Source organism: Cervus canadensis, chromosome 13 (assembly GCF_019320065.1).
Source record: "Cervus canadensis isolate Bull #8, Minnesota chromosome 13, ASM1932006v1, whole genome shotgun sequence".
NCBI lineage: Eukaryota > Metazoa > Chordata > Mammalia > Artiodactyla > Cervidae > Cervus > Cervus canadensis.
Window position 1 is genome coordinate 44,804,249 of NC_057398.1, and position 72,089 is coordinate 44,876,337.

A 72,089-nucleotide genomic window follows, 5' to 3' on the forward strand; every position below is an offset into this window, starting at 1 on the left:
CTGTATATCCCTGGAGATGTACTCTGAGAATTTAGTTACTATGCATTCAAGTAATGGACAGCTAGGCAGTAAAAGCAAATCCCAAGCCATGAACAACATCATCTAGTGAATAAGACATCATCTAGACATGAACAAGCTTTGGTAAGTTGTGTTCACTTTGATATGTTGCGTAGGTGTTTTATTCACATGTACTTAAGAGTTCTTAGCTATAATGGAATAGTAAAGGTATTTCACTTTCAGGCTTTCTAGGAGTTTAGATTAAGAAGAATTAGAAATTAAATATTAAAGCAAAATTCAAATGCCTTGATTGTTCTCTTCCCATATTCTGAAGTTAGCTCCTGAGCTGAGAGAGTTGCTCTGAAGTGACAGTTTTCAAATTAGAGGTCACTTGAATGAGGCTCAAGGTTGGAAGTTAAAAGAAGGGAGAGTGAAGAGGTCTGAATGGGCAAGGCTTTGGGGCTCCAACCTGTGCTTTAAGCAAGTAAAGCTATTCATTTCTTCCTTTTTTTTCCCTTCCCTTTTTCCTTCCTACCCTCCTTCTCTCCCTCTCTCCTTCCCCCTTTCCCTTCCTTCTTAACTGTTTTCCAAAGTGGCTGACTGTATCTTCTTATGATTTTAATTTTCATTTCCATGTTCCATAAGCATCTCTTCATGTGTCTATTTGCTTTTAGGAAGTGTCTACTAATATATTTTGTACCAGCTGAGCTACCAGGGAAGCCTCATATTTAGGTGATCACATATTTTTTCTTTTATTCTTTTAACATAGTTTATTGCAGTAATTTTTTGTGTATGTATATTAAACCAACCTCGTATTCCTGGAACTACTTCCTTTGATCACTATGGCTATATATATGTGATATATTTATAATTTTAGTATATATATTTTAATTTTTGCAAATATTTTCATGAGGGGTATTGATCTTTGCTTTCATCTGTTTGTAATATTGTTTTCTGGGTTTTAATATTAGGGTAACACTGGACCAATAGAATGCACTGGGAGTTTTTCTCCTCTTCTGTTTTCTGGAAGAATTTTTATTATATTTGGCATTATATTTACCTTAAATGTGTCAGATAATTCACTATTTGAAGACTCCCAGGTCCTAGGTCTGAAGTTTTCTATGGGGAAGTGTTTTCATTAAAAATTCAATCTCTTGAAAAATATAGAGCTATTAGGAAATTGTATATGTGCCATCATCATCTTATTTTCCCATACAATACTTATAGCATAAACTCTGTCTCTTCTTGAATGAGCTTTGGTAGTTTATATCTTTCAAGAAATGTGTCTTTTTCATGTAAGTTGTCAAAGTAATTATAATATAATTATTTATAATATTTCCTGTGGAAGAAGCTGAACACTAGTGGAGCCATGTGCAGTGTGACGGTTGGTGGCAAGGAGGGTATGCTTCATCCAAATTGCTCATATCAGTGAAAGGTTCCAGGTGGCCAATGATATTACATCTGAGTGGACATCAGTTTTATGAATTAGATGGTCCACCTTTTCAGCAGAGGTTTTTAGACGGAGATTGACAGGTGGAAGGGTAAGACAAACTCCAGGCAAGTTGTCAGGATCCTAGTCAAGTGGTTTTGGATGAGAGAAGAAAACTGGATCCAGCATAAAACTGCTTAGTGGTTAGTAATACCCCAGGACTCATACATACTAGGTTCCTAGGCTCACTTCATGTCAGAGTCCCCTTAATTATTCAATATCTCTCGTCAGTCTCCTTCAGTGGCAGAAATAGAATTAAGTATAAATCCAAGTGATCCTCTATTCTGCAGAAACCTTATCAAAGGCAAGAGACTGCCCTAGCTCACATCAGTCTCTCCTACTTTCCAGCGTGTCTGGATTTTTGTTTAAGCCCTTTGTCTAGGACTTCATGTTTACTGTTCTCCATTTTGTTAGCTCTGTCTCTTTGGAGGGATTGTGAACTTGGTTTGTGTTGTATAACCATAGAATGTCCAGTTTTGGAGCTATTTTAATAGCCAGATAGTCCCTGAATTATTCATCATTATGGATTTTTTTTTCACCCTTTGTTTTCCTACCTTTCCAGTCAGGCAGAAGAGGACATATAACCTTGAGTAGAATCATCATTGTTAAAGCTGAAATACAAAAGTAAATTCAAAGTTATTGTTCTGTCTTTCTGACCTCCAGAACTGATTCTTAAAACTCAAAATGGGAGGTTCTGAAAGGATCATGAAACAGAGTTTATGCAGTAAATATCATAAGGGAAAATGATCTGGAGATGGCATATATTCTTGAGGGGGTTGGAGGGGGCAAAGATAAGAGAATCAGATCTGGGGGGACCCCACAGAGAGAAATGAAGACAGTATTGAGTGTCAGCTGAGCACCATGAGAGACAGACTCTGGTTATATTGAGTTAAATCGATAATTCTGGTTAAACCGAGTTAATACTTGAAGTCTGCTCATTGCCATTGGATGAAGTGCCCTTACACACCACTTATGATAAGGAGCTACTTTTTGGTCCCTACAAGGTAAGAATCTCCCACTGACAGATGTGTGTGCATGGCTAGAAGATGCTCCACACCATTGTCCAAATATGTTACTAAGAATAATCTAAACCATCCTATTGTTACTTCCCTCTCAGCGGCCCAGGATACCAATAATTTACTCCTCAGGAAAATGTGGCATCTAAAAAAGGTGATTTGTGTTACCAAACCAAACTTGGGTCCACTTGCCTGGACACAGTAAAGTCAATCTACTGACAGTGGGTTGTGGTGAAGGAAAATGCAGTGTTTATTGCAGGGTGCCAAAGTAAGGGACTCAGGGCAGCTAGTGCTCAAAACACCTAAACTCCTTGATGAGTTTTAAGAAATAATTTTTAAATGCAAAGTGAGGGAGGGAAGTCTCAGGGTATAAGACCAGCTCCTGCACAATTCTCTGACTGATTGATAGTGAAGTAACAGGGCAGGGTCACATCATCAACCTTCAGGCTCCAGTGGGTCTAGGGGCTATGTACGTGTGGTGATTAGATAGTTAATTCCTTCCATTTAATGGGAGTTTTAGCATCTGCAAACCAACTCAAGAAATGTACATCTGATACTGTTATCTAAGTTGTTGTTGTTTAGTTGCTAAGTTGTGTCCAGCTGTTTTGCAACCCCATGAACTGTAGTCCACCAGGCTCCTCTGTTCATGGGATTTCCCAAGCAAGGATACTGGAGTGGGTAGACATTTCCTTCTCCAAGGGATCTTCTTGACCCAGGGACTGAACCCACATGTCCCGAGTTGACGGTGGATTCTTTACCACTGAGCCACCAGGGAAGCCCAGGTATTTCAGAGAGGAGTTAAAGCAGAGGGTATGGGGGAGTGGGGTCTGTCTGAGGTAGGCTCCATAGGACTCTGCTTGGTTACAATTAGATGGGAAAATCTCTATTCATTTTCCTTCTCCTGATTAAACTGCTCCACTTCCTTCAGTGATGCTTATGGGGGTGGGGGTGGGGGAAATGAGCATTTGTTGAACACTATATAATAGGCACAAAGTGTTTTAAGTGAACCTTCTAATTTAATCCCAAGAACAATTCCATAATATAATAAATTTTAAAAAACTAATATGTATATATGCATACATACATATACAGATATCCATTCTAGTTAATTACCTATAAATATATTCCTCTGGGTATATTCTTTTTTTTTTTTTGGGTATATTCTTTTTAAAGTGGGATACTAATACTTTTATTATTATTTAACAGCCCAAGTGACTATCAGTGTCCTAAGTGTCATAATACTCAAATGCATTGTTGTTATTGTTGTTGATGATGATAATGATGATGAAGACATTAACAAATCTACAGTAGAACCATCAAGATTCTTATGGCATGTACACCCCAGTTTTATCACTTAATGTTGTGTCTCTAATGAACACTGATCACAGTCAACTCTGAAATTATGTTATAACTCTTTAGAATAATCTTAAATAGCATCAAGAGCTACCATAGTCTTCTGATCATCTATATAAAAGGCAGAAGGCTGGTTTCCACTTGATCCTTCCCAATGCTGTCTACCCAGGGTATCTACTGTTTTTTGCAAAGGGTACATGAAAAATTTGCTTTGAGGAACATGTCTTAACTTAAGTTGATGGCTAAATTATGCCTTTGTTTGGTGGCTGTTGCCAACTGAAAAAAAAAGTGTATAACCTAAAAGCTAAGAACGTTTCATATGGTGGACAAAACTGAGGACTTAAGCCTGAGATACGGTCTTTCAGGTAGCTCTGAGAGACTGCTCCAAAGAGATATAAGGGAGGAGCCAGGATACACAGGAGTTTTTGCAACAAAGACCAGGTAAGTCAGAACTTCAAAAGATTGCTGCTGTGGTACATATACACCATGGAATATTACCCAGCTGTTAAAAAGAATTCATTTGAATCAGTTCTAATGAGATGGATGAAACTGGAGCCCATTATACAGAGTGAAGTAAGCCAGAAAGATAAAGAACATTACAGCATACTAACACATATATATGGAATTTAGAAAGATGGTAACGATAACCCTATATGCAAAACAGAAAAAGAGACACAGAAGTACAGAACAGACTTTTGAACTCTGTGGGAGAAGGTGAGGGTGGGATGTTTCAAAAGAACAGCATGTATATTATCTATAGTGAAACAGATCACCAGCCCAGGTTGGATGCATGAGACAAGTGCTCGGGCCTGGTGCACTGGGAAGACCCAGAGGAATCGGGTGGAGAGGGAGGTGGGAGGGGGGATCGGGATGGGGAATACATGTAACTCTATGGCTGATTCACGTCAATGTATGACAAAACCCACTGAAATGTTGTGAAGTAATTAGCCTCCAACTAATAAAAAAAAAAAAAAGAAAGAAAATCAGATATCTCAAGTTAAGGAATTAAGTGCTTTTCTATATATGGGAAGATGCAGGCGTCTGGGCTCACTGAAATAATTCCTTTGATATGCACCTCAGCTCTCTGGGGCCAGTATCCTACTTTTGTCCATCCTGAGTCTCCTCAGGGTGTTCTGTTGGAGGTGTGGTCAAGGGCTTTGCAGCTAGCAGCTAGCTTATCTCCATCCTGAGTTCCCTCAGGGCTCACCACCAGGAGTGACTATAGTGGCTTGAGGTCTGTAACATCCTTTATTTACTGATGTGACAGGCAACATTTTTTCTTTGAAACCAAATCTGTCCAAACAAGGGAAGCTATTGCTTTAGTCCAACTAACTCCAATGTAAATAAGACTATCCACTGCAGATGGCATTAAATATTAATACGTGATTTGAGTGAGTTTCATTTCATGTTGTTGTGTTTGTTTTCCGAGGTATATGCCAGCAGTTCTAACAGTCGCCCTATCTAATGAACAGAAAGAGGCTATAGTTTTAAAGTCAGTATTGCACTTAGCAAGATCCACATGGCAACCCACTCCAGTATTCTTGCCTGGAGAATCCCATGGATAGAGGAGCCTGGCGGACCACAATTCATAGGGTTGCACAGAATCAAACATGACTGAAGTGACTTAGCACGCACATTGCACTTAGCTCTCCTTATTCCAGTTCTTATTTTCTGATGTTTGTTTTTAAGCAGTGTAGTGGGGCAGCTGCTGTTGCTTTCACGTAGGACTAACTCTGGGCAAAATTGTAAAGCAGGCTAAATGTGAAATTCCTTCAGAGGCCCCAAGCTTCCCTTCAAAGCTCTGAATCCTCTGTTATTTTAATACCAAGTCTTCTGTTATTTTACAACCACAAGCCCTTAGCATAGAGCTCTATTGGGCTTTACTTACTTAAAATTATGCCAGGCTCAAGAGAGAATGTTGACATTCTTTCCCCCTACCCCATCAAAATCTTCTCCTTCTGACTCACTGCATTGCAGCCTAATCAATTTGAGAGAGTAAATAAAAGTATTAATGGCTGGAGATGACCTAAATTAACCTTCTCAGGTAATTTTATGCAATTTAAAAGGAGGCTTATTGCTTTTATCAGTGAGAAAAGTGTGCTACGGAAATGTGCTTCTATATGGAGACTGAATGTTCCTTAGGGAGACCGTCTAACACTCATACTGAGCAGGTATCCTCATGCCAGTCAGGAGAAAGGTATCTTGGAGTAGGTCAGTACCTCAACTTTGCTATGAGGTCACAGACCACAGTTTTCCATTAAGCTAGCTTTTTGACCAATGAGACACCAATCCATTATCACTAAGGAAAATGGAAAACTGAAGCACAAACTCTGCTGTAAACAAGTTCCTGGCATGATCTTCAGATGTCAACGTGTCTCTTCAGTTAATATTTGCAAGAAATAGGAGGAAAACAATAAATGTGCCAAACTTTAGTTCTGGGAAACATGTCAAAATAAGCCACATTGAAAAGTATCACTGTGCTTGCATTGCTGGGCAGCTATTTCTAAAAAACAAAATTTGCACAGGTAAAGTTTTATAGTGTCATATACACATTCTGGCTCCCAGGCCTTTTTTTAAGGTTTTGGGAAAAGAATTTAAGAGCTCTGTTGGGAAGAAAAAGAACTTTATTGTCAAGAAAATGAAAAAGAGGCACAGAGTTAAGATTCAAAAGAGGAGAATTAAGGAATAACATTCCTTCCTCAAATTTAGTTCAAGCTGCTTACCCAAAATACCACTGGGAGTTTCAAAATATTTGTGCTTTTTATTTCCTTTTACTACCTAGAAAGAAAAATCATATAACTTTCAGATGTTTTGCCTCACTTGTTCATCAACAATTACCCTAACTTGACAGAGAAAGTAGATCCCTGCGTTGATATTCTTAGCTTAGAGATTAGGATAAAGGAATATTAATCCAGGAATCACCCATTTGATGCCTACTATGTAGAGGGTGGTTGGCTGTGTCAGGGGGTTGACTAGAAATATGAAGAAGACAATTCTCACTTTTGAAGCTAGTGAGAATAGAGGGACAGACAAAAACAAAGAGTTCTAGCACCATGAGGTGAATGTCATGATAAAGACAGGTAGAATATGAATGACAATGCAGGGGGGGAACAGGGAATCTCTAGAAAATGACTGGAGTGCTTCAGTGACCAATCAGGATTGATGCACAAGCTCTAGCGAGGCATTATGCACCAGTTTGACTGCATTTTGTTCCACTTAAATTTCATTTAGAGCTTTAAGAAGGAAGCTGATGCAAATTGGCAAGACCTAACCAGCACATGCTTGGCAGTATGTTAACCAGGAAAAGGGTTTTTGTGTTTAGTCACTAAGTCATGTCTGGCTGTTTTGCAACCCTGTGGACTGTAACCCACCAAGCTCCTCTGTCCTTGAGATTTCCCAGGCAAGAATACTGGAGTGGGTTGCCATTTTCTTGTCCAGGGGATCTTCCTGATTCAAGGACCAAACCCATATCTCCTACACTGGCAGGCAGGTTCTTTACCACTGAACCACCAGGGACATCCAGGGAAAGAATTAAGTAATCTAATTTATTTTTATTATACCAGCTATATTTATTGTAATAGGTTAGAAAAGGATAAAACAAATTTTCTTACTTGTATGCATTTTCTTTGAATTAAGAGTAATTTCTCTGTCTCCCTTTTCAGGATTAGTATATTCAAATGATGGAAGGTGCACTTCCAGGGCCATCTGTGAGAGGGAAAAAAGGATGTAATCCAAGAAAGAGGGAAAAGCAAATGCAAGGTTTTGCCTACTCTACTGGCCACATCTTCAGAGGAAACACAGATGCTTGACATAAACACCTTGCTTCATTCTGATGCAGAGTAAGAAGAAGAGACAGGCTTCTTCCCATGTCCTAGATTTTACTGATCGAAGTTTGTCCCATAGAATGTTGATCCTCCTGCATATCTAGGTTGCATTGCCTGGCCCTTCATATTAGTTGCTAGAAAAACTACTGTGGTTCTTTCTCTGTATCTAGAAGTGTTAGTGGAGCCATAGTCTGTCTGGCTGGGTGAGGTCAGGTGAGATGGAAACTTTGCCTTTCCTGGCCCTCATCTCCAAGAGAAGCTGAAAAAGCCTGAAGTGTTAGGAGACTAGGCTAGGTAGCCGCAATCAGAGCTCTCCATTGAGCAAATGGTCAACCAATGGAGCTGAGCAAACCTGAGGAGGCACATAACCTGGATTGTTGTGACTCAATACCTGTTTCCAATGCAGACTCTCTCCTGAGTTTGATCTTCTTTCTCTGCGTTAAAACTTAGGCACAGTGTTGTAGAGATGGGAGCAGAAATGAGAAAAACAGCATGAATTAATCAAACACAAAGAAAGAAATACTGAATAGAAAGATTTTTATAAAACAGAAACAAAAAAAATTTTTAAACAAACAAAAAAGCCAGTTTTGGAAGTGTAGTTTTATCCGAACCATTTCTCTTCGTTCTTCCCTATCCTCCTGTGAATGTCACAATTGCACAGGAAATGCATTTTTATGTACCAGGATGCCTGTGACCTTTAGCTCCTGGTGCTGGAGTGCAGCACCTCCAGGCTTCCACCAGGATCACAGCATGGGTCCCCATGCCGGGAGGGCTGGGACTCCGAGGGCTTCTTCAGGGATCGTTTAGGCTGCTGTTGCAGAGCTGTGGGTGGGCAAGAAAGTTTGCTAACTGGATAACATCTTACTTTTTTACAGTTTAAAAAAACTTCTGAGCCTCTTGTGCCTCCCAATTCAGAGATGTTTCTGCTTTCTGACAGTTGCACAACTCTCTTCCACAGCCCAAACAGAAAATTGGCTAGAAGTGAGGAGTAAAAATAACTCCATTTAGTACGGAGAAAGAAATGACAGAGTAAATCCCTGCATTGCAAGCTTCTGGACTCTTCAGTCTTAGTTCTCATTCACCCCTCAACTCAACATCACTTAGCTCTGTCCTTATCACAGATGGAAATAGTTCTGACAGAATCATATAGAGCCTCCAGGTTACCAACTCAGTTGGCTTCTTCTTAGTACTCATCTCCTCCAACTCTCCACGGTCCTTAATATCTCTATGTTTTTCAGAAATGTATCTTCTCTTGTTTGGACATTATCTCTTTTTCCAGATTCTCCTCTCTCCCCTTGGAGTCTTTCGTTATCTCTTCAGCTGGTTTCTCTTCTCCCAATAGCTTCTCAAGTGTTAGTTCTCAGGAATGGTCCATGGCTCACTTTTCTTTAACTGTGGTTATAGCTTCAATGACTAAATGAATGTCAGTGGTTCCCACATCTGCTTTCCTATCTCAGCCTTTTCTCTTGAGCTCTGGAGTCTTGTTCCTCACTATCAACTGGACATTATCTCCTGGAAGCCCCATTAGATACCTCAAATTTAAGGTGCATCAAGGTCAACTCTGTCTGCATCATGCCTCCCAGATGTGTTTCCTCTCTTTCACTGTTTGGGGAAGTAAATGATATCAATATCCACTTAATTGCTCTCTAAAACTGAGAGTCATCCTAGACTTTTCTTCCTGAGCCAAAAGATAATGGAGTCACTTCCCCTTTTCAGTCCCTATGCTGTTGATGCTCTGATGCTGGCCCTCATAATTGCCCAGCTGAAACTTGAACATTTCCCTCTGCTAGAATTTGTCCAACTTCCACATGCCTGAGATCTCCTTCTAAAACACAGATCTGATCACCTCATTCCCTGGTGTGTTTAGTCAGGTTCTCTAGAAGTGGAGCTTGAAACACGAGGTAAGGTGCCTGTGGTTTACTAAAGGGTCCTCTCAGGAAAAACCTGTAAGGGAAGGAGTGAAGAAGGTAGGGAAGAGAGACGGGTGTGTTGTCACATGAAGTCTAGCCTTGGTCCCATCCACAGGGAAGGGCTCATAAGCATAAACCACAGCACAGAGTTGTTCCTTCTTAGGGTAAAGAGGCTAGCCTCTTGAATCCTCCATTAACTCCATCTTTGGCTGTGGATTGCCTGAGATGTTGGTAGGGAAAGAGGAGTGATTTCCAAGCCAAAGCGACTTGTCGCCTGAGGATAATTATCCAAAGAAGAGAGGCAGTTGAAAGCATTCAGCAGTGAACATGTACATCAGCTGGGGGCAGTGAGTGCTGGTTCAGTAAAGCAAACCCAAAGCAGCTACTCTACAGTGGTTGAGGAACTATTTTAGCCCTCTGTTCAATAGAAGAAAATATAAAACCCACTCAGCATGACCCGTCTCTGCTTACCCTTGCCAGTCTTATATCTTACCATTATTCCTTCTCTGCAATTCTCATTTGAATTTTCCCTGTAGGCTGAATCTATTAATACTATTTTGTACTCATACTCTTCTTCTTTTGCCCCTGCTGTTTCCTCTATATGGAATTCCCTTCTTAATTTTCTGAAAAACTGCAGCTCAAATATCACACTTGTGAAGCCATCTCTGAAATTCCTAGACAGAATTGATCACTCCTATGTCTGGTTGTGGTTGCATTTTATATACAACTTTGTTATAATAGCTTTCAATTGCATATATTTGTCAGAGTGCTTGTTTCTTCACTAGACTTTTGGAAGACAAGGATCATATGTCTTTGAACCCCTAGCTGAATATCTAGCACCTTTGAACCAGCCAAAGATATACTTTTCTGTAAAGACTCTGTAAATGTTGGCTGAACTGGATCACATATTTGTACATATTATATAAGCAATTGGTACATCTTTGAGGCATATAATACCTCAAAGGTCTACAACTATGACATAGTTGCTAATTTGATTGCAATTTTGCTTATTGCTATGAACTCCTTTGATTTTGTAATGTTTACTGTGGGTCTTCACACTCTTTTATTTCCACCTTTATTTTGTTATTTTTACTTCACAAATATTAAATAGACAAAGTTCAGATTCCATGAATTAAGCTTGAGTGCTCCAAAGAGTATGGGCTACATAAATTCAAAAGAAAAATCAATAATGACTGATTAAATCAAAGAAGTACCTTTCCTGAATGTCATATCAGGTGATATTAATACTGAAGGAAAAAGTTGATGAAACTCTTGATTCTGATTTTGGCATAGTCAAGGCCTCCAACAACAGCTTTTTTCTTTATAGTAATTTTCATCTATTCTCTTTTCCCCAGCTTATTCAGGCACAACTTATATACAATAAAATTCATTCTTTTAAAGTGTACAGTTTGTCCACAGTCATGTAACCACCATCCCCTTTTACAACCACTCTCCCTAAGCACCCACTAACCTAGTATCTCATATAAAAACAACCATACAATGTCCTTTTGGTGTTTTACTTCTTTCACTCAGCACAAAGTTTTTTTTAAGTTAGTTCATGTTGTTGTGTGTTTAACATCTTATTCCTTTGCTGTGTAAGTACTCCACAATTTGTTTATCCATCTGACAGTTGATAAACATTTAGGTTATTTTCATTTTCTGTCTATGATGAATAATGATACTATGAACGCTTGTGTACAAGTCTTTTTTGAGAACATATATGTTCATTTTTCTTGGATAAATACTCAAGAGCGAGTGAAATGGCTGTATGATTAGTATATGCTTAACTTTGTAAAATATTGCCAACTTGTTTTCCAAAGTGTTGTATCGTATCATTTTACATTCTCAGCAGCAGTGTTAAGAGTTCAAGTTGCTCCACATCCATGTCAACACTTGGTGTGCTCAGAATTTTTGACTTAGGTTATTCTAGTAAGGCTGCTGCTGCTGCTAAGTCGCTTCAGTCGTGTCTGACTCTTAGCGACCCCATGGACTGCAGCCTACCAGGCTCCTCTGTCCATGGGATTTTCCAGGCAAGAGTACTAGAGTGGGTTGCCATTGCCTTCTCCGCTAGTAAGGCTATCAGAGTTTTAATTTGCATTTCCCTGATGACTAATGATGTTTATGTACTTCACACATGTATCTTCTTGTGTGAAATGTCTGTTCAAATATTTTATCCATTTCTTGGTAAGGTAGAGAGGTTGTTTATCTCTCTGTAATTGAGTGGCTTTTAAAATATATTTTGGATAAAAGCCCTTTGTCAGATATCTGTTTTGCAGAAGTTCTCAATTTCAATGAAGTTCTTCTTGTTGTTTGGTTTGATTTATGCTTTCTGTGTCTTGCTCAAGAAACCTTTGCCTAAGCTATATTACAAATATTTTTCCTGAAATATTCTACAAATATTCCTACAAATATTTCTTCCAAAAATATTATGAAAAATTTTAGTCAAACAATAAAAGTTTTAGTCAAACAATAGTCTTTTTAATAGTACTTTCATTTATCTATCTTCAGTTTTTAAGTATGGTGTCTTTCAGAAGTGCCCATTTTAAATGATCAAAAACCATATGATATAGACATACAGGGAAAGAATTTGTCATTTGTTTTATAATTGTCAAGATTATAAAATAATATATGTGTTAAGGTAGGATTGAATAAACAATCCAGAAAAATGTACATCAAAATGGAAGTGTTCATCTCTGAGTGGTAGAATTATCAGTGATATTTATTTTTTCAATTTTGCCTTTCTATATTTTTCATTCTTTTCACAAAAGTATATGTATAAGTTGTATGTTTTAAAATACCATCAGTATGCACAAATAATAACAAATAATGAAAAAGAGAGGGCAAGTTTACAAAGTTAAGATCATTTCTTGTTGCATCTTATTTGTCTGGCAAATTAGAGAAAAACAAAAAATTGTGTATGGAGCTGCAGATTTCTTAGACAAAGCCTAAATGATCTCAGTCTTCTTCTATTGCATACATTTCTTCCAAACTCCCAACAAACCTTCTTCCAATGTCCATCTGGTTAGAACACAGCTCTAATGATTATTTTCTTCATTTACATGTGCCCTTTCTCCTTATAATACTGGCATCCTTAAGCCTGGTAACCAGCCATGATGACTTCACAGTTTTCCCTCAAAAGGGATGCACAGAGCTCTTCCCTGAGGTCAGTGACTGGGGAGTGGTTATCTCCATCCCCAGGAGGCTCAGTGCCTCTCTGATACTGATGATACTACCTCTGAAAACAGAAAGAGTGATGGATGGGGGCTTCCACCGTCCCATTATTCATCTTTTCATTCAATGGCAATGAATATCACTTACAGTGAAGGCAATATTTAGTTAACCAAAATGCACATTAAAGTTTACAGCAAGAGTGCATCAAGTCAAATAAATTACTCTTTCTTCCTGCTCTGCTCTACTTCCTTAAGCATTTGTAAGCAGGGCTCATGAAAACTCTTTGAAGTAGTGTATTGTCTTTCTCTTCAGTTTGGAATGTATGTTTTAGTTCTATATATTTGAGCTACATATTTGAAATGTATACAAGCCTTCCTTGAGGAAATCCAACTACCCAGGTTAACTTGGTCTTTCCAGACAGAGGCTGCAGTCGGGTATGGCCACCCTGACCACTGAATTAAACACTGCAACACCCCATACCATCCCATTCCTTGCATTCCTGATCTCCTTCACTGACTCTCCTTTTATTTTTTCTAGAGAATTTATGCCCTTTAAAACGGTATATAATTTAACCACTTATTATGTCTACTGCCATTGTATCCCCAAAAAGGTAACCTTTAGAAAGGCGTGAATCTTTGTCTTGGTTGTTAACATAGCCTGGGTGCCTAGAGCAGCACTGGTATGTAGCAAGCCCTCAGTAAATATCTGTGGAATGAACAAACTCAAAATACTGGTGGAATGAACAAATTCAAAGACCCTCAGAAAGCCTCCTTTGCCCTCTAGAGTTATCTCTGCCTCTCAGGTTGCACAGTGTCTGAATTTCCACCATTAGAGATGTCTGCTTTGGGGTTTCTTTGTGACCTTTAGATTATGAAGCATGCACATACCCCTATGAGAAAAAACATCCATCTATCCATTCAAAGACTATCTGTTGATTATACACTGTGCATAAAACATTGTGTTAGATGTTTGGGGGCACAGAACTGGGTCACAAGCCTTCCACCCTACAGACTGGCTTACCTTTGCTATCGATGTGACGTGATCCCACTCAGGAAAAAGGCACAGAGCACTTCTCTGAGGTCAACAACCATATATGGTGACAGTGGTTCCGCCAACACCAGGAGGCTCAGTGCCTCTGACCCTGATGAAAGGGTCACTGTACACACCCTGGGCTGTGCCTTACAATCACAAGGGAGATATAAGAGCACTGTTCCCCAGGAACCACCCCAAAGTGTTGGAATTACTATCCACGAAAAACAACCTCTCCTACATCCTCATCTTCCTTGTGGTATTCTTTTTTCACCCCTGGGGCTCAAAATAAACTCCCCCCACCCCAAGCACTTACTATTCTCTCTCTCAAGAGGCTGCTGATTATTCTCCCAAGTCCCAAATAAGTTCTTTTTTAACTGAAGTAAAGTTGATGTATAAGTTAGGAGTGTACAATATAGTGATTCACAGTTTTTAAAGGTTTTACTCCATTTATAGTTTTTATAAAATATTGTCTACATTCCCCATGTTTTCAACATTTCCTTGTAGATTATTTTATATATAATAGCTTGTACCTCCTAATTCCCTATCCTTATCCTTCCCCCTTCCCCTTCCCTTTTCCCACTGGTAACCACTAGTTTGTTCTCTGAATCTGTGAGTCTGCTTCTTTTTTGTTATATTCATGAGTATGTTGTATTTTTTAGATTCTACATATAAGCAATATCATACATAGCATCTCTTATTTCACTTATCATAATACCTTCCATGTTGTCACAAATGGCAACATTTCATTCTTTTTTATGGCTGAGTAGTAGTCCTTTGTATAGATATAGATAGCATATTAAAAAGCAGAGACACTGCTTTGTCAACAAAGGTGCATCTAGTCAAAGCTATGGTTTTTCCAGTAGTCATGTATGGATATGAGAGTTGGACTATAAAGAAAGCTGAGTGCCAAAGAATTGATGCTTTTGAACTGTGGTGTTGGAGAAGACTCTTGAGAGTCCCTTGGATTGCAAGGAGATCCAACCAGTCCATCCTAAAGGAGATCAGTCCTGAATATTCATTGGAAGGACTGATTCTGAAGCTGAAACTCCAGTACTTTGGCCACCTGATGCAAAGAGCTGACTCATTGGAAAAGACCCTGATGCTGGGAAAGATTGAGGGCAGGAGGAGAAGAGGACAGCAGAGAATGAGATGGCTGGATGGCATCACCAACTCGACAGACATGAGTTTGAGTAAGCTCCGGAAGTTGGTGATAGACAGGGAAGCCTGGCATGCTGCAGTCCATGGGGTCACAAAGAGTCGGACTTTACTGAGTGACTGAGCTGAACTGAACTGATAGATCTTTGACTTCCCAGGTGGTGCAGAGATAAAGAATCTGCCTGCCAATGCAGGAGACTCAAGAGACACAGGATCGATCCATGGGTCAGGAATATCCCCTGGAGTAGAAAATGGCAAGCCACTCAGAATTCCATGGACAGAGGATCTTGGCAGATTACAGTCTGTGGGTCACAAAGAATTGGATACGACTGAGCAACTGAGCACACACCCACACATGTGGATACCACATCTTCTTTATCCAATTCATCTGTGGATGGACACTTAGGTTGCTACCACATCTTGGCAATTGTAAAAAATGCTTCTGTGAACACTGGAGTGCATGCATCTTTTCAAATTAGTGGGTTTTTTTCAGGTATATATCCAGGATAGGAATTTCCAGGGCATATAGTAGTTCTATTTTTAGTTTTTTGAGAAACCTCCATACTGTTTTCCACATTGATTATACCATTTTACTTGATATAGCATTCTTTTTCATTGCTGACATCTTTCAACATCTTGGAACACCTCCAAAATTTATAGGCTTTGTCCTAAGTCTTCAAATTTTCATTTATTCAAATGATGTTGACTCATATAAATTAAGTGCCTATAATGTGCCTAGGACTCTTCTGGGTGCTTGGGATACACCAGTTGAAAAAACTGGCCACATTCCTATCCAAAGTAATCCTAGTGTAAGGAGGACAAAATGCAAAATAAATACATTATATAATAGGTAAGGGTGATCATAGTTTCGAGGAGAAAGTTAGAGTCAGGAGGACTGGGAGTGCGAGGGGAAGAAGCAGTTTGCATGGTAAATAGATGGTCAGCATAGGCCTCATCTAGAGAAGGATATATGAGAAAAGATGCTGTCCTTCTTATGTTCTTGTGGATGCTACCGCTAAATGAGTTGGCCTACTTCTAAACTGACCTCCTCAACCCATTCTCCACAATGAATTGTAAGTAGTGTTTCTAAGCCCCTGTCAGGTCAGGTCACACTGCTCCTCCGCTTAAACCCCTTCAGACTCCCCATTCACAACTCCTGGGCAGTCTAGCATGCAGCTGCTTTATCCATATTTTTAGCTCTACTGCTATTGTCTTTGCCACGTCTTCACTCAAAAAAACACAGACTACTGTTTCCGGGTTGTACATGAAACCGTGTCTGCCTAAAATGCGTGCCCCACAGCTTGTTCCTACTCCTCTTGCAGTACCCCACTCAGCGGTCATCTCCCCAGAGGAACGTCTCCCGGGTCCCTTCCGTCTGGCTCAGGAGCCTTTCCACATGCTCTCCTGACAGCTTGTGCCTCCCTCTGCCGTCGCCTGTGTTCAGTGTCCTGAATCATCAGCCTCATCGCAGGCTGCTCTCCTGGACGTCTATGAGCAGAGACTGTTTTCATTCACCTTTGTGCTCTCAGGACCTAGCACAGTGTCTGATCAATGAATTATTGGAGGAAATGTCCCTCACTGGGGACTAGACAGTGCAGGGAGACGCATCTGAAGGGGCAGTCTGTGAAAGAGAGACTTGACTGTGTGCACCTCCAGAGGGCAGGCACATACAAGTTGTTGCAAGTTACAAAGAGGTCTTGGCTTATCATCCTTGTTTTGGATAAAATGGTAATGGTAACTAACATTGATTTAGTTTAGCTCTCTGTCAGCGCTAAGTACTCAACAAATGTTATATTATTAATTTATTGTTAATTTTTACTGGTTAATAGTTGATTTGCAATGTTGTGTTACTTTTCGCTGGACAAAAAGTGAATCAATTATATATGTATATGCATATGTATATATATATATATAATCTCCACTCTTTTTTAAACTCTTTTCCTACATAGATTGTTATAGAGTATTGAGTAGAGTTCCCTGTGCTATACAGTAGATCCTTGTTAGTTATCAACCCTAATTTTCCAATTTGTCCCTCCCCTGCCCACTCCCCTCTCTGCTAACCATAAGATTGTTAGTGCTGAAATGAACATTAAGGAGCATGAATCTTTTAAAATTATGTTTTTCTCTGGGTATATGCCCAGGAGTGGGGTTGCAGGATCATATGGTAACTCTATTTTTAGTTTTTTAGGAACCTCCTTTTTGTTGTTCAGTTGCTAAGTCGTGCCTGACTCTTTGCCACCCCATGGACGGCAGCACACCAGTCTTTGCTGTCCTTCACTATCTCCTGGAGTTTTCTCAGATTCATGTCCATTGAAATCTTTCTGCCATATCATACTGTTCATGGGGTTCTTGAAGCAAGAATACTGGAGTGGTTTGCCATTCCCTCCTCCAGCTGACCATGTTTTGTGCGAATTCTCCACTATGACCTATCTGTCTTGGGTAGCCCTGCATGGCTTGGCTCATAGCTTCATAGTAGCTATACCAATTTACATTTCCACCAACAGTGTAGAACAGTTCCTTTTTCTCCATACCCTCTCCACCGTTCACTGTTGATAGACTCTTAGGTAATGGCCATTCTGGCGGTTGTGCAGCCCTGGTGCTGCCCCATAGGTAGGTAATGCTGGATTCTGGGCCTTAAGGTGGATGAAGCAGGGTCCCAGGGTACCTGGCTGCAGGGTCTTTGGGGACTTGGGACTAGTGCCATCTCTGTAGTGGGTGAGTCTAGAGCCCAGGTTATTTCAAGGCTAGTCCCTATCCACTGTTGGATGGAGCTGGGTCCCAGGTGCTCTGGCTACAAGGCCCAGGGTGTCCTGGGGCTAGTTCTGGTATACTGGTGGACAGGGCTGGGTGCTGGGCCTTCTAGTGGCAGCCAGCCTGCAGATGGGTAGGGCTATGTCCACAAGAACTAGCTGCTTGGCCTGGGGTATCCCAGTACTGGTGTCCACAGCCTGGTGGGAAGGGCCAGGTCTTATTGCTAATAAATGAGAAATCAGACTCCAAAATGGTGCTTGCTAACACCACTGTCCTCATGATAAAGGAGCTACCAGAAATGGTTGCTCCAGCCTCTATGTTCTCAGTGTGAGCTCTAGTTGCCTCCTCCTTCTCTGGAAGTTTATCTAAGATCAGCTAGTGGGTCTGGCTCAGGCTCCTTTCAAATGATTGTTTCTGCCCTGGGCCTGGAGGGTATGAAATTTTGTGTGCAACCTTAAGAGTGGAGTCTCTATTTCCTATAGCGCTTTAGTTTCTCCCCAAGGTAAGCCTTGCGGGCCTTCACAGTCCAAAGTTCTGGAGGCTCATCTTCCCCGTGCAGGACTCCTGGGCTGCAGAGTCCGATGTCAGGCTTGGTTCCCTTGCTTCTGGGGGAGAACCTTTGCAATTGTCATTATCCTCCCGTTAGTGGGTTGTCCACACTGGGTTATAGGTCTTGACGCTACTGTGTCCCTGCCTCTCCTCCTAGTCTTGTCGTTTCTTCTATATAAAGTTGTAGAAAATCTTTTCTGCCAGTCTTAGGTCTTTCTCATCAATACACTGTTCTGTAAATAGTTGTAATTTTGGTGTGTCTATAGGAGGAGGCGAGCTTATGGTCCTCTTTATCCACCCTTTCGGTGACTCCTCCCACCGTCATTTTAAAATAAAATCTATAAACATCTGGCAAGTATCATATAATCCATGGCATTAATTTTTTTGTTAAAATGCTTGTTTGGTAAATATTTATTTAAAATGCATTGCTATTTCATAACTCTATTCTACCTTTTCTTAACTTTCACTTTTTATTTGTTTTTTTTTTCCTGGGAGCCTCAAAAAAACAAAACTAGCCCAGGCCTCACCAATGTACAGAGGAGCTTCAGAGCTGGCCCCAGTTATGGGACGCACCGAACCCTCCTTGTGTCTCATCTGTCCCCATTCTGTGCTCTGTGGTCTGTTCCCCTCATGTCAAGTATCTGATTCACTCTTCCCATGGCCCAGACAACAGGTCAGGCTTTCTGCTCTGAGCTCTTGGTGTCCTAAGTCATAGATTGAACTTACCCTTAGATTTTTCTGTTTCTCTCATGCTCACAATCCATCCCCCAGAACCCTCTGCAGGTGTTTCCAGACTTTTCCTCTACCCATCTCAGATGGACACTCTTACTTCAAACCTGGCTACACATGCCCTTTGTTACAACAACGCAGATGCTGTAGTGGTTACGTAACAATCCCTTCATCTGGGAAACAGTGCTGAGGGGAGAAAATGCCAGTCCTCATGTGGAGAGGTCATTGCTGAGGCAGCGGGAGCTTCAGATCACGCTTGGTCTATGTCTGCCTGACACAATCCCCACGAACCCTTCGGGGACCTTTCTGCCTGTGCCCAAAGAAAATTCGAGAGAATCTAATACAACTTTCAGACTTTCTACAGTGGCTTTGAATCCACATGGAATATTAGACCCTGAAGTTTGATTGGGTACCTGGAAAAGGGTCATGTTTTACTTGGAATTCATTATCTACTGATGTTTGAAAATTACCTCAATGTTTAGAGGCTTAAAATGACAACAATGTTATCTTGTAGCTTCTGTGGTTCAGGAATTTAGGAGTGTCTCCTCTGGGTTGGTCTGGCTTAGGATTTACCAAAAAGCTGTGGTCAAGATATAACTGGGGCTGTATGCATCTGAAAATTGGACTGGAATTGGGTATCTGCTCTCAAGCTGGTTCCCATGCGTGGAGGGAAAGTTAATGCTGGCTGTTGGTTTTGTGTTGCGTGTGTGCCCAAAAGTGGCAGACTCTTGCAACTTTATGGACTGTAGCCTGCCAGGCTCCTCTGTCCTTGAAATTTTCCAGGCAAGAATTCTGGAGTAGGTTGCCATTTCCTCCTCCAAGGGATCTTCCTCACTCAGAGATCAAACTGGAATCTCCTGCGGCTCCTTGCGCTGGAAGGCAGGCTCTTTACCACTGATCCACCTGGAAAGTGCTGGCTCCCGGTGCACGTGTGCTCAGCTGTCCTCTTCGTGGCTCTTTGTGACCCCATGAACTGTAGCCCATCGGGCGCCTCTATCTGTGGGATTTTTCAGGCAAGAATACTAGAGTGGGATGCCGTTTCTTCCTCCAGATGATCTTCTCAACTCAGTGATTGAATCCTTGTCTCCTGCCTTGCAGGAGGATTCTTTACTGCTGAGCCACTGAGGAAGGCCTGGCTGTTGGTAGAAGGCCTCAAATATTTACCCTGTGGCCCTCCCCATGGAGTTGCTGGAGTATCGTCACAACACATTGGCTGGCTTTCTTAGGTGAATAATCCCAAAGACAGCATGGTGAAAGGTGCAGTGCCCCAGAGGTCACACTTCATCATTACGGCAGTATCTTTTGGTTACATAGCTCAACCCTATTTTTGTAGGAGGAACTTACACAGGGGAGTAAATATCAGAAGAGGAGCATCACTGGGGGTTCCCTGGTGGCTCAGAGGTTAAAGTGTCTGCCTGCAATGAAGGAGACTTGGGTTCGATCCCTGGGTCGGGAAGATACCCTGAAGAAGGAAATGGCAACCCATCTCCAGTATCCTGGAGAATCCCATGGATGGAGGAGACTGGTGGGCTACAGTCCACGTGGTCGCAAAGAATCTCACACGACTAAGCGACTTCACTTTCACTTTCACCTTCTACCACAAAAAGAGATGAGTGAGTGAATGAAAGTCACACAGTCGTGTCCAACTCTTTGCAACCCCATGGACTGTAACTGTCAGTCCTTTATCTGTAGACTTCTCCAGGCAAGAATACTGGAGTGGGTGGCCATTGCTTTCTCCAGGTGATCTTCCCAACCCAAGGATCTAATCCCTGTCTCCCGCAATGCAGGCAGATTCTTTACTATCTGAGCCACCAGGACAAAAAAAAAAAAAAACAGAGATACAAAGAGGGATTACAGCTCAGCAACTCATTTAATGGTTTTCTGGATGGAATACAGAATATGAATTTTTGGTAAGCTGTGATCACTCTCTGGCATAAAGCCCTGAACTCTCTCTCCACACTTAAAACCCCCAAGAATCCTCTATGCTGTGGCTTCCCAACTGTGCTGTGTACACAGGCAACCCCTGAATTAGTTCATTGTACTTTGAGTTACTGATCTCATCAGCCCATGAGGAAATTGAACAGGGCTTGAGGTAGATGAAAAAAGAGGAATCTGTTCTATTTTACTTGATGTATTTCTATTATATATTTTCAAAATATTGTTTTCTATTTGTTTTGTAACTATATGCAAATTATATATGCCTACTATATAAAAATATCTACTTTTGACTATTAGGAAAATCAAAATCATAGTGTCAAAAAAGAACATTAGTTTCTCACATTGTGCATGTTACAGTGTTTTTTACATGTGTATTAGACCAGTGTTTTAATGATGTTGTTCACATATTCTCTAAATTAGTAATATGTTTCCTATCTATGCTATAAAGCACTAGAAGCTGTGTACTTTAATCTACTACTGTGGTTGTAGATTTCTTTAATGCTTGCTTTTAGTTCTGCTTTGGTGTTTATGAATTTAAACCAATTATATCTTCATAGTAAAAGTTAACTTTGCCTTTTTGAAGTGAATCTCTTTATCAGTAGGAATGCTTTTTGACTTCAAGTTTAGTTTCACTAATTCTTCTTTAATGCAGTTTCTATGTTTTTACATTTAATCTTTCTGAATGTATCTGTTTTAGAATTCTTTTTTTAATAAATAGTTTCCTGTCAAATTTTATTATCTTGTGCTTTGTTTCAAAATACTGACAAAATTTAATTCAAAATTCTGTTTACATATAATTATTGACCTGTATATTTGAATTTATTTTGCTATTTTATTTCATAATTTCTATTTGTTCCATATGTTTGGTGTTTCCTTAACTATCCTTTCTTGCCATTTTTTTTTTTATTAACTAAGTAGGATTCATCTTATGATTTTTACTTCCATCAGCTTGGAAGTCTTATCCTGTCTCTATTTATTTTAGTAGTTACTCTAGGAATAGCAATATTCTTATTTATTTATCTCAATCTGAAAATAATTCAGATCTTTACTTTCCTTTGAGGTAATGCAAGTCCTTAGAATATCTTAATTTTTGGGTTCGATCCATGGGTTGGGAAGATCGCCTTTAGAAGGAAATGGCAACCCATTCCAGTTTTCTTGCCTGGAAAATTCCATGGACATAGGAGACTGGTAGGCTACAGTCTATGGTGTCACAAAGAGTCAGAGAAAACTTAGAGACTAAATAACTGCAACAACAAATCAGATATTATTGAAATAAAAGTGTGAGAAAAAAGAAATTAAAGAATATTTTAATTCTTTACCTTCCTCAATTTATTTATGGCTGATATTCATAATCTATCTTATTTTTATTGTTATCTTTTAATTATACATTACTATTACTGCTTTATACAACTCTGAGAGTACAGAGACCTGAAGACATGCGACTCAAAAATCATCTTTTTTCTTTTCCCTCATCTTCTACTTTGCTCAGCCCCGACATGGCCTTATCTGCTGTTCTTTGGGGCTTAGAGGTGATATATGTATGGTTTTCCCTTACTCTGAGGGCTTCTAGTCCCTTTTCCTTTGGTAATCTCTGGGCCTTGGCCTCTGCCCTTGCCTGCATACTCTAGGAACCAGATCCTATATTTGTTGCATCAGCAAATGAACTCAGGATATGTGCAGTTTTGGAGCTTCGATACCTGCTTGTTTCCCAGTTATAGGCTTTCAGTCAAAAATTAATTAGCCTGGGGATTCTCCTCTGTCTTTTAAACTCTCCAAAGCTCATAAGCACTTTAAGATGTTCATGACTGTTTGCTATAAGAAATTATACATAATTATTTTTAGAAGGATTAATTTAAATAATTCATTGTTATTGAGTTGAAACCTCAATAAGTACTATATTGGACTTCAAAATGCACATGGCAATGAGAACTTCCAAGATTTTTTCTAATAATATCACTAATAATTTAATATTACTAATATATTGAGTGTTTATACAAGCCAGTTAAGGGCCTAAGTGTTTTATATGTATTAATTTATCTAGTTCTCATAATTAAAGTACAATGTTTAGCATATATTTACATTCATAAGTATTAGTTAATATAGTAATTTTTAATACTCACTTTTTGTTGAGAAAGTTTTCACTTCCACCTTCCAGGGCCATAAAGCCACTGTCCAAGGTCCCAATCTCCCAGTTGCTAGAGTTCTTTACTATATTACTTAGATCAATAAAATATATTACATTGTTATACCATAGCTGCTAAGCACATTGCCTCCCAAGTAATTTTTCACGTTTAGGGAGGCTTTAACATCTTAAAGTCTAAAGTGTGACTTTGGGGTTTGTGTGCCCTCGGATTACACGATGTGCTCCTGGTTGACAAGAGAAGTCTCATCCTTTTTGATGCTTCCCCAAAAAGAAAGACTCCTTTCTGACTCTCTGTTTTCTCCTTTCTTTCTGTACAGATCCTATCAAATGTATCATTAGATTAGAAGTTGGAGTTTCTCATTTCCATTTCTACCATAGGTCTTAGTAAGCATTTTGAAATTTAATTATAGCAGGTACAACCAAGAGCATTAAGAAAAACATGCCCGTGACTTTGATTCTGTTTGTTTAAGCTAAATCTCAGTGTCATTGTAACAGACTTGGACTGTAAATAGTTTAAGTTCTGGTGCCAAGAGCCAATTATCTACAGCAAGCAAAAATCAAATGATTTTATACAGAATGAATCATTCAAGGAGCTTCCAAATTTTCAGCAGGCAAATTGGCTCAGATAAGAGGTAATATTGTTCCTTGATTAGAGATAAAGCAGCCAACTTAAGGTGAATGTTTTTAGGGGCTTAAGGGGATACAAATTAAATAACATTTATGTGGAATTCTCCGAGTTTCATCATGATTCAGGAATCCTGTGTACTTTTCTTATTTGGACCTGATTATTATTCTCAAATATACTTATTTTTACTTGCCACACATTTTTTCTCTCACAGTTTTTCTAATTAGTCATCACTGCTTATGGTGCAGTGTAGTAACAGCATTGTCTGTAACTAAAGAGTAAAAATTACATTCCCCCAGAAATAGTAGTTTTTTTTTCTCCTGAATTTATGACTCCATCTGTCTAGTAAGTTGGGAGCCTTCTCTGGTCCTTTGTTTTCATTGACTTTCTATATTTACAAACAAAAAAACCTGTATAATGTGGTTTTCAAACTTATTAGAATAATGAATTTTTTTGAAGCTGATAAAAGCCATGACACATCTTCTATTTTAGTTTTTTGTACTGTATCTATGCATTTTTTACTTTCCAGGTGAAACTTGGCTGACGAAACCAGACAACTTTGATGCGACACTTTAAGGGCATATTTACGTGGTATAACGTTAATAAATTTTGATGGAAAACATTGGTCTCAATGTATTACCTGAGTGTACAAGAATCTAATTCACAATTAATTAAGACAGCATCTTGCTTCACAGGTGGTGCTAGTGGTAAAGAACCTGCTTGCCAGTGTAGGAGACATAAGAAACACAAGTTCAGTCCCTGGGTCTGGAAGATCCCCTGGAGAAGGGCATGGCAATCCACTCCAGTATTCTCGCCTGGAGAAGCCCATGGACAGAGGAGCCTGGCGGGCTACAGTCCACAGGGTTGCAAAGAGTCAGATACGACTGAAGCGGCTTAACATGCATGCACAATGGCTGACAGAACTCAGGAAAACATTTGGGGCTTTCCTGGTGGCTCAGATAGTAAAGAATCTGCCTGCAGTCCAAGAGAGCTGGGTTCAATCCCTAGATCAGCAAGATCCCCTGGGGAAGGGAATGTCAACCCACTCCAGTATTCTTGCCTGGAGAATTCCATGGTAGAGAGGCCTGGCTGGCTACAGTCCATGGGATCTCAAAGAGTCAGATATGACTGAGCGACTAACACTTTCACTTTCAACATAGTAGATTTAGTTAATCAATACATATTATTAAAAGACATTTTATTTTGATCAACTTGTTAGCTCTATATTTGTTTGTCTCAGTTATTTCAGTCTTATCAATAAACATTATAAAGCACACATTTTCTATGAGGAGTATTTCTGATTTCTGAAATCTCTGTCATGACATTTAGGTTTTCCACTGAAAAAAGAACTTTAATATAGGAAATGCTAGTTTCTGCATCTTGGCCCTTTTGAATGTCTCTTAAACGTGACCACATTCAGCTTTTATGCAGAGCCCTTCTGCTCTGTTGCATTGTCTGTATTTGGTTGTGAACTTACCATAGGGTCATGAACGTTTTCTACTAAAGTTTTGCTAAGGAACAAAAGGTGGGCACTGGGGGTCTTCTTGTCCATGTAAATGCTCTGGCAGTGGGCCAGTCTACGGCTCCATGATAGGAGCCTGATGGGATTTGCTGGGTTTGATTTCAGATTATTTAACTGGACATAGACCTTATTCTAACAAACATTTACAATGAGAAAGAAAGCACCTTCCTTTTTCATTTCTTTTTAAGCTCACTTAATGGAAAATTGGACAATAACAAGTCATTGTTCTCACTTTAAAAAAAAAAAAAAACTACCACATTCTGTTACTCAAGGGACATTTGTTCATAAAAGTGAAATGCCCTCTCTCTCCATTCTTTAATATTTACAAAGTAGGTTGTGATCTGTGAGTCAGAGCAGTTGTGATTAGAAGAGGCTTCCCACCTGATAAACTGCACACCAATATTGCCTGAAGGAGGAAACCTCTAAACTCACAAATGAAAACCTGGAATCCTGGCAGACAACTAATCATCTTTAATTATCTGCAGCTCTTATTTGGCCCTAATGGAGCTAATCCTTTGCTTTTGTTATCAATATTTAATGATTTGAGATTTCCTTAAGGTGGTCCTAGCTTAAGAACCTAAACTAGTATTTAGTTAAGATTATATTAATTGATCATTGCTTTTTATGAAAGAGAAGTGCCTTACCAAGCATGTGCTTTGAAGTTGGATGGATTTGAGTTTAACTTCCATCCTCTGTTTATAAGCTTGACGTGGGGCAAATTACTTAACACCTAATCCTCACTTTTCTAAACTTTGAAAATCTACTTATAAGATTTTTGTGAGGGCTTCCATGGTGTCTTAGGCAGTAAAGAATCTGCCTGCCTAATGCAGAAGACACAGGAGACATGAGTTCAATCCCTGGGTCAGGAAGAGTCCCTGGAGGAGGAAAAGGCCACCTGCTCCAGTATTATTGCCTAAAAAATCCCAAGGAGAGAGGAGCCCAGTGTGCTATAGTCCCTGGGGTCACAAAGAGTTGGACACAATGGGTGACTGAGCATGCATGCACAAGGGCTTCCATGGCTCAGTGGTAAAGAATCTGCCTGCCAAAGCAGGAGACACAGGTTTGATCCCTGATTTGGGAAGATCCCGCATGCCACAGAGCATCTAAGCCTGTGTGCCACATCTATTGAGCCTGTGCTCTAGACCCTGGGAGCTACAGCTATCGAAGCCTTAGTGCCTAGAGCCTGTGCTCCCCAACAAGAGAAGCCACTGCAGTGAGAAACCTTCACACCACAACTAGAGAGTAGCTCCATTCTCCTAACTAGAGAAAGCCCACACACAGCAACGAAGACCCAGCATGGCCAAAAATAAATATGTAAATAAATAAAAATTTTTTTAAAGATTTATGTGAGGATAACATAAGATAATTTCTATATACTCCAGGCACAATGCCTAGCACATATTCAGTGACAGGCATCCCAACAGGAAGATTAGACTCTTTTGGCCAAGTTATAGATGAGATTGACAAAATCCTGAGAACTCAGAAATTCTGGGAGTTCTTCTGATGCTTGAGTACCTGTCATTTATATCCAAGAAACACTCAAACTTAGTGCAAGCTAATCCATTTTTACACCTGAGAAATAGACAATGGTAAACAGAACAATTCTTTACTATAGGGAATGAGATCTTTATTTCATCATTGATTTCAATTTGTGGTGCTTAAGATGGATCTCTCAGGGCTCCATCTCAGATGCTTGGTGATAAGGGAAGAAATAGAATCTCTTCCTCTTCAGTATCTTGGGGAAGGAGAGGGGTTAGTAGCAAGTAAATTGAACCCACAGGAATGATTAATCTCATAACCAATTAATATTTTCTGTGCACCCTGTAGTTTGATTACACATGAAAAGTGAACTGGAATCATCATTAAGATAATTCTAATCAAAGTCTTTTTTAGCGCAATTAAAATAGCATTTTTGTTCTGTGATTAATCTAATGTTAAAAGATAAAAAGAGAGTGATTTTCACATACCTCCTGTAATTTAATCTGTTTCTTTCCAACACTATTTTAGTTGCTTTGAACATCCTGGCTTTATCCTGGAAGAGCGTTAAAGATCCATTAATAAATGTTTACATAATTACACACACAGAGGCAGATGTTCATCAAGGCAAATTTTATTTTTAATAAGAATAAATGATCGGGACTTCCCTGGTGGTCTAGTGGTTAGGAATCTGCTTGCCAATGCAGGGGACGTGGGTTCGCTCCCTGGTCTGGAATGATCCCACATGCCTTGGGGCAACTGCTCTGCAACAAGAGAAACCACCGCAATGAGAAGCCCACCCACAGCAACTAGAGAGTAACCTTTGTTCACCACAACTAGAGAAAGCCCTCTATGAAGACCCATTGTAATAAAAATAAATAATTAAAATATTTTTTAAAATAAATGATTGTGTATTTAGACTTTTCCCAGTCTTATTTTATAGTAAAAATCCTACACTAAGTAACATTTAGAGATACTGACACTAGTAATTGAGGCAACAGATATGCTGACCTTCTAGGATAAAATACAGTCTAGATGGTAGAAATATTTTCATTTTGTAAGGATACACATACATTAAAACTAGGAGGCTTAATTCTCCCTGTTGAAAATAAGGAAAGGGATTCCCCCTCACCTTTTTCTTCAGAAATTTGTCATGGTATAAGTATTTTCTCCTCTCTTTGAAAGGTATATAAACCCTTTTGAAATATGCCCCAGTCTGTCAGTTTTATGACCCAGGAATGTCTTTCTCAAGGACCTAGGAGCCATTTCAGATCTTTGACTCTGGTTCCTGACACAGAGCAACTAAAACCCCTGGATTTGCCTAGGTGATGGAAGTGCCTTTTATCCTAATGAGGCAAACTTGAAAGGCTCCTGTATAGCTTCAGGATGAGGTTTGGTCACTGGAAAGATGAAGCCATGATTAGAAGCTTGGAACTTTTAGCTTCAACCCATTCCCCCATCCTCTAGGGAGAGGATAGAATTGAAGATTAATTGTCAATCATGCCAACATGATGAAGCCTCTAAAAAAGTCTATGGGGTTTGGAGAGCTTCTGGGTCGGTGAACATATCTACATGGCAGGAAGGCTGTGCACCCCATAATCCATGGGGACCATAGCTTCTGCTCCATGGACCCTTCTTCAACTATGATTCTATGTATTCATATTTGTGTTCCTTATAATATCTTTGTAGTAAGTTGGTAATTACAAGTAAAGTGCTTTCCTGAGTTCATAAGCCATTCTAACAATTTCTGAATCTAAGAGGAGTGTCATGGGAACCTCCAATTTATAACAAGTTGGTTGAACTATAGATGACAACTTGGAACTTGCGATCTGTGTCTGAAGTAAAGTGAGGGTACAGCCTGTGGGACTGAGCCCTTTAACCTGTGAGATCTGATTCTAACTCTAGGTAGATAGTGTCAGAACTGAATTTAATTGTAGGAAACCCAGCAGCTGTCAGAGAATTGGTTAGTGTGTGTGGGAAAATCCATACAATTGGTATCAGATGTATTCAGTATGTAGAGAAAAGAAATGATAGTTTTTCCTTTTAATATTTATTTTAGTAATCATCCTTAAAACAAAAAAGAAAGCCTTCATATAGTTGAAGAAAAACACTTATCACTAGCCATGAAAGCATAATGAATAAGTGAACTGCTATGGGCAAAAGGAGTATTTCTGCATCACAGACATAAATGCCACAGTCATTTGTGCTTCATGCCAGGTAAACTGGGGGTCCAGGGTATTTTAGAAGAATGCTTTGGGCTATTTGATATGTTCGGTTTGGGTTGCATTTCAGAGAAGAGTGTTTCAGGAGATGTCAGGAGATCAGAATTTAATTCTGGCTCTGAAAATGTTTGGCTTTCTGCTCTCAGAATACACGTGTGGATGTACTTCTCGGTCACCTTGGGGCTGGGTGGGTTCATGTGACTGATCTGGCAAATAAGCTATGGGTGGAAGTGATGACTGTTGCTTTTACACAAGAGCATTTAACCACCAGTGCAAAGTCCTCTGAAACTCTCTCCCTTTGTCATAGCAACAGTAATATTTGAGATGATGGCTGCTCTGAAAACATCAGGCCTGGATTAAGGAGACAAGGAGCAGAGCTCTCTGCAAATCTGCAGTGCACTTGAAACCTGAGAGAAAAATAATCCATCAAAGTTTGGAGGTTGTTTGTTACCACAGCACACAAGCTAGTATATCCTAACTGATAGAACAAGAATCCACCACTCTAGCATACAGTTATGGACCTGGAAGTGAAATTCTGGCTTGTGTACAAGCAGATAAACACAGGCTCTGTTCTGTCTGTATTATAAGAAAAGTTATGAATCAAAATAAATAAAAAATAAAACCCTTGTGTTTTATACCTTGAGGTTCCAAACTAGAACTTTGAGGTCACCTTCAAGGGTATCTCCTGAGTTTAATCTATCATTGGTTTTTTACAAAATAAAAAAAAACACTGGAGGTGATTTGGTGGGCTAATGAATTTTGGCAGGGTTTCTGTATAACTAGTATTATAACTAAGAAATATTTACTAACAGCAACTCTCCAAATTTTCAGAAGGAAACACTATCCTTTTTAATGCTTTCCAACTTACTTGTCTATTAAGTAAAGTAAGATTGTATTTATTGAATCTGGAATTCCAGTTATGGAAATTTCATTTCACTTTATAAGCTTGTGCTAACAAAGTCAGAATATAAAAAGCAATCTTATTTCCCCTTGCCTTTCACACATAAATCTTGAATAAAATGTACTTGTGTATTATAGTTGTGCTTTGTAAAGTCCGTATTCCATAAGCATGAAAATTTTAAGGAATATATTACTTGTGCATGCATGCTAAGTCGCTTCAGTCATGTCCAACTCTTTGCAACCCTATGGACTGTAGCCCACCAGGCTGCTCTGTCCATGGGATTCTCCAGGCGAGAATACTGGAGTGGATTGCCATGCCCTTCTCCAGAGGATCTTCTCAACTCAGGGATCAAACCTGCGTCTCTTAAGTCCCAACATGAGCAGGCAGGTTCTTTACCACTAGCGCCACCTGGGAAGCCCAATATATTACCCAGTTGCATTTAAATATCTTTTTTTCTATAAATTAAAACATTCATTTAAATAGTTAATAAAGGGACTTCCTTGGTGGCCCAGTGGTAAAGAGTCTGCCTGCTGGTGCAGAGGACATGGGTTCCATCCCTGATCTGGGAAGATAAGTATATTCCAAACATGGGGATCGAACCATTCCATAATTCTCTATCTTACAGGTGGAATCTTTGTTAAGCCTGTCCATAACTCATGTTTTTCTGCCTCAAAGCTGTTATGGGAAGTATCTTGTAGAAGAGGTAACTTCTAGAAGGTTGTCTTCTAGAAGAGGTTAACTACTGACTATGTCCTGATTCCAAGAAAGCATTGCCTTTAAAGCACTTTGAATCATTTCTTTCAATAGTCTATCTGACCACTGTACACATCCTGTTCCTCTAACAAGAGGGAGGACAGAAGAAACTACTTTTAGGGTTGTGCTCCTCATGTGCTCTGGATCTTTAGACAATTTGGAGCCTGCTGGCTGGAGTCATTGAGCCAGGCCTTGCTCCACAGATAGAGATGCAGAGGGTGTTATGGTTGAAACTGACAACGCTTTCAGTCTCAGCCTGATGTCTAACGGTGTTCCATATGCTACCTGGCAGAGGAGGGGCACAAGGTTTCCTTCTCAGCCATTGCTTTCCACACGGGGGCTCAGAAGACCCTCCTGGGTGTGATGGCCCAGATACTAAGTTTCAGCCTTCACATTCTAGCCTCTTGCTTAAGCCGTGTGAATAAAATTGACATTGGTTGTCAAAGAACAACCTTTTGTTGGACACAGAGGTGCAGATTAGAATAATGATATAGTGTGTGGGGTGGAGACAGGTAGGGGCTCTCTTAATGGAATGGCTGGAGGGTCATTGGATAGTCAATCTGCTGCAGAGCTTTCATGGTGTCCAATCTGCTTGGTCTGGGTGCATGGCCAAACTGATTAGGGCTGTTCTAGTAGGAACTTCACTAGCCAAAGGTCATCAGTAGAAGGCCTGCTTTAAATAGCTGAAACACAGAGATTTTATAACTTCCTGAATAGAAATGACTCTAAATGCCCAGAAGTTTGGAAGAGGCTGTGCTTGAGTGGCACAGGTGAATGGATTCACACACCTACTTGTCAATCCCTGAATATGCCTCCACAATTCCTCCATGTTTAGAATGTTTAGACATTTTCTGCAAAGAGGGTATGGGGAAATAAAGGGATGAGTTTGCTCATCAGAACAGTTCTGTTACTACATTTTCCAGTCAGTGATTTGCCTGAGAGTGTTTAAATTGCTTCAGGCAGGTTCTCATCTCCATTTATTTCTAGACCTTAGATGCTTACTGATTAAGTAGCATTTCCTATAATTTGTCATAAGCGTCCTAAAGCTAAAAGAAAAACAGACCCTGGGGCTTCTCAAACACTGATTTAATAACGTGGGACAAGTCATCAGCATACCCTAAGCATTAGGATGCTCACCGAAAATGAGAATAATGGGGTAATCAGGGCTGTTGGGCCAATGATACACAATTACTTTATATAAAATACCTTTAAACAGGATGTAATAATCCTTAGCAAGAATATAGAAAATTCTTTTTCTGCAGAACAATAAAAAGTAACTTTTAAAAAGGTATTATAGCATAATCAGTCAATTCTTCAGCCTTTCATAAATTGGCATTTGTCATTTATGTATTTATTAACAAATATTAAATGAGTGTCCACCATGTACCAGATCACGTGTTATATACTAAGAGAGACTGAAGGTATAGAAGACAAGAATTTTAGAATTCACAAAGCAAAATAAAGGGCACTGTGTGAGAATCTTTTCATTCAGAAAGTTGGAAAGAGAGAATACTGAATGGAAGAATACTAAGGAATCATTAACTTAGCCAAATATACACACTGACAATCAATTCTTATTAAACCGAAGCATAGGTGGGCAATATAATGGCCACAGCTGCAGTGCCTAATTGAGCTGCGTTTGTATTTCAAAACCAGCACCTGGGGCCACATTCAAATTATTCTGCCAGAGGTTACTCTAAGGAATATGAACTATAGTAGGCAATTTACTATTTTTTAACATTTACCCACAGGGAAGATTCAGCTTACAGCAAATTAAGTAATATTATTTAAAATTACATGTAAATGGGGTGTATAGTCATTCCAAATCTAAGCAGACTTTTGCTTCATGAGATATCCTAGGAATAAATTTGGAATATTTGGGGAAGGATCACAGAATATAAATATCCCATCAAACTTCAAATGAATGTTGTCTTAAAATTAATCTTCAATAAGGGATGTCAGTTCCAAAGAAATTCAGCTACATACACGAAGATGACAAGCGATCTGTGTAAGTGTAAGGACTGATTTAGGTCTAAGTTGTGTCCATGACATAACCATTAACTGGTAAGCAGCTTTGTACTAGGGACTTCTAAAATATCCAAAAAAGAAAACTTCAAGGAACATGTTCAAGAGGTATGTTAACTGCATCACGTGCAGCTCTATTCTAAGCACATTCTGTATATTAACTCAGCTCACAATGACTCCACGAGTGAGTACCATCATCAACCTCATTTCACAGACAGAAAAGTGAGTTTCAGAAAGGTTGAGCTGCATTAAGTCACCCAGCCACAAGGAGCAGGACGAGTCTGGCATCAGCCTTGCTTTTCAACCACCAAGCTGTAACGTGCTGAATTAGACTCGGTAACAAAGTCTGAGTCATCAGAAGAAGGATTTCCCAGGATGGAAAGAAACTCTGTAAAAGGCAATAATTTTATCTGTGGGGTCACATAAAGGATTAACATTTAGGATTAGATTGTCAATTCAGGCTCATGAGTCCCAAGAGCTTACCTAGTATCAAGAGTCGCAAATTATTTCAAAGATGGAGTCAGTCAAGGAGCACAGACAAAAGAAAGGAGATCAGGAACACTCCTGTGACTTCCCAGGTCCTTGTTTTACACATCAGACGTGTGCTTTCTGGCCCAGAATAAGACTCAGTCTCGACCTGGGGTTTTGCAGGTTCCTACAAACAGGGTATGAGCAGTCACTCAATCACGTCCAACTCTTTCTGAGTTTATCAACTGTAGCCCACCAGGCTCTTCGGTCCATGGGATTCTCCAGGCAAGAATACTGGAGTGGGTTGCCATTTCCTTCTCCAGGGGATCTTTCCAACCTAGGGATCAAATCCTTGTCTCCTGCATTGGCAGGCAGATTCTTTACCACTGAGCCAGCAGGGAAACCCACAAACAGTAGTCAGCATTTTTAAGTGATAACCCAGAGAGGTGTACAGCATTCTCTGGGACATTCTCTGTGGGACATTCTCTGGGGAGCCCTGTCTTGTATATTCTGGGTCTATATACTATTAGGTAAACCTTTAGCTGAGAATATCCTACTAAAGTCATCCAATAGTTAAGGGTCTTTTTTTCCTAGTAAATGTCATTTGTCTATTAATTCAGATGTTCAGTTGACAAAGTAATTAGAAGGAAAACCTGCCTTCTTTTTTCCACTGGGGATATTCCCATAGTAGAGAAAGTAGTGGATCCCAAACCAGATGTTATAACTTCCTCCCTGGCCATGGGTATAGCCCAGCTCCTAGGGCATTGCCTGGCATGTATCAGGCACTCAGCATAGATTTGTTGAATGAATTAACATGGCACAAGTCTGCCATTTAGATTTTCTGTACTATGATGCTCATCCTCACCTTGAGGACACCCTAAGGACAGTACAAAAGCTGTGGGTAAAAGTTAAAAAAACAGTTTTCCCTCAAGATTCACTTAAACCTTTGTAAGACCCTGGGGTGCAAGGTGGCACTGCTTTGGTATAATTCTGATATATTAGAAGAATAGGAGGAGAAAAGTCACTTCCACCAACTTCACCAAACACTCAGGTTTGGGAGCTCCTGGAGTTCACTATGTGAGGGACGGTACTGCCCCTGAAGGTGGCAGAGTTACTGGTGGACGTGTAGCAGTGGAGGCTATCTCATCCCGGCTACTTGGAGCATCAAGTAGAGAACTGATAATATAGTTGATCATTTCTGAGCATGAGGTATATGTCAGACACTGCAATAACTGCTTTTACATGCAATAACCCCTTTACTCTTCACATCAGTCAGTTCAGTTCAGTCATTCAGTCATGTATGACTCTTTGTGACCCCATGGACTGCAGCAGGCCAGGCTCCCTTGTCCATCACCAACTCCCGGAGCTTGCTCTAACTCATGTCCATTGAGTCAGTGATGTCATCCAACCATCTCATCCTCTGTCATCCCCTTCTCCTCTTGCCTTTAATCTTTCCCAGCATCAGGTTCTCTTCAAATGAGTCAGTTCTTCACATCAGGTGGCCAAAGTATTGGAGTTTCAGCTTCGGGATCAGTCCTTCCAATGAACACCCAGGACTGATCTCCTTTAGGATGGACTGGTTGAACCTCCTTGCAGTCCAAGGGCCTCTCAAGAGTCTTCTCCAACACCACAGGTCAAAAGCATCAATTCTTCTGCACTCAGCTTTCTTTATGGCCCAACTGTCACATCCATACATGACTACTGGAAAAACTATAGCTTTGACTAGATGGACATTTGTTGGCAAAGTAATGTCTCTGCTTTTTAATATGCTGTCTATGTTGGTCATAGCTTTTCTTCCAAGGAGTAATTGTCTTTTAATTTCATGGCTGCAGTCACCATCTGCAGTGATTTTGGAGCCCAGAAAAATAAAGTCTCTCATTGTTTCCATTGTTTCTCTATTTGCCATGAAGTGATGGGACCAGATGCCATGATCTTAGTTTTCTGAATGTTGAGCTTTAAGCCAACTTTTTCACTCTCCTCTTTCACTTTCATCAAGAGGCTTTTTAGTTCCTCTTCACTTTCTGCCATAAGGGTGGTGTCATCTGCATATCTGAGGTTATTGATATTTCTCCTGGCAATCTTGATTCCAGCTTGTGCTTCTTCCAGCCCAGCATTTCTCTTGATATAGTCTGCATATAAGTTAAATAAGCACGGTGACAATATACAGCCTTGACGTACTCCTTCCCCGATTTGGAGCCAGCCTATTGTTCCATGTCTAGTTCTAACTGTTGCTTCTTGACCTGCATACAGCTTTCTCAGGAGGCAGGTAAGTTGGTCTGGTATTTACATCTCTTGAAGAATTTTTCACAATATGTTGTGATCTACACAGTCAAATGCTTTGGTGTAGTTAATAAAGCAGAAGTAGATGTTTTTCTGAAACTCTCTTGCTTTTATAATGATCCAGTGGATGTTGGCAATTAGATCTGGTCCCTCTGCTTTTTCTAAATCTGGCTTGAATATCTGTAAGCTCACAGCTCATGTACTGTTGAAGCCTGGCTTGGAGAATTTTGAGTATTACTTTGCTAGCATATGAGATGAGTGTAATTGTGCAGTAGTATGAACATTCTTTGGCGTTGTCTTTCTTTGGGATTGGAATGGAAACTGACCTTTTCCAATCCTGTGGCCATTGCTGAGTTTTCCAAATTTGCTGGCATATTGAGTGCAGCACTTTCACAGCATCATCTTTCAGAATTTGACATAGCTCAACTGGAATTCCATCACCTCCACTAGCTTTGTTCATAGTGATGCTTCCTAAGGCCCATTTGACTTCTCATCCCAGGATGTCTGGCTCTAGGTGAGTGATCACACCATTGTGGTTATCTGGGTCATGCAGATCTTTTTTGCATAGTTCTGTGTATTCTTGCCACCTCTTCTTAATATCTTCTGCTTCTGTTGGGTCCATACCATTTCTGTCCTTTTTTGTGCCCATCTTTACATGAAATTTTCCCTTGGTATCTCTAATTTTCTTGAAAAGATCTTAGTCTTTCCCATTCTATTGTTTTCCTCTATTTCTTTGCATTGGTCGCTGAGGAAGGCTTTCTTATCTCCCCTTTCTATTCTTTGGAACTCTGTATTCAAATGGGTATATCTTCTGCTTTGGGCATAACTCCTATGCTTTCACTTCTCTTCTTTCCTCAGCTATTTGTAAGGCCTCCTCAGACAGCCATTTTGCCTTTTGGCATTTACTTTTCTTGGGGATGGTCTTGATCTCTGCCTCCTGTACAATGTCACAAACCTCCGTCCATAGTTCTTCAGGCACTCTGTCTATCAGATCTGGTCCCTTAAATCTATTTGTCACTTCCACTGTAATGAGGGATTTGATTTAGGTCATACCTGAATGGTCTAGTGGTTTTCCCTACTTTCTTCAACATAAGTCTGAATTTGGTCATAAGGAATTCATGAACTGAGCCACAGTTAGCTCTTGGTCTTGTTTTTGCTGACTATATAGAGTTTCTCCATCTTTGGCTGCAAAGAATATAATCAATCTGATTTCAGTGTTGACCATCTGGTGATGTCCATATGTAGAGTCTTCTATTGTGTTGTTAGGAGAAGGTGTTTGTTATGACCCCTCACATGAAAACCTGTCAAATAGGTTGTGTGTGTGTGTGTGTGTGTGTGCGCGCACACGCACTCAGTTGTGTTCAATTCTTTTTGACCCCATGGACTGTAGCCCACCAGGCTCCTCTTTCCATGGGATTTCCCAGGTAAGAATACTGAAGTAGGTTGCCATTTCCTCCCCCAGGAGATCTTCCCAACCCAGGGATTGAACCTATGTCTCTTGCATCTCCTGCATTGGCAGGCAGGTTCTTTACCACTTGCATCACCTGGGAAGCCTGTAAAAGAAGTTAAAATATTACTATTTCTTCACATGATCTATGACTTTCTGTTGCTGAGCAAAGAAATAAATAAAAGAGGATAGAGATGGAGGAGAGTCGAAGGCCACCTGGACGTATTTGCTGTCTCCAGTCTAGCCCTCAGACACCTCACTTCGCTCTCTGAGTACAGAGGTGGGCAGACAAGATCTGACTCACTCCTACACTGGAGACCTGAAGTTTTCTAAGACCAGATGAATGCTGGGGAAAAGCCCCTCGCAGGGAGGGGACTACAAGGACTTGGGCACCAGAAGGAATGGGAAATAGGGAGCATAATGAAGGCTGGAGGCTGTAAAGCATGTCCTCATGTTCTGGGGACGGACGATCCCGGCTTCATGCAGGGCAGAGCTGACAGCTAGGTGGAAGGGTGCCTATAGCATATTTTCATCACCCCTCCCACCAAACACATACTTCATACTCTCTTTCTGAGTAGTTTGGAGTCCATTTACCAGGGTAAAGGATTGTTTGAAGCTTCTTTGTTGTTGTTTTTTAAAATGTATGTTTAATTGCTTGTTAGCGGGAAAGCAAAGGGCAACCCTCAACTCTGAGGGATACATGTAAGTACCACCATCACAATAGCAGATGCCAAAGACAAGCCCAATGTAAATGACAGAAGTTTATGTGAATTTATTATAGGGACTAATTTTTCTGACTCCCTGTTCCTTATCTCCAAAAGCCATGGTTAGCCACAGATAAATTACCTGGTGTGTAAGGTGGTAGTTCACAGCTTGGGTCCACCCAGGCAGACTCCCAGACTGAGTGAACAGACATTTTAATTCACCCATCACAAGTTTAGGCCTGACTCAAAGGTTTTCTTAATGAAGGTTTCTGAAGAATTTTCCAGCTTTATAATTTCTAGGCAGAATTTCATTCTGTTCTCCCATTGTATTTATTTCTGCTTAGTATTATTTATCTCCAAGCAAAATGATCAACAATAATCCTTTAAAAAGCTGAGAGGAAATGCATCATCTGGTTGGTCTATTTGTATTCAATTTCAATTAACTTTCTAAAAATAATTCTAGAGAGATATTTGAAATAATAGTCTCAAGTTTTGCAAGTGACAGATAGCAGAGATTTATTGTAGTGATTTATCTCACATGCCTGAGTGGCCCTATAACCTCAATGTTAAAGTGATTATACAATAATTTCTTTCCTGTGTTTGCTCATTCCCCTAGTCTTGGGGGTTCTTCTTCCTTCCTTTATACCCATTTTCTCCTACCCACCTGAAGCCCAGCAAATGAAGAATCAGTCTTCAATGTAGGAGACACAGGAGACTCAGTTTCTATCCCTGGGTCAAGAAGGTCCCCTGAAGAAGGAAATGGCAACCACTCCAGTATTCTTACCTGAAAAATCCAATAGATAGAGGAGCCTGGTGTGTTATAGTCCAATGGATGGCCGAGAGTCAGACACAACTGAGAAACTAACACTTTCAGTTGTCACTTTCTTCTCCTACACCCCTCTCCCAGGCAGAACTAGTGCCTGTGTCAGGCTATCAAAGCCTTTGTTACCTACCTCTGAGAATCCATTTCTCAAGAACAGTACCTCACTCCCAGGGATGCCCAGTGGGGGGTCAGGTGGTAGCTCTGTGATCACATAGAATACTTTCCTTCAGTGTGCATTTGACTTGAAGACTTGGGATACTTTTTAAGATCTCTTACACATTTTTTCCTTTTTCTTTTTTTTTTTAAATTAAACTTTTAATTTTGTATTGGAGTATATCTGGTGCCTCAGCAGTAAAGAATCTGCCTGCAATGCAGGAGACATAGGAGATGTTGGTTAGATCCCTGGGTCAGGAAGATCCCCTGAAGAAGCAAATGGCAACCCACTCCAGTAATTTTGCCTGGAGAATCCCATGGACAGAGGAACCTGGTGGGCTACAGGCTTTGATGGGGTTTCAAAGAATCCGACACCACTAGGTGACTAAACAACAACACAGCCGATTAACAATGTTGCGATAGTTTCAAGTGGACAGCAAAAGGACTCAGCCATACATAAAGGTGTATTCATTCTCCCCCAAACTCCCCTCCCATCCAGGCTGCCACATAACATTGAGCAGAGTTCCCTGTGCTATACAGTAGGACCCTACTGGTTATCTGTTTTAAATATGACAGTGTATACATGTTGATCTCAAAGTCCCTAACTATCTCTTTCCCCATCCTTCCCCCAGCAACCAGAAGTTCATTCTCTAAGTCGGTGAGTATGTTCTGCTTTGTAAATAAGCTTATTTGCATCGTACCTGTTTAGATTCCCCATATAAGGGATGTTGCAGGATGTTTCTGCTTCTCTGTCTGACTTTTTCACTCAGCATGACAGTCTCTGGGTCCATCCTTGTTGGCGTAAATGGCATTAGATCTTTCTTTTTAATGGCTGAGCAATAGTTTATCATGCATACATACCACATCTTCTTTATCCATTCCTCTGTCAATGGACATTTGGGTTGCTTCCATGTTTTGGCTATTGTAAAAAGTGCTGCAATGAACATTGAGGTGAATGTAGCCTTTTGGACCATATTTTTTTTCTAATATATGCCCAGGAGTGGGATTGCTGGGTCATAGGGTAGCTATATTTTTAGGCTTTTTTTTTGTTTGTTTTTAAAGGAACACGCATACTGCTCTCCATAGTGGTTGTACCAATTTACATTCCCACTAACAGTGTAGGAGGGTTCCCTTTTCTGTATACCCTCTCCAGCACTTATTGTTTGTGGATTTTTTGATGACAGTCATTTCGACTGGTGTGAAAAACCCCTTGAATATTTTTGATGCATCTATACTCAAGTACATATTATTATAACTCTACTTCTCCACATTGACCTACCTCAAATTCTATGTCAAATATGTTTAGACATGAATGTAAGTGACTATAGTAGACTGCAAAGATGGCTATAAATCCTTCTACTCTCTACATCCACACCTTTGTAATATAACTTTTAACTTCTCCCTTGAAGAAGCAGAGTCTTTTTTCAACTCTTGAGTCAGGGAGGACTATAACATTGTAAAATGTGGTGCTAGCAGAAATTTGAAAAATACTGTGCATTGGGTTCACAGCTCTCAGATCACGGCTGCATGTGAACAAGTCCAGGCTAGTCCACTGGCGACTGAAAAGCCATGTGAAGAACTGCGGCACCCCAGCTATCGGTCAGTTGGCCCGCAAATAAGCTGTCAACTTCAGAACACATGAATGAGAACCGGAGGAGATCAGCTTGACCCACATCAGAAAAATGGCCCCACTGGACTCAGCCCCCAATTGCTGATCCACAGAATTGTGAGCTAAATCAATGACTGTGGTTTTAAACCTCTACATTTGGGGGTAATTTGTCATGCAGCAAAAATTAATACCATGAATAAGAATGAGAAGGAAAAGCCCAAGAAATAAGCCATTTTTATTTGAAAGAAATAACGGGAAAGTTTTATTCCTCGGGGTTGACAAAAAATTCAGTCTTATTTCTTGCTTGCCCTGCCTATTCTCCCCCACATTCTCAAACAACCTGAGAAATTACTTCATGAGACTATCACTATTGGGGAGATATTTTGAGATCAACCCTGGGAAGATTTAAAGTTAGTCACAAGAATGTTTGCAATGATAAAGAAGCAAGTCTTAACCAAGAACAATAAGAAAAACACAATTGAATATAAGCACATTAGAAATTACCTGAGACTTTCTTTGAAGTTAGTTTCAGACACACATTAGAGACCAAGTCATGAAAAAGAGGAAAAGATGATGAAGATGTGAAGCTAACTTAAGCTGCTTTAGACTCAGAATGTAGTAACAAGGTGAAAAGATTCTCCTGGACTACTAAATGATCTATTTTGTTGTTCTCCACTGACATTTGTAAACAGTTGGTTGAAAAGCAAATGTAACCCAGTTGCTTATATAACTTTTAACTTAGGGCATAAATATAATGAGCTGGCTCATTTATTGGTTTCTTTGTTCCCTATGTTTATAAAGATGATGTTTCCGAAGTGTTTCTGTATGTTAAATGAAGTGGTAAAAATGATCAATTATAGAAAAAAAGTACACAGAATAATCATTTTGTAACCAAACTGCAATATAATGGGAAGTGACTTGAAGATTATTCCACATGCTATAGTAGTGACTACTTGAATTGGGCAGCAGGAGCCCTCTGTCCTGGGGACAGGCAATAAACAAATGCATTGTCTGTAGAAAATTAGGTCTGCTTTTTATCATCACCACATGTTCCAGCAATTCTAGGTAATGTCAGTGCTAATATATATATGCCTCCCACCGATGTGGACAGCTCCCCTGTACTCCTTCCATGCCTGTCCTGCTACAGAGCACCACTGCTATATGGATGAATGCTGCCTTAGTTGGAAGAAAATGCTGCTCAGAATTTATGTACTCAAGCTTTCACTGTTATATTTCTTCCTGGGAAAAAATAAAACAAAAGAGAAGAATTTGGAAAAGATAAACAAGTCAATTATTAATCATAACAATAAAGATTAGGTCAGTGATAATGCTCAAAAAATTCTTTAAAGGTTGCCATTAATAGATATTTATCTTGGTGGGCCTAGATTTTAGAAATATTCTGATATGAAGCAGAAAAAGGAATTTCCTAACCCAGTGTCCGTCCCCTTAAATTGACTCCTATTTCTGATAATAACAGATTCATTGTAACAATATTTTGTGAGTCAAAATAAAAATAACATTATTTTCAAGATGGCAAGTTATTTAAAATACATATTAACATATAATTGCACATGCATATGTGTATATATATGTATATAGAATTACAAATATGAAAAACACAAAATTCACAGAATTTTAAAGATAAAATATGAGATAGCAAATAATTTCATCCTTTACAGAGGGTCATGGTAAGCAACATCTCTATTCTTTCCTTCTCTGCAGTTCAAGATATATTTTTGATGATATTTTCATGAAAAAATTGAGGTTGTATTTTTCCAGAATAATATTTATCTTGTTATATTTATTTGTTCATGAGTATCTTCCACATATTAATTTCTTCAAGGATGCAGATGAAATTTCTTGTCTTTATATAGTCAATACCTTGTGCATAGCCTGATAAATACCTGTTCATCTCTAGCCAGTCGTATTTGGTACCACATGATTCTCTCTGTGGAGCTACCCCACGTCCAAGGTAAGGAGCAGTGGCTGCGCTTTGCTGGAGCAGCTGTGAAGAGATATCCCAAGCAAGAGATACGCCAAGTTTCTCCAAGATAAGAGAAACCCAGGTAAGATAGTAGGCACTGAGAGAGGGCATCAGAGGGCAGACAGACTGAAACCACAATCACAGACAACTAGCCAATCTGATCACATGGACCACAGCCTTGTCTAATTCAATGAAACTAAGCCATGTTGTGTGGGGCCACCCAAGATGAAGGGGTCATGGTGGAGAGGTCTGACAGAATGTGGTCCACTGGAGAAGAGAATGGCAAACCATTTTGGTATTCTTGCCTTGAGAACCCCATGAACAATACGAGAAGGCAAAATGGTAGGATACTGAAAGAGGAGCTCCCTAGGTCAGCAGGTGCCCAATATGCTACTGGAGATCAGTGGAGAAATAACTCCAGAAAGAATGAAGGGATGGAGCCAAAGCAAAAACAATACCCAGTTGTGGATGGGACTGGTGATAGAAGCAAGGTCCAAGGCTGTAAAGAGCAATATTGCATAGGAACCTGGAATCTTAGGTCCATGAATCAAGGCAAATTGGAAGTGGTCAAACAGAAGATGGCAAGAGTGAATGTCAAAATTCTAGGAATCAGCAAACTAAAATGGACTGGAATGGGTGAATTTAACTCAGATGACCATTATATCTACACTGTGGGCAGGAATCCTTTAGAAGAAATGGAGTAGCCATCATAGTCAACAAGAGTCTGAAATGCAGTACTTGGATGCAATCTCAAAAACAACAGAATGATCTCAGTTCGTTTCCAAGACAAACCATTCAATATCACAGTAATCCAAGTCTATGCCCCGACCAGTAATGCTGAAGAAGCTGAATAGTTCTATGAAGACCTGCAAGACTTTCTAGAACTAAAACCAAAAAAAACCCAAAGATGTCCTTTTCATTATAGGGGACTGGAATGCAAAAGTAGGAAGTCAAGAAACACCTGGAGTAACAGGCAAATTTGGCTTTGGAGTATGGAATGAAGCAGGGCAAAGGCTAATAGAGTTCTGCCAAGAGAACACACTGGTCCTAGCAAATACCCTCTTCCAACAACACAAGAGAAGACTCTACACATGGACATCACCAGATGGTCAACACTGAAATCAGATTGATTATATTCTTTGCAGCCAAAGATGGAGAAGCTCTACACAGTCAGCAAAAACAAGACCGGAAGCTGACTCTGGCTCAGATCATGAACTCCTTATTGCCAAATTCAGACTCAAACTGAAGAAAGTAGGGAAAACCACTAGACCATTCAGGTACGACCTAAATCAAATCCCTTATGACTATACAGTGGAAGTGAGAAATAGATTTAAGGGACTAGATCTGATAGAGTGCCTGAAGAACTATGGATGGAGGTTTGTGACATTGTATAGGTGACAGGAATCAAGACCATCCCCAAGAAAAAGAAATGCAAAAAAGCAAAATGATTGTTTGAGGAGGCCTTACAAATAGCTGTGAAGAGAAGAGAAGTGAAAGCCAAGGAGAAAAGGAAAGGTATATCCATTTGAATGCAGAGTTCCAAAGAATAGCAAGGAGAGATAAGAAAGCCTTCCTCAGCGATCAATGCAAAGAAATAGAGGAAAACAACAGAATGGGAAAGACTAGAGATCTCCTCAAGAAAATTAGAGATACCAAGGGAACATTTCATACAAAGATGGGCACAAAAAAGGACTGAAATGGCATGGACCTAACAGAAGCAGAAGATATTAAGAAGAGGTGGCAAGAATACACAGAAGAACTGTACAATAAAGACTTTCATGACCCAGATAGTCACAATAGTGTAATCACTTACCTAGAGCCAGACATCCTGGAATGTGAAGTCAAGTGGGCCTTAGGAAGCATCACTATGAACAAAGCTAATGGAGGTGATGGAATTCCAGTTGAGCTATTTCAAATCCTGAAAGATGATGCTGTGAAAGTGCTGCACTCAATATGCCAGCAAATTTGGAAAACTCAGCAGTGGCCACAGGACTGGAAAACATCCGTTTTCATTCCAATCCCAAAGAAAGGCAATGCCAAAGAATGCTCAAACTACCGCACAATTGCACTCATCTCACACACTAGTAAAGTAGCGCTCAAAATTCTCCAAGCCAGGTTTTAGCAATATGTGAACCAAAAACTTTCGGATGTTCAAGCTGGATTTAGAGAAGGCAGAGGAACCAGAGATGAAATTGCCAACATCCACTGGATCATTGTAAAAGCAAAAGAGTTCCAGAAAAACATCTGTTTCTGCTTTATTGACTATGCCAAAGCCTTTGACTGTGTGGATCACAATAAACTGTGGAAAATTCTGAAAGAGATGGGAATACCAGACCACCTGACCTGCCTCTTGAAAAACCTATATGCAGCTCAGGAAGCAATAGTTAGAACTGGACATGGAACAATAGACTGGTTCCAAATAGGAAAAGGAGTATGTCAAGGCTGCATATTGTCACCCTGATTATTTAACTTATATGCAGAGTACATCATGAGAAACGCTGGGCCGAGGAAGCACAAGCTGGAATCAAGATTGCTGGGAGAAATATCAATAACCTGAGATATGCTGATGACGCCTCCCTTATGGCAGAAAGTGAAGAAGAACTAAAGAGCCTCTTGATGAAAGTGAAAGAGGAGAGTGAAAAAGTTGGCTTAAAACTCAACATTCAGAAAACTAGGATCACGGCATCTGGTCCCATCACTTCATGGGAAATAGATGAGAAACTATCTGACTTTATTTTTCCGGGCTCCAAAATCACTGTGGATGGTGATTGCAGCCATGAAATTAAAAGTCTCTTACTCTTTGGAAGGAAAGTTATGACCAACCTAGACAGCATACTGAAAAGCAGAAACATTACAAAGGCCCGTCTAGTCAAGGCTATGGTTTTTCCAGTGGTCATGTATAGATGTGAGAGTTGGACTGTGAGGAAAGCTGAGTGCCGAAGAATTGATGCTTTAGAAGTGTGGTGTTGGAGAAGACTCTTGAGAGTCCCTTGGACTGAAGGAGACCCAACCAGTCCATCCTAAAGGAGATCAGTTCTGAACACTCATTGGAAAGACTGTTGCTGAAGCTGAAACTCCAATATTTTGGCCACCTGATGCGAAGAGCTGACTCATTTGAAAAGAACTTGATGCTGGGAAAGATTGAGGGCAGGAGGAGAAGGGGACGACAGAGGATGAGATGACTGGATGGCATCACCGACTCAATGGACACGGGTTTGGGTGGCCTCCAGGCGTTGGTGATGGACAGGGAGGCCTGGCGTGCCATGGTCCATGGGGTTGCAAAGAGTCGGACGCGACTGAATGAACTGAACTCAGCTGATTCTGTCTGTATGCATATGTCACTAGACTACTGTGATTTTACAGTTTACCTGTCACATTGTGTATGTGATATACATATACATATATATAAACACGTATACATCCACACCCATAAAGATATTAGAAAATAAAGATTTTTTAATTTACTTTTTAATTGAAGGATAATTGCTTTACAGAATTTTGTTGTTTTCTGTCAAACTTCAACATGAATCAGCCATAGGTATACCTATATCCCTTCCCTTTGGAACCTCCCTCCCATCTCCCTCCACATCCCATCCTTCTAGGTTGGTATAGATCCCCTGTTTGAGTTTCCCAAGTCATAGAGCAAATTCCCGTTGGCTATCTATTTTACATATGGTAATGTAAGTTTCCATGCTACTCTTTCCGTACATCTCACCCTCTCCTCCCCTCTCCACATGTCCATAAGTTTATTCTCCATGTCTGTTTCTCCACTGCTTCCCTGTAAATAGATTCTTCAGTACCATTTTTCTAGATTCCATATATGTGCATTATAATATGATATTATCTTTCTCTTTCTGACTGACTTTACTCTGTATAGTAGGCACTAGGTTCATCCACCTCATCAGAACTGAGTCAAATGCAATCCTTTTTATATTTGATTCTCTATCCATTCATCTGTCAATGGACATCTAGGTTGCTTCCATGTTCTAGCTATTGTAAATACTACTGCAATGAACAATGGGATACATGTGTCTTTTTCAATTTTGGTTTCCTCAGGGTATATACCTAGAAGTGGGATTGCTGAGTCATATGGTGGTTTTATTCCTAGGTTTTTAAGGAATCTCCACACCATCTTCCATAGTGGCTATATCAATTTACATTCCCACCAACAGTGCAAGAGTGTTCCCCTTTCTCCACACCCTCTCCAACATTTATTGCTTGTAGACTTTTTGATGATGGCCATTCTGACCAGTGTGAGATGATATCTCATTGTAGTTTTGATTTACATTTCTCTAATAATGAACAATGTTGAGCATCTTTTCATGTGTTTGTTAGCCATCTGTATGTCTTCTTTGGAGAAATGTCTGTTTAGGCCTCTCTCCCACTTTTTGATTGTGTTGTTTGTTTTTCTGGCATTGAATTGTATGAGGTGCTTATATATTTTGAAAATTAATCCTTTGTTAGTTGTTTCATTTGCTATTATTTTCTCCCATTCTGAGGGTTGTCTTTTCACCTTGCTTATATTTCCTTTGCTATGCAAAAGCTTTTAAGTTTAATCAGATCCCACTTGTTTACTTTTGGTTTTATTTCCATTACTCTAGGAGGTGGATCACAGAGGATCTTGCTTTGATTTATGTCATCGAGTGTTCTGCCTTTGTTTTCCTATAAGAGTTTTATAGTTCTTGATCTTACAGTTAGGTCTTTAATTCATTTTGAGTTAATCTTTGTGTATGGTGTTAGGAACTGTTCTAATTTCATTCTTTTACAGGTAGCTGTCCAGTTTTCCCAGCATCATTTATTGAAGAGGCTGTCTTTCCCCCATTGTACATTCTTGCCTCCTTTGTCAAAAATAAGGTACCCAAGGGTGCATGGGTTTATTTCTGAGCTTTCTACCTTGTTCCATTGGTCTATATTTCTGTTTTTGTGCCAGTACCATACTGTCTTGTTGACTGTAGCTTGGTAGTATGATATGAAGTCAGGAAGGTTGATTCATCCAGCTCCATTCTTCTTTCTCAAGACTGCTTTGGCTGTTCAGGGTCTTTTGTGTTTCCATATGAAGTGTGAAACTTTTTGTTCTAGTTCTGTTAAAAATGTCATTGGTAATTTGATAGGGATCGCATTGAATCTGTAGATTGTGTTTGGTAGAATAGTCATTTTCACAATGTTGGTTTGTCCTACCCAGGAACATGGAATATCTCTCCATCTGTTTATGCTGTCTTTGATTTCTTTCATCAGTATCATATAATTTTCTGTGTAGTTCTTTTGTCTCCTTAGATAAGTTTATTACTAAATATTTAATTCCTTTTGCTTCAATGGTGAATGTGATTGATTCTTTAATTTCTCTTTCTGATTTTTCATTGTTAGTATATAGAAATGCAAGCATATTGATTTTGTATCTTGCAACTTTGTTAAATTCACTGATTAGCTCTAGTAATTTTCTGATACTATCTTAGGGTTTTCTATGTACAGTATCAAGTCATCAGTGAGACCTCACTGCAAATAGTGAGAGCTTTACTTCTTCTTTTCTGATCTGGATTTCTTTTATTTCTTTTTCTTCTCTGATTGCTATATTCAGGATTTCCAAAACTATGCTGAATAATAGTGATGAAAGTGTACACCCTTTTCTTGTTCCTGATCTTAGGGGGAATGCTTTCAGTTTTTCACCACCGAGAATAATCTTTGCTGTAGGCTTATCATATATGGCCTTTATTATGTTGATGTAGGTTCATTCTATGTCCATTTTTTGAAGAGTTTCAATCATAAATGGGTGCTGAATTTATTCAAAGGCTTTTTCTGCATCTATTGAGATGATCATATGGTTTTTTATCTTTCAATTTGTTAATACGGTGTATCACATTGATTGATTTGCATATATTGAAGAATCTTTGCATTCCTAGAACAAACCCAACTTGATCATGGTGTATGAACTTTTTAATGTGTTGCTGAATCCTGCTTGCTAAAATTTTGTTGAGGGTTTTTGCATCTATGTTCATCAGTGATATTGGCCTATAGTTTTCCTTTTTTGTGTTGTCTTTGGTTTTGGTATCAGGGTGATGATGGCCTCGTGGAATGAGTTTGGAAGCGTCCCTTCCTCTGCAATTTTTTTTCTTTTTTTTTCCCATTTATTTTAACAGATCATCAGCCCAGGTTGGATGCATGAAACAAGTGCTTGGGCCTGGTGCACTGGGAAGACCTCTGCAATTTTTTGAAAGAGCTTTAGAAGGATAAGCATTAGCTATTCTCTAAATGTTTGATAGAATTCTCCTGTGAAGCTCTCTGGTCCTGGGCTTTTGTTTTTTGGGAGATTTTTTAATCACAGCTTCAATTTCAGTGCTTGCAACTGTGTTGTTCATACTTTCTATTTCTTCCTAGTTCAGTCTTGGAAGATTGAACTTTTCTAAGAATCTTCTGTGTTTTCCAGGTTATCCATTTTATTGCCATATAGTTGTTCCTAATAGTCTCTTGCAATCCTTTCTATTTTTGCTTTGTCTGTTGTAACCTCTCCTTTTTCATTTCTAATTTTGTTGATTTGATTCTTTTCTCTTTTTTCTTGATGAGTCTGGCTAAAGGTTTGTCAGTTTTGTTTATCTTCTCAAAGAACCAACTTTTAGTTTTATTAATCTTTATTATTGTTTCTTTCATTTCTTTTTCATTTATTTCTTCTCAGATCTTTATGATTTCTTTCCTTCTACTAACTTGGGGGGGGGTTCTTCTTTTTCCAGTTGTTTTAGGTATAAAGTTAGGCTGTCTATTTGATGTTTTTCCTGTTTCTTCAGGTAGGATTGTATTGCTATACATTTCCTTCTTAGAACTGCTTTTGCTGCATCCCATAGGTTTTGAGTTGTCATGTTTTCATTGTCATTTGTTTCTATAAATTTTTAAATTTCCCTTTTGATTTCTTCAGTAAACTGTTGGTTATTTAGAAATGTGTTGTTTAATCTCCAAGTGTTTGTGTTTCGTACAGTCTTTTTATTGTAATTGATATCTCATCTCATAGTGTTGATGGTCAGAGAAGATGGTTGGTACGATTTCAATTTTCTTAAATTTACTGAGGTTTGATTGTTACCCAAGATGTGGTCTATCCTGGAGAATGTTCCATGTGCACTTAAGAGGAAGTTGTATTCTTCTGCATTTGGATGGAATGTCCCAAAGATATCAATGAGATCCATCTCATCTAATGTATCATTTAAGACTTGTGTTTCCTCATTAATTTTCTGTTTTGATGATCTGTCCATTGGTGTGAGTGAGTTGTTAAAGTCTCCTACTATTAGTGTTACTGTTAATATCTCCTTTTATGTCTGTTAGTGTTAGTCTTATGTATTGAGGTACTCCTATTTTGGGTGCATAGATATTTACAATTGTTATGTCTTCCTCTTGGATTGATCCCTTGATCACTATGTAGTGTCCTCCCTTATCGCTTGCAATCTTTATTTTATGGACTATTTTTTCTGATATGAGGACTGCTACTCCAGATTTGTTTTCCTTCCCATTTGCATAGAATGTATTTTTCCATCCTGTCACTTTCAGTCTATCTGTGTCTTGAGGCCTGAAGTGGGTTTCTTATAGACAACATATATATGGGTCTTCTTTTTGTATCCATTCAGCCAGTCTGTGCCTTTTGGTTGGAGCATTTAATCCATTTACATTTAAAGTAATTAATGATATATATGTTCCTATTGCCATTTTCTAATTGTTTGGGGTTAATTTTGTAGATCTTTTTTCTTCTCTTGTATTTCTTGACTATATAAGTCCCTTTAACATTTGTTGTAAAGCTGGTTTGGTGGTACTGAATTCTCTTAACTTTTGCTTGTCTGAAAAGCTTTTTATTTCTCCATCAATTTTGAATGAGATCCTTGCTGGGTATAGTAATCTTGGCTGTAGGTTTTCCCCTTTTGATACTTTAAATATATCCTGCCATTCCCTTCTGGCATGCCGAGTTTCTGCTGTAAGATCAACTGTTAAGCATATGGGGTTTCCCTTGTATGTTACTTGTTGCTTCTCCCTTGCTGCTTCTAATATTCTTTCTTTGTGTTTAGTCTTTGTTAGTTTGATTAGTATGTGTCTTGGTGTGTTTCTCCTTGGGTTTATCCTGTATGGGACTCTTTGTGCCTCTTGGACTTGATTGACTATTTCCTTTTCCATGTTGGGGAAATTTTCAACTATAATCTCTTCAAAAATTTTCTCATACCCTTTCTTTTTCTCTTCTTCTTCTGGGACCCCATAATTCGAATGTTGGTGCATTTGATATCGTCCCAGAGGTCTCTGAGACTGTCCTCAGCTCTTTTCATTCTTTTTACTTTATTCTGCTCTTCAGAAGTTATTTCACCATTTTATCTTCCAGCTCACTGATTCATTCTTCTGCTTCAGATATTCTGCCATTGATTCCTTTTAGAGTATTTTTAATTTCAGTAATTGTGTTGTTGTCTCTGTATATTTATTCTTTAATTCTTCTAGGTCTTTGTTAATTGATTCTTGCATTTTCTCCATTTTGTTTTCAAAGCTTTTTTTCATCTTTTTTTTTTTTTTTTTTTTTTTTTTTTCAGGTAGTTTGCCTGTTTCCTCTTCATTTATTTGGACTTCTGTGTTTCTAGTTTGTTCCTTCATTTGTGTAGTATTTCTCTGCCTTTTCATTATTTTTTTTTTAACTTATTGTGTTTGAGGTCTCCTTTTCCCAGGCTTCTGGGTTGAATTCTTTCTTCCTTTTGGTTTCTGCCCTCTAAGTTTGGTCTAGTGGTTTGTGTGAGCTTTTCACAGGGTGAGATTTGAGCTGAGTTTTTGCTTGTTTTTCCTCTGATGGGCAAGGCTGAGTGAGGTGGTAATCCTGTCTGCCGATGACTGGATTTGTATTTTTGTTTTGTTTGTTGTTTAGATGCAGTGTCCCTCACAGGGTGCCACTGGTGGTTGGGTGATGCCAGATCTTGTATTCCAGTGGTTTCCTTTCTGTGAGTTCTCACTATTTGATACCCCCCAGGGTTAGTTCTCTGGTGGTCTAGGGTCTTGAGTCAATGCTCCCACTCCAAAGGCTCAGGACTTGATCTCTGGTCAGGAACAAAGACTCCACTGAGTTTTGCGTGGGTCTATATATTCTTTCCCCCTGGTCAGGTACTCCTGTCCTCTCTCAGCTGGTGTTCTGCATGTACTTCTGTGTCTGAAGGTGCATTCCTGATGTATCCATGGAGAGAGATGTACTCCACGTCCACCTACTCCTCCGCCATCTTGTTCTCTCCAGAATAAAAATTTTTTCAGGCATAAGCCATTAGCACATTGTTTGGATTTTCTTTTTAGCTCTTTTGTGATAGATAATTTTATGTGCTTAATAAAATTATATGATAAGATTATTAGACATGAGAAGCTATTCTGTGAATCGGCTTCTGTTCACGTTCCAAATCACTGTTGGTACTACCTCCTGTGATGTTGATGCTGGAAAGTTAAAGCTATAATGCCCAGGATCTCTTGCAGCTAGGATTCAGGATGTAACAGACTTCACACATCTGCTGTGTGAGATCTGAGGTGGAGGAAAACCCACTGCATGTAGGGAATCTCTTCAGTAGGCATGAGTTGTGCTGGAAATGGTGTGGTTTGCAATCTGCAGTAGCAGTAGCAGCTTCCTTTCCTACTCATGGCACAAGTAGAATAGTTCCCACAGAAGAGAGTTGCTCATGGAAGCTCAGACTACAGCCTGCTCCTCTAGCCCTCTCAATGGTTTTGTAAATATTCTAGTAGTCTCTAGTGTATTATTTTCTGTTTAGACCAAGTAGAGGGTGTTTGTCCTTTGCAATTGAACTATGAACAAAAGAGCATAGTTCAGTTGAGTTGCTCAGTCGTGTCCGACTCTTTGCAACCCCATGAGTCGCAGCACGCCAGGCCTCCCTGCCCATCACAAACTCCTGAAGTTTACTCAAACTCATGCCCATTGAGCCAGTGATGCCATCCAGCCATGTCATACTCTGTCATCGCCTTCTCCTCCTGCCCTCAATCCCTCCCAACATCAGGGTCTTTTCCAGTTAGTCAACTCTTCACATGAGGTAGCCAAAGTATTGGAGTTTCAGCTTCAGCATCAGTCCTTCCAATGAACACCCAGGACTTATCTCCTTCAGGGTGGACTGGTTGGACATCCTTGCAGTCCAAGGGACTCTCAAGAGTCTTCTCCAACACCATAACTCAAAAGCATCAATCTTTCAGCACTCAGCTTTCTTCACAGTCCAGCTCTCACATCCATACATGACCACCGGAAAAACCATAGCCTTGACCAGATGGACCTTTGTTGGCAAAATAATGTCTCTGCTTTTTAATATGCTGTCTAGGTTGGTCACAACTTTCCTTCCAAGGAGCAAGCATCTTTTAATTTCATGGCTGCAATAACCATCTGCAGTGATTTTGGAGCCCAAAAAAATAAAGTCTGACACTGTTTCCACTGTCTCCCCATCTATTTCCTATGAAGTGATGAGACCAGATACCATGATCTTAGTTTTCTGAATGTTGAGCTTTAAGCCAACTTTTTCACTCTCCTCTTTCACTTTCATCAAGAGGCTCTTTAGTTCCTCTTCACTTTCTGCCATAAGGGTGGTGTCATCTGCATATCTGAGGTTATCGATATTTCTCCCGGCAATTTTGATTCCAGCTTGTGCTTCCTCTAGCCCAGCGTTTCTCATGATGTACTCTGCATATAAGTTAAATAATCAGGGTGACAATATGCAGCCTTGACGTACTCTTTTTTCTATTTGGAACCAGTCTGTTGGTCCATGTCCAGTTCTAACTGTTGCTTCCTGACCTGCATACAGGCTTCTCAAGAGGCAGGTCAGGTGGTCTGGTATTCCCATCTCTTTCAGAATTTTCCACAGTGTATTGTGATCCACACAGTCAAAGGCTTTGGCATGGTCAATAAAGCAGAAATAGATGTTTTTCTGGAACTCTCTTGCTTTTTCGATGATCCAGCGGATATTGGCAGTTTGACCTCTGGTTCCTCTGCCTTTTCTAAAACCAGCTTGAACATTGGGAAGTTCTCGGTTCATGTATTGCTGAAGCCTGACTTGGAGAATTTAAAGCATTACCTTACTAGCGTGTGAGATGAGTGCAATTGTGCGGTAGTTTGAGCATTCTTTGGCATTGCTTTTCTTAGGGATTGGAATGAAAACTGATTTTTTCCAATCCTGTGGCCACTGCTGAGTTTTCCAAATTTGCTGGCATATTGAGTGCAGCACTTTCACAACATCATCTTTCAGGATTTGAAATAGCTCAACTGGGGAAAAAAAAATAGCTCATCTGGAACTCCATCACCTCCACTAGCTTTGTTTGTAGTGATGCTTTCTAAGGCCCACTTGACTTCACATTCCAGGATTTCTGGCTCTAGGTGAGTGATCACACCATCGTGATTATCTGGGTCATGAAGATCTTTTTTGTACAGTTCTTCTGTGTATTCTTGCCACCTCTTCTTAATATCTTCTGCTTCTGTTAGGTCCATACCATTTCAGTCCTTTATTGAGCCCATTTTTGCATGAAATGTTCCCTTGGTATCTCTAATTTTCTTGAGGAGATCTCTAGTCTTTCCCATTCTGTTGTTTTCCTCTATTTCTTTGCAATGATCGCTGAGGAAGGCTTTCTTATCTCTCCTGGCTATTCTTTGGAACTCTGCATTCAAATGGATATACCTTTCCTTTTCTCCTTGGCTTTCACTTCTCTTCTCTTCACAGCTATTTGTAAGGCCTCCTCAAACAATCATTTTGCCTTTTTGCATTTCTTTTTCTTGGGGATGGTCTTGATTCCTGTCTCCTGTACAATGTCACGAACCTCCATCCATAGTTCGTCAGGCTCTCTGTCTACCAGATCTAGTCCCTTAAATCTATTTCTCACTTCCACTGTATAGTCATAAGGGATTTGATTTAGGTCATACCTGAATGGTCTAGTGGTTTTCCCTACTTTCTTCAGTTTGAGTCTGAATTTGGCAATAAGGAGTTCATGATCTGAGCCAGAGTCAGCTTCCAGTCTTGTTTTTGCTGACTGTGTAGAGCTTCTCCATCTTTGGCTGCAAAGAATATAATCAATCTGAATTCGGCGTTGACCATCTGGTGATGTCCATATGTAGAGTCTTCTCTTGTGTTGTTGGAAGAGGGTATTTGCTAGGACCAGTGTGTTCTCTTGGCAAAACTCTATTAGCCTTTGCCCTGCTTCATTCTGTACTCCAAGACCAAATTTGCCTGTTACTCCAGGTGTTTCTTGACTTCCTACTTTTGTATTCCAGTCCCCTATAATGAAAAGGACATCTTTTTTTTTGGTTTTAGTTCTAGAAAGTCTTGCAGGTCTTCATAGAACTATTCAGCTTCTTCAGCATTACTGGTCGGGGCATAGACTTGGATTACTGTGATATTGAATGGTTTGTCTTGGAAACGAACAGAGATCATTCTGTCGTTTTTGAGAGTGCATCCAAGTACTGCATTTCAGACTGTTTTGTTGACTATGATGGCTACTCCATTTCTTCTAAGGGATTCCTGCCCACAGTAGTAGATATAATGGTCATCTGAGTTAAATTCACCCATTCCAGTCCATTTTAGTTCACTGATTCCTAGAATTTTGACATTCACTCTTGCCATCTTCTGTTTGACCACTTCCAATTTGCCTTGATTCATGGACCTAAGATTCCAGGTTCCTATGCAATATTGCTCTTTACAGCATTGGACCTTGCTTCCATCACCAGTCCCACTCACAGCTGGGTATTGTTTTTGCTTTGGCTCCATCCCTTCATTCTTTCTGGAGTTATTTCTCCACTGATCTCCAGTAGTACATTGTGTACCTACTGACCTAGGGAGTTCCTCTTTCAGTATCCTATCATTTTGCCTTCTCATACTGTTCATGGGGTTCTCAAGGCAAGAATACTGAAGTGGCTTGCCACTCCCTTCTCCAGTGGACCACATTCTGTCAGACCTCTCCACCATGACCCAACCGTCTTGGGTGGCCCCACACAACATGGCTTAGTTTCATTGAGTTAGACAAGACTGTGGTCCATGTGATCAGATTGGCTAGTTTTCTGTGATTATGATTTTAGTGTGTCTGCCCTCTGATGCCTTCTCACAACACCTACCATCTTACTTGGGTTTGTCTTACCTTGGACATGGGGTATCTCTTCACGACTGTTCCAGCAAAGCCCTCCTCATGGCCGCCCCTCCTGACCTTGAAAGTGGAGTAGCATAGTAGTTTGTGTTTAATTGAGAGTAACTCTGCTATAAAGTCAAGTATATAAAATTCTAATAATACAAACCCAATATAATATCTGGAGATCAGGCCTCAAATAACCTTCCTTAAATGTAGCTTAACATGAAAATAGATGTTAAAAGCTTATGAGCATATGCAATGACAGTCCAATTTTACATGCTAAAGTCTATTAGCTAAAAATGTACACTTTTCAAGTTCCTTTTACATTCATGTCTAAAAACTGGTTTTATTTGGGTTGTTTGCCCAAAACAAATTAGAAGCAAATGTGACTATTAAGAAGAGTAGACTAATAGCAAGATGTGTTATCTAACTTCCTGACAGTGAAGAATGAGCCAGGAAATTAAGAGAAAAATGTAAGAAGAGAAAGCTTAGTAGTCTGGTCCATTAATGTAGGTCAAGGGGAACTGCATTTGCAACAGCCTCAAGGACATCTTTTGACGATACAACAAATGCTGATGCCCATAAAATGGTGACACCAAATCAAAGGGGAGTTTTAAATTATGTTACCTTTTCTCTCTTTAATAACAGGGAAGTCTGACATCCAGCAACTATGTGCTCTATCCTCCCCCCAGCTTCTTGCCCACCACCCTCCCCAGGTTCAATGCAAGGACAATGACAGAGACCCAGAGAGAATTTCCTTTGTGAAGGGATCTCACTTTCCCTAACCATGGCTTGCTGTGTCCCACAGCACACAAGGGCATGAAGAGTTGCCTTAGAGACTTATGCAAGGTCACTCTGCTCTTACAGGCAATGTCACATCACTGGACCACTTTGGTTTTACATTTTATCTATCATATCAGCCTTTTCATCTGGGAGAGTGACATAATGGAGCCCAAGAAAAAGACTAAAAAGAGCAACATGAACAATTTGAACAGCTCCATTTGGTGTTCTTACCTTGTGGTCCAGTTGATTCTTGCACAAGGATAGAAATTATAACTTGAAAATCAAGCTTCTCCGGAGAGCTTTGATTCCAGCATTTTGCTATTGAGGGAAAATAACTGTAAAATATTTTTATTGTTTCTTTTTCAATAAGAAGAAGTTGTTTGATTTCATCCTCCTTCCCTAATGGCAGACCCTCAAGAAAAAGGTAGAATTTACCAATTCTGGAAAGACTTACGGAGAGGAGTTTGCAAAACTCTCTGGCAAGCTAAATACATAAACAGATGCACACACACACACCTATGAATTATATGCCACAAGAGGATATAAGGCTAAAGAAGAATTCCTAGAATTTTTCCAAGCAGTATCTCCTGAAGTCCACCATGAGAAGCATGTGCTCTCCTTGCTCTAAACAATATCTTCCAGATCACCTGTACCTCACCCAGGAAGTACTACAAGAGATTTTTCCAGAGATTGCCTCTAAATATCATGGTGACATGTTAATAATTTAAAATTATAATGTAACCATCATCATGGCAGTACCTAAAGCTAAACCTAAAGCTAAATGCAATGAAGCTGTTTCACTGAACAAGCACAAAGACACTGCTTTCACTAATATCATAGCTTTTGTGAAGAAACTATCCTTTATCTCCTTCCATGATCTATGGAAACTTTACTCCAGAACTCCAAAAGATAACACCAGCTCTATGACCTTAGAAGTGGGAGAGACTGCAAACAAACAGATAGAAACAACTGGAGGTGAAATTGTGTTCAGAACATTTTTAATATGTAGAATTGAGTTGTGAATAAAGAACCATGAACTCCTGCTAATGTTCCAGAATCCTAACGTTCCCTTCCAACGCCCCCTCACCTGTCCTTGGTATGCTGTGGCCTATGCAGTGGGTCTGTCTTTGCCGCCCAATCATCTTGTCTGGCTCTTTCCTCTTAGATCTTACAGTGCATCAGGACAGCTGTGTAGGAAGTCACAAAAGGAACTACTAGCAACATTTGTTCCTGAGGATGAATTCAAAGTCCTTGGGGTTTTTTAGCAGCAGAAAAGGAGAATGATTTGCTATGGCATGATTTCCATACCTTGTTATAAAGAAGCATATTTTAAACCTGACACAACTGTTCCTGAATTAATTTCTGCTACTACTTGCCCATTTTTTTTCCATGTCAAGCCAAATGAGCTTTGAAGATCACCAGAAAGCCTGGGGAACTTGTTTGAAGAACCCAAGGCACGGGACTCTTTTGGGGAACCATCTTCCAAATTTTCACAACAAGTAGGATAAGGAGGTCACCCACAAGAAAAAGCATACTAGGTTGGGGTGCTAAAAAGACAAAGTGGGTGAAAGAGGGCAGAAAAACCCTGGAACAATTTGTTAGAACTTAATCAGAGTGAGGAAAGCTTCAGCATGAGCAAAGGGGTGGTGGTGATGAGAGTTTGATGACACATGAGAGACTGATCAAATAGTAAAGATGTTGAGGGTAAAGGAGGCCAGATTTCTCTTCATTAGAGAAGGGAGTTTTAAATATGGACAGGGAGAAAACAAGAATAAACTCTTAGGTGTTAGATTGAAATTAGAGGTATTGATATGAATTCAAGATCTTTCTTGATTTACAATGGGGTTATGTCCAATAAATCCATTATAAGTTGAAAATACTACCTAACTGTCCTTCAACAGATGAATGGATAAAGAAGATGTGGAATATATACCCAATGGAATATTATTCAACCATGAGAAAGAAGGAAATTCTTCCATTGTAATCACATGGATGGACTTTGAGGGCATTAAACTAGATAATGCTTCATTCATAGTTTCATTGAGTTAGACAAGGCTGTGGTTCATAATGATCAGTTTGATTAGTTTTCTGTGATTCTGGTTTTCATTTTGTCTGCCCTCTGATGGATAAGGATAAGAAGCTATGGAAGTTTCCTAATGGGAGAGACTGACTGTGGGAGAAAATGGGTCTTGTTCTGATGGGCGGAGCCATTTCAGTAAATCTTTAATCCAGTTTTTTGTTGATGAGGGGGGCTGTTTTCCCTCCCTGTTGTTTGACCTGAGACCAAACTATGGTGGAGGTAATGAAGATAATGGCAACCTCCTTCAAAAGGTCCCATGTATGCACTGCCACACTCGGTGCCCCTGACCCTGCAACAGGCACCGTCAGACCCACATCTCTGCCAGAGACTGCTGGACACTCACAGCCAAGTCTAGGTCAGTCTTTTTTGGGGTCACTGATCCTTTCTCCTGGGTCCTGGTGCACACAAGGTTTTGTTTGTGCCCTCCAAGAGTCTGTTTCTCCAGTCCTGTGTAAGATCTGGCAGCTCTATGGTGGGGTTAATGGCGACCTCCTCCAAGAGGGCTTATGCCACACCCAGGTCTGCTGCACCCAGAGCGCCTGCCCCTGTGGCAGGCCACTGCTGACCCATACCTCCACAGGAGACATAAAAACACTCAAAGGCAGGTCTGGCTCAGTCTCTGTGGGGTCTCCTGGTGTGTGCACAAGGTTTTGTTTGAGCCCTCCTAGCATCTCTGGTGGGTCTAAATGCAATTTCGCCCCTTCCACCATCTTGCTGGGGCTTCTCCTTTGTATTATCCAACAAAAGAGTCCAAAATGCAGCACTAGGGTGCAATCTTAAAAATGACAGAATGATTGCTGCTCATTTCCAAGGCAAACCATTCAATATCACAGTAATCCAAGTCTATGCCCCAACCAATAATGTGGAAGAAGCTGAAGTTAACGGTTCTATGAAGACCTACAAGACCTTCTAGAACTAACAACCAAAAAAAAAAAAAAAATCCCTTTCATTATAGGGGACAGGAATGCAAAAGTAGGAAGTCAAGAGATACCTAGAGTAACAGGAAAATTTAGCCTTGGAGTACAAAATGAAGCAGGGCAAAGGCTAATAGAGTTCTGCCAAGAGAACACACTGGTCATAGCAAACACCCTCTTCCAAGAACACAAGAGGAGACTCTCACATGGACATCACCAGATTGTCAATACTGAAATTATATTGATTATATTCTTTGCAGCCAAAAATGGAGAAGCTCTAGACAGTCAGCAAAAACAAGACCAGGAGCTGACTGTGGCTCATGAACTCCTTATCCCCAAATTCAGATTTAAGTTGAAGAAAGTAGGGAAAACCACTAGACCATTCAGGTGTGACCTAAATCAAATCCCTGACAATTGTACAGTGGAAGTGACAAACAAATTCAAGGGGTTAGATCTGATAGACAGAGTGCCTAAAGAGCTATGGACAGAGGTTTGTAACATTGTACAGGAGGCAAGGATCAAGACCATCCCCAAGAAAAAGAAATGCAAAAAGGCAAAATGGTTGTCTGAGAAGGTTGGAAGGTTGTTGGAAGAGGGTGTTTACTATGACCAGATGTTCCAAGGAACAACACAAACAGATGACATTGCTATTTACTGAGAGGATTTACTTTGCAAGGAAAATAAAAAACATATTTTTTAACTGTTAGTTTTCAGGTTCTTATTAGGCATTCAATTGGAATTCTTCTTCTTTGAATTAAGTGAAGGTCAAGCCTGACAGAAACATATGTGGGAACATTTGTCTATGGGAGGTATTCAAAGTCATAGGTCAAGGTTTGATCGGATAGATGAGAGTATACATAAAGAGGAGGGTCCAACACTGAACCCTGGAGCATTGCAATGTCTAGAAATCACCCCTAAAGGAAAGCCAGCAAAGGAAACTGGAAAGGGGCAGCCCAAGGTAGGAAGAAATACAAAAGATTGTGCTGTTTATAAAATCTAACAGAAAATATTTCAAGAAGAGAGGAGATACAACTGTGTCAAATATTATTAAGAGATTAAATAAAGTCAAGGGTGAAATTGACTATTGGATTTGGCAGCAAGCAAATCACTAATAATCTTAGTAAGAGCTGTTTCAAGAGACCTGGGGGGGTTGATACCAAAGGGCTGACATGAGAGATGGGAAAATAAAAGTTTGTAGTGTTAGTTGTTTATCAGTCTTTGAATGCTAAAAAGGAGAAAATGATGAAATAACAGAGAAATAAATTGTGAGAGGAAACTTCTTGAGTTGGAAAGAAAGCATTGAATCAGAGTAAAAGTGTAACGATTGAACCTAAGAACAAAGATGCATTTTACATTATTACAAGAAAGGAGGCAGCGTTCCATACAGAGTCGGGCAGACTATTAGATTGGACAGGCAGGAGATGAAATCACTGTTACGTATTTGCATCTGTTTTTCTTCAATGAATTATTAGTCAGTTAGCAGTTTACAGTCAAATGAGAGAGAAGTTAGCTTTGACTGGGGTGGAGGGATGATAAAGAGGAAGATATGCCCAGGTTTCTAAAAGAGTGAGAAAGGAAAGAATTATAAAGATTAAGTGGCAATATAAATATCCATTTGAGATTTACAGCAAGAAGAGCAAGGACATTTACGTGATTGTCTCCAGCAATCTTTGGGTACTCAGGTACAAGTGTGTGATTTTGGGGCTCAACCAAGATTGGGGTTTTGCCAGGTGAAGAGGATGGTACACAAGAGGGGAAATGAAAGTATTTGCAAGGCATTTACAATTATTATTGTGCAGTTGGTGAAATCTAAGCCAGTTTATCAAAAGCTGCTAGCTGTTTAACAAAATTTACTGTCTTTCTCAAAAATTCACTAAGAGTTCACATGCTGCAACTAGAGATCCTGCATGCCATAGCAGAGATCAAAGATTCTGCAAGCTGACTCGAAGACCTGGAGCAGCCAAAGAGAGAAAGAAAGAAATATTTTAAAAAGAAAAGAAACCTCTACTAGTTCCAGAGATATGTTTCCCTAGACTCAGGGACATCAGTACTAAAAGAAAGTAAAGTCTGGTCATATCCATTCATGTACTTTCAAGGAGCTAAGTCATCTTCTGATTTCTGTAATTTCAATGAAAGCAGCAGAGATTCTCTCATCTAATCCTGAATTGTTATGATCTTGGAAGACCATTTAGACCATTTAGCTTAAATTCAAAACTTCACCTAGAGAGGTTCAAGTCCATCTACAGAGGCCCAAGTTCTCAGGTCAGTAGTGAAACTCACACCATGGATAAATGATACCTCCTACTAGCCTGATTGCTCCAATTCCTTAACTTACTGTTTAAGAAAACATTTATATGTGCCTGGTATGATGCCTTGCAGCAGAAACCCAATAAATATTTGTTATTTATTTTTTATGCTTCCTAGAAGCATACTTTTTCCGCCAATACAACCAACGGTAGCTAATGAAGGCACCCACCTCCATCCCAAAGAATATGATTCTAAACCAAAACAATTTGCTATTGCTGCCATTATTATTATTATCATACTTTGTTATTGTTATTAAACTCTTTCCTACCAAAAGCTAAAGAACAGTTCATGTTAACAGCTGTTATAATTCTGTATACTTATATAATTGCAATGCTAGTTTTTAAATACTAAGTGTCATATAAATGGTAAGCAAGATCAATAATAATGGGTTTGATTTTATTTAAACACCTTGCAGCACAAGAAGCTGATTAATTCAGTTTCAAATCTGAGAAAGTAGTTGAGGATATTCAATGAAAGAAGATCATACATTTCCTATAATCTTCAAAATATTTCCAGCAAATTAACTTACAATGCAGTAAAAAAAAAAAAAAATAACTTGTGTTGAGAATATAGAGGAGCTAGTACAAGTATTCAAGTTAACTATGAGTCATATATCTTTGTTCAGGGAGAGTCAGAAAATAAAGACTCTCAAAGATAAGAATGGACATGAATTTGAGCAAAGTCTGGGAGACAGTGAAGGACAGAGGAGCCTGGCATGCTGCAATCCACGGGGTCACAGAGTCGAACATGATTTAGCAACTGAACTACAACAACTTGAAGATAAAAGAACCTTTTGGAATATAGTTGAATCCTCTTTACAAATGTAGAAACTCAGACTCACGAAGTGTATGCCTTCCACTCCCAATTAGCATTGAATTTTAAGAGTAGTCTCATGAAACTGATAGCTTTTTGAAAAGCGTTGAGATCTCGAGAAACTTCATAGAGCATTAGGGAATGCGCAGGGGGAGCATAAAAGTAAGAAGGAAGTGACCTCATTGGAGACTAGACTTTGGGTGGTTTGGTGACTGGTGAGGTAAACACAGGTTGGAGAGAGGAGGCTGAGTACCCATCATCTCCTATGACAAATTTTACTCAACGAAGGAAGAAGACAGGCCCCAAACTTTCCACCACATATCATCTTATCAGCAGCAATTTCCTGGCTTCCTAAGAGGTAGGGAAAGTTACATTTTGTCAACTATTAGAGCAGTGGTTCTAAAGCAGAATGTGCACAACTCTTTTGATTCGTTAGGGCAGGAAAAAAATGGTGAAACTTACTCTCTATATAATATATATGTTGTATATATGCAATATCCCCAAATTATATGAAGTTAAGCCTGCTTAGCTTAATTTCATATAACTCATTTTATATTTGAATGGACCCTGACAATGAGTTGCACATTCTTTTTTCTACCAAACACAAGTATTTAAAACATTTAACTGTTTTGTGATGAAATGTTAACAGCATGCTAACAAAAACTCTCAACAAAATAAGTGCAGTTAATTTGTCCCTTCATTACAAAGCTGAGTTTAGAGAAATGAAAGAGGAAAGCTAAGTTTCAAGAGAAAAAACTTGTACAATGGTATGAACATCTGAAAAACTGATGTTTAGAAATATCTGATTTGTTTCAAAATGTTGTTACCTACAACAATGCATGTCATTCACTAGGCCGCTCATTTCCGCTCACTTAAACTTAGAATCCATATTTTTCAACTTGTTAAGAATGGTTTTCCAAGTAATTTTAAGCATATTTGTTGGAAATATCATAATGCAGGGCCTTCCAGTTAATTTGCTTAAATGGTGATTGACTCCCAGGGAAATAGAAACTTATTAAGTGAATTTCAAGGAAAACATGGACATAATTAGAGAATTGCATTGAAAATAAATATCATAATAAGAAAAATAAAATAAATATTAAATTTAATCCAACAATGCCCAACTTTTATTTGAATCTAGAAATCTGTGGCGTATCTTTTCCAGCATTTAATACTGACCAACGGAATAAAGTGAACTAATGATAACATCTTCAGATTACCATATAATAAATTTTAAAATAAAATTTTATAGTAAATCAAAATCCACATTGTTCTCCTTAAGAGTGTACTTAATAATAAATAAAATTAGTCAATAAACAAATTAAATTTTAAAATATTTTATTTTCTTTGTCTCATCTCAAACACTTTGAGATAGATCATTTCATTTTGATTTCATTTTTATTTATGAGAAAGAGAGACTGGATATTATTAAGTCCATTTTACAGATGATAATAAGCACCCTGAAAAAATTAAATGCTGGCAATTGTCAGAGCCAGGATTTAAATTCTAATCTCTTGGCACATCCTGAAATACTCTTTTCTCTATACTTCTAGTCAAACCAGACATATCAAATAGCCCAAATCTTTCTTCTAAATTAACTTGGACCCCCAGTTTACCTTGCATGGAGTACAAATGGCTGTGGCATTTATGTCCACGATGCAGAAATACTCAAGGTGGTAAAAGACAGTAGAATCACAAGATTAAAGAGACCTCACTTTACTAGAAAAGTGTGTTCTAAAGCCAGCCCAGTATGTACCCTTCATGCTGTCAACTGCTCAAGCCATCAGCCTCCAGAGGCAACGGGATCAGGAGGAGAGCTTAGTAGACTCTTAGCATCTGGTGAGCTTGGTTTGTTGTGCAAGTCTAAGCCTTCTCAGGCCTGTGTGTGCACAGCCTCATTCCTCTGCCTACCTGCTTTTCTTTCAGGTGGCTCTCTTTTTCCAACCCCAGCTCACAGCTCACATCTTTTGGGAAGCTTTTTTTTTTTCCCCAAAGCCAGCATGGACTACAATCTCTTTCTGAACTCCTTGAGGCAGACCCTTTGCTGACCAGTCACAGCATTGGTCGCCTGGCTTCATAATCTACCACATCTTTGTTCTCAGCACAGCACGAGAGATTCCCAGGGCACAGAGCCAGGCATGGGGCAGGGCTCAGTGTCCTTGCTGAATGAATGATTAGATTTATTCATTTGTATTGCCAGTGCATGCATGCTCAGTCACTTCAGTCATGTCGGAATCCTTGCAAACCTACAGACTGTAGCCCGCCAGGCTCCTCTGTTCATGGGATTCTCCAGGCAAGAATACTGGAGTGGATTTCCATGCCCTCCTCAAAGGGATCTTTCCAATTCAGGTATAGAACCCACGTCTCCTGCATCTCCTGCGTTGCAAGTGGATTATTTGCCTACTGAGTCACTTGGAAAGTGCTCCCATCACTCCTGTGGTACCTAAAGCATTTCAGTCTTTTCAAGTCAAATCTAGGAGGTCCTCAGAGACCAGTACGAGGGGAGGTAATTAGTGGGAGAAAGCTTGTTTGGGAATAATAGCTAAGGGCTCAGTTGTTTGATTTGCACTCTGTAGGTCAGTTAAACTCTTTAAAATAGCCTTCAAACTTCTTCCAAGTCTGAGGCAAGCAGAATTTTTTTCCCTTGAGGTACACAAAGCCAGATTCTCTCCTTGTCCTCCTCTATGTCCCAGACAAAGCCCAGCAGGTCAGATCTTGGGAGGTCCAGGCCAACAGCTGCTGAGTACTCTCAGCACGGTGTCTGACAGAGAGGTCCTGGCATCAAACATTTGGAGCATAAAACAGGACTGATTCGAGAGCTGAACTTGGTTCTTTAGAAGCTGCCATCTGGATATGCTCCATCTCAGAGAAAATTGCTGGGCTCAGAAGTTCCTCAGGAAGAAGGGGCTCCAGGTGCACCTTTGAGCACCACTGAACCATTACTTTATATTCATTTTGTGTGTATTCAGTCATTCACTTGTGTCTGACTCTTTGCAACTCCGTGGACTGTAGCCTGCCAGGCTCTTCTGTCAATGGAATTTTCCAGGCAAGAATAGTGAAGTGGGTTGCCATTTCCTTCTCCAGGGGATCTTCCTGAACAAAGGATGGAACCTGAGTCTCTGTAGTCTCCTGCACTGGCAAGCAGATTCTTTACCACTAGCGCCACCGGGGAAGACAAATTTTAAAATGAAATTTATCCTCATTGGACCACAGGAATAGTACATAATGAGAAATGGTCCCTCTGTTATAAAGCCTTACCCAGGTGTATAATGACAATGTTTGGCATAAATCAAACTTCCCTTTTGGCTCAGCTGGTAAAGAATCTGCCTGCAATGCAGGAGACCGGGGTTTGATCTCTGGTTTGGGAAGATCCCCTGAAGAAGAGAAAGGCTACCCACTCCAGTATTCTGGCCTGGGGAATTCCATGGACTGTAATCGCAAAAAGTGGATGCAACTGAGTGACTTTCACTTTCACTTTCATTGGCATAAATCTGGTGTTTACCTGCAAGAGGCCAAGTGAAAGCAGATGATGTCCTAGGTTGGAGTTGTAGCTCAAGATCAAGTAGAGTCAAAGCAAGTGCCATAGACATCATCTACCAAATATGCCAGCTGAATGCTGGGGGCCTTCTCTTCTCCCTGGTAGGAGGTCCTCTCTGCTCTGCTTACTTGAAAAATAAATAAATAAAACATACTTGCAGGCAAAAGATAAGCCCAAAATGAGAGATACAAGGAAGACATTATTGAACTGATAAAAATTTTAAAATAGAAAAAGTTTCCTTTGCTTCAAGAAACACACACTTAGAATTATTTACATTTTGACTTAAATCAATGCATTAATAAATGAGCCATCACTTTTGGGAAAAAAAGTATTTGCTTCTTCTGAACCTAATTGCCAAGATTTGTTGGCTTTCATACAAAAACTGGATTTTGCCTCAACTGACCTTATTTCAGAACTTAAGTGGTTAGCTCCTGAGTGGGTGCAGTATTAGTAATAACTCCACCTGATTTTCATATAGCTTAGTTCCCAAAGTTTTGCTAAATAATATGTTTACTACACCTCTTTGAAGCCAGGAGATAATTATAGACAAAAAGCCGCAGAGAAGTTAAATCCAGCTTACTACTCAGGATCACAGTTTCAAGTAACACCAGGACCTGAGCATGAATTCTCCCAATCCTTGTCTTTCAAGGTGTTCAGGGAGAGCTGATTTCAGTCCATTCCCAAATGCTCCCCATTCTTAGCTCCTTCTGTGTCCCTGGTTGTGACCCAGGAGCATGAAAGGAACATGTTCAGATTTTCATCTTTGCATTTCCCCCTCCACTTGCTGATGCTTAAAAATCAGCCAGAATATGGTCATTAATTTTTTTTACAAAATGATATGTGTTACGATGTTAAGCTGAGTCAATAGAAAGTGGAAAGAAATAGAAGCAGGTACTAATACACTCTGGGGGTATAGCACCAATAACTAATTGCCTAGGATTCTGCCCCGATTTGTTTATTATACTCATTCATTCCCTCAAATAGGTAAGAGTTTCCCTTAATGTGGGATGCAGTCTGTATTACCACTCTGCAATCTCCCTATACCCACACCTCCTGCCTTATCTCAGGGCTGTGTACAATACTGCCTTTTGTTCAAAACAAAATCTCTCCTAAGTGTTTATTTTCTACCTCCTGCTGGTGAGCCAGGTACACATCTGGTGAGTGCAGAGAGAACGGGCAGAGGCAGTCAGCTTCTTTCACAGCCTCCAGAGAGATATTTAAGCTACTGGAACAGCTATTTATTAACAAGTATCATCTTCATCATTTACTTTGAGATGTCCTCTCTCTCTACTCAGTAACATGGAGAGGCAGAAAGAATGCAATGATAATTAAGTTTTATTTATAGCATCCTTCTATGCTATCAGATTATCCTATCCATGAGCAATACAACTACTAAATGAGGATAATTGAACAAAGAAAATCTAAGTAGTGTAGATGGAGAAAACATTTTAAACACGGAAACATTTAAGTAAAAAACATTTAAACATTTGAAGCATTGTCTCAAAATGATATAAAGTCACTGAAGTGGTGAGATGAATGAAAACCTCTTTGGGACAAAAGCTGCAGTTAGAAAAACACACACAGCCGAAGAATGTGGTTGTGATCACCTAGTAAATGCTTCTGAGAAGATTCAAAAGAGCCTTTGCTGTCTGTGTGGGTGACACATAACAGGAGAAATGAAAAAGAAGCTTATAGTAAAAATTAACACTCCTAGAAATGGAACCAATAGGTACAGCCAAGGACAGAGGTTCTACATTGATTTATCCCTAGTACTCTGACCTGAGGCTTCTCTCCTCTTACTTAATCATTATCAAACATTTTATTGCTAATCTTTCAAGACCCAGCAATGACTGATTCTTTTTACCAGGCTTCTCAAAATGTCCAACCTTCAACATTACCAACTTCATCTGGACTCCCATGGTATCCATTGTTTTTAACTTCACATTTGACTCCCCTCTCAGTGTTATGTGTTCTTGATACGTGTGTGTATAATATATTTCTTATTCATGCATTTATTGCATCCAAAAATAGTTTTGAATATCTGTTATGTGCAATGCTAAAGACACAGTAGAAAATAAGAATCAATGTTTGACATCTAGAGGAGAGTCAGAAAGGAAATATGTGATATCAATAGAATGTGGTAAATAATCTCAAGACATAAAGACAAATTTGTGTGGGATGGGAAACACAAGTTTCTAAAAGGATCTATTCTGAAAGGATCAGAAACTTTTTTTTCCGGGAAAGGTGAAATTGATGCTGAAATGTGCATTACCCAGAGGAAGAGAGTTTCTCCACAGTGACTTGATATGTGGTCTGGACTCACTGCAGACTTTCTGATTCCCATGAAATAAGCACCTTTTTTAATGTTCATCTCTTCCTTTCCTGAGACCAGCCATCTGTATGGAGTCAAAAGTTTTCTATATAAATGATAGATTACTGCTAGGAAACCCTAGTAAACTAGCATTTTTAACTATCTGGTGTCAGTTTTTTATATTAAATAGGTTAGCTATAAAATTATCTTTCTCCTCACTCAGCATGTTTTAAAATTATGTATTTTTTGCCTCTGTCTTTGTTTATTAAGATGAAAGCTCTGGCTATACTTCCATTTATTTGTTTCCTATGGTTTTAAAGTAAAAATCTGATATACATGAAGAGTGAAACCAAATCAATAGGCTCTTAGATTATTTCCAACAAAAAGCTTTCAACAAGTCCTCTTACTCCAGGAGCTCAGATTGAAAAGACAAGAGAAATCACCAGGATCTTTAGATTTTGTTTCCAGATTCATAAATTTGGACTTGAACCCAACATAAAGAATCTCTCATTTTTTCAAATGTATTCATATTTTCCAAAATTCAGTTTTTGCATAAAATTTGGCTATAAGTACACAGTGAATTCAAATGGATTAGCCAAGATCATACTGATGCTTCATTCCCCTTGTTGCTGTTCAGTCACTCAGTTGTGTCCAACTCTTTAGGACCCCATGGACTGCAGCACACCAGGCTTCCCTGTCCTCCACTGTCTCCCGGAGTTTGCTCAAGTTCATGTCCATTGAGTCAGTGATGCTCTTTAAACATCTCACCCTCTGCCGCCCCCTTCTCCTCTTGCCTTCAATCTTTCCCAGCATCAGGGTCTTTTACAATGTCACTCCCCTTAGAAAAGCATACATGAGCTGTACAAACCCAGGAGGGAAATACCTAACAGCAAATGTCTACAGAGTCCACACACTTCCATGCCTCAACTGCTTGCTTATCAATCCCTGGCAAGTCCCTGAAGCATGTAGCTAAGCTGGAAACTTCCTCCACTAAAACTTTGCCTGCAACGTGGCCAAGTTCATTAGTACATATGTGCTACCTCATGAATAGACTGATTCTTCCTCTAGGAATGTATTTTGAGAATCAATAGTCATTTAGAAACAATCAGCAGAGTAACACATTGTGTACAAACCCACCTGATTATACATACCTGAAAAAAGACATGCACTTGATTTTGCAGTTTAGTCCACATGAATGAGTCTACATGTCAGTGCTGTGGTCTAGAAAAATTGGAAAACCTCAGTGTAGCCTGGGTAGCACAACTAAGAAGTCTATGACCTAAGCAAATTGCTTAACCACTGTGAGCCTCACAGAAGTTATCTAGAGTAGAGGCACTGGAATGAGGACTCATGCCTCAATACTTAAAACTAAAAGTCTGGACTAAAACTAAGCTACTGTGTTAAGGCAGTTTTCTCTTAGGTACCAACCTTGTTAGCTCTTTACTCCATGTCTTTCATAAAAGGAGAAATGGGTGAAAAAATTTTGTGATGAGATCAATAATTTTGAAATTTGGCAAAAACATTATTTGTTATCTAGCCCTTTGCCTTGAGGGTATAAACACGGTCAATTATTATAGTTCTTCACCCTATAGCATACTCAAAAAGAGGTGAAGGAACTTGAGATTGTCACTCAACAAGTATTTATTGCTTGCCTACTATGTATTGACTCAGATGGTAAAGAATCTGCCTGCGATGGGGGAAACCTGGGTTTGATCCCTGGGTTGTGAAGATCTCCTGAAGGAGAGCATGGCAACCCATTCCAGTATTCTTGCTGGAGAGTCCCCATGGATAGATGAGCCTGGTAGGCTAAATACAGTCCACAGAGTTGCAAAGAGTCAGACACAATGAAGTGACTAAGCACAGCACTGTGTATCAGAAGGGAATGAAACAAACCAAAAATTCTTTCATGAAGTTTATGTTCTGATAGAGCAGAAAGAGTCTTCCTGTAGTGCAGGAGTCCTGGGTTTGATCCCTGGGTTGGGAAGATCCCCTGGAGAAGGGAATGACAACCCACTCCAGTATTCTTGCCTGGTGGGCTATAGTCTGTGGGGTCAAGAAGAGTTGGACACGACTGAGAGACAAAGACACACACACAGACACACACACGCAGACACACACAGACGCAGACACACACAGACACAGACACACACAGACACAGACACAGACACACATAGACACACACACACAGACACACAGACACACAGACACAGACACACAGACAGACACACACACACACAGACACACACAGACACACACACAGACAGACACAGACACACACACACACACAGACACACAGAGACAGACACAGACACACACACACAGACACACACAGACACACACACACAGACACACACACAGAGACAGACACAGACACACACACACAGACACACACACACACAGAGACAGACACAGACACACACACACAGACACACACACACACAGACACAGACACACACACACACAGACACACACACACAGACAGACACAGACACACACACACACAGAGACAGACACAGACACACACACACAGACACACACACACACAGAGACAACACACACACACAGACACACACAGACACACACACACAGACAGACACAGACACACACACACAGACAGACACAGACACACACACACACACACACAGACACACACACAGAGTTTTACGCCAAATTCAAATCAAGTTAAAAGGAATTTGATTATTCAAATTCAAAGTGAGTTTTAACTTGATTATTCAAAATCAAAAGGAATGGGATTATTTTTGCTTTAGCATCTCTCTATTTATAATGCTGAAAAGAGGAGAGAAAGAGCATTAGAGAATATCTTATCTTAAGCAGTTAAGATCTGGATCTACTCCCACCATTACTGTCAATGTTATGAGGGAAAGTGGATTCACTTTTATATTCTGTTAAATTTGTAGGGAGAACTAGATATCATCAAAACTTCTGAAATTGATCTATATCTGCTTTTTGTTCTTCAAGAAGAATTGAGAAAATAAGATCTGTCTTGACAACAGAGTCAAAAGAGAAAATGTATGTGAAATTGCAAACGACATACTATGAGTCAAATGTAAATTCTTCTTACTCTTCTAACTGAGCCACGTAAGGGTTAAGGGAATTTCCAACATAACACTGTGAGGGCATGGTATTGCTTCAATTCCCCAAACAGGCTCAACTCAAATTAGAAAGCTAAAAAAAATAATAAGAATTCATGAGCTGTGGTTTGAACCCAGGATATCTGGCCCACACCTCGGAGCTTAACCGCTATGCTATGCTGTGCTACATTTGTCACCAAAAAAAAAAAAAAAGATAAAAAGTTAGCTGTGGAGAAGAGAGGGAGTAATTCTATGGGATTAGCACCAACTTGAATCAGGATAATAGAAGCAGAGAGCACCACACTAAGTAAGGCATGGGGAACTATTCAACTGGAGAACTAGTTTGGAATGAGAATGATTTCCATGAGTTAAATACTTTTGAGCGGTTAGACAATTGCAAAATGTTTCCCTGTTTCAGATATTGTGTTGCAGTAATGTTCCTCCTTTCTCCTATAAAAGGGAAAACATATCCAGAATAAACTATAGTTGTTCCCTCAATACACTGACCCATCCCTGAGGGGTAATACATTTACAGGATGTAAAACAATGCCAGGGTCTGCTCCCATATTTGACAGGTCAAGGTAATGGCATAGTTCAATAAAGAACAATTAAAGGAAGTTCCATTTCGTCTGACTCCCTAAGCTTGTACCAAAGTTGCTGAAAAGACCAATATGATCTTTGTTCTCCTTCTACACTGCTTACACATACAGTCTGCTTCCATGCCTGTGGCATAAGATACTGAAAGCTGACCTTTCCCCCAGGAGTCAGCCAATTGTCTTTAACCCAGTCCAAGTAAAACCTTCTCTGGCCCCAGAACGTCTTCTGAGAGTAAAAGCATCTAGTAGCTTAACTTTCTGTTATGCTCTTAAATATACTTTGCTAAAGTATTTATTTTTAAAATAAAAAGTCTTTTTCTTACTGCTAAAGTAAAGCATTGCAGAAAATTTAGAAAATATTTAAAAGCATGTATAATGAACCTGGAATCAACACGATAATAGATTTCTTTCATATGCATGTATATATGTATAATCTAATTTTATATCTAATGTGTATGTATCATGTGTATATGATTCACTCCTTATACTTAGAAAACAAAATTGTGACACATTTAATATA